Source organism: Astyanax mexicanus, chromosome 7 (assembly GCF_023375975.1).
Source record: "Astyanax mexicanus isolate ESR-SI-001 chromosome 7, AstMex3_surface, whole genome shotgun sequence".
Lineage (NCBI taxonomy): Eukaryota > Metazoa > Chordata > Actinopteri > Characiformes > Acestrorhamphidae > Astyanax > Astyanax mexicanus.
In genome coordinates, this window is record NC_064414.1 from 36,608,789 (window position 1) to 36,680,877 (window position 72,089).

General features: G+C 38.0%; 2 protein-coding genes across 4 annotated transcripts; one reads left to right on the forward strand and one right to left on the reverse strand.

The window, feature by feature from the left end:
• The first annotated feature begins 2,755 nt into the window (after positions 1-2,755).
• vrk2 (VRK serine/threonine kinase 2) lies at positions 2,756-24,999 on the forward strand. 3 transcript variants are annotated; one of them, XM_049481426.1, is made up of 13 exons: positions 2,756-3,339; positions 4,387-4,451; positions 5,619-5,688; positions 6,287-6,374; positions 6,469-6,577; positions 7,137-7,229; positions 8,670-8,802; positions 13,145-13,265; positions 14,596-14,654; positions 19,624-19,784; positions 23,928-24,080; positions 24,197-24,325; positions 24,595-24,999. In XM_049481426.1, exons 1-13 carry the CDS (start codon positions 3,213-3,215, stop codon positions 24,997-24,999), a joined length of 1,713 nt encoding a protein of 570 aa, XP_049337383.1. In that variant the 5' UTR covers positions 2,756-3,212. The 3 variants fall into 3 exon arrangements, with proteins under 3 accessions (XP_049337383.1, XP_049337381.1, XP_049337382.1); XM_049481424.1 differs by having other exon boundaries at positions 2,757-3,339; positions 24,197-24,364; XM_049481425.1 differs by having other exon boundaries at positions 2,757-3,339; positions 19,627-19,784; positions 24,197-24,364.
• On the reverse strand, positions 24,516-56,287 carry fancl (FA complementation group L). The gene is made up of 14 exons (XM_049481427.1): positions 55,810-56,287; positions 54,402-54,460; positions 54,198-54,258; positions 53,829-53,885; positions 53,592-53,689; positions 50,852-50,948; positions 47,034-47,102; positions 29,050-29,200; positions 28,852-28,935; positions 27,755-27,800; positions 27,311-27,392; positions 26,282-26,398; positions 25,291-25,362; positions 24,516-25,123 (listed from the first exon to the last, which is right to left on the reverse strand). Exons 1-14 carry the CDS (start codon positions 55,894-55,896, stop codon positions 25,088-25,090), a joined length of 1,116 nt encoding a protein of 371 aa, XP_049337384.1. The 5' UTR covers positions 55,897-56,287; the 3' UTR covers positions 24,516-25,087.
• Between the last annotated feature and the right edge of the window lie 15,802 nt (positions 56,288-72,089).

The window sequence follows — 72,089 nt, forward strand, 5'->3', positions numbered from 1 at the left end:
GTTTTAAGAGTTCAGAAATCAATATTTGGTGGAATAATCCTGGTGGTTTTTAATCACAGTTTTCAAGCATCTTAGCATGTTCTCCTCCACCAGTCTTACACACTGCTTTTGGATTACTTTATGTCACTTCAGGTCAAAAAATCAAGCAGTTCAGCTTGGTTTGATGGCTTGTGATCATCCATCTTCCGCTTGATTATATTCCAGCGGTTTTCAATTTGGTAAAATCAAAGAAACTCATCATTTTTAAGTGGTCTCTTATTTTTTTCCAGAGATGTTCATGTTGTATTATCACAGCTGTGAGTTGTGAGTTATTACCTGAATGTGATTTATTTTTAAAAACTATTGTACAAAAGGATGGAAAAGAAGGACATTTGTTTTCCAGGCAGATGACACTCAAAAAGTACAGTCTTGTACAAATTATGGCGTAGAAACTTCTGAACTAAAGTAGCGCCTTGATGACTTTATTTACTTTATTTGCCATATTTTAAACATAATCCAGTGCAGTATTACAAATAAATGTTAATACTTTAGCATTAAAAATAATTTTTATTCTTTCTTAAGGTTTCGTCACATTGTATCATATCATATAGCCATATCTCTGAATCATATTGAGATATATCATCCAGGCTTACCGCATACACATTTGAGCATATACAGGGATACTACGCATTTTATAAACTCCCAAAATCACTTTACAATTAATTGGCCTGCTTTGGATTGGTTGATTTAAACAAATGCTACAACGACCAATAGTCAAATATGTACAAGGGTACATATTTTCAGGTGTATGTGTGTGGGTGAGAGAGAGTGAGAGACTAAGAGAGAGAGAGTGAGAGAGAGAAAGAGTGAGAGACAGAGAGAGAGAGAACATACTGAGCTGTCAAGACGGTTGTAACAGACCTCATCTGTCAACTCTAGATGGCCATGGTGAAAATAACAGCCTGCCTGCTTGCAATCCATATTGAGTATGTATTACTGATGGACATAGCACATTAACAGAGTCATTATCTATTTCAGACCATATGGACCTGGGCTGGGGTGGGTCACCGCAATGCCACCCTGAGCTGTTCTCCCTAATTACAACAATTATGCCATCTCCATCACAAGGGGCATTTATGGAAAATGGTGGCATGGCCCCTCAAGATTGGTGTCACTGCTCTCTGGACTAGCGGAGAGTCAGAGAGATGTACCCTACAACCCAACCAAAGCCCAAATGTGTTCATTTTTCAGGTATTCCATGCATGTGTATTCCAACTAGTGCAACAGGCTTGTAAAAGTATAACTTTTTTGTGAGTGTTGATTAAATGGGCCAACATATCTTGAAAAAACGCATCATTTCTAAAAGACTTTTTTTACATTAAACATATGAAAAATACATTATTCAAATAGACGGTTTTAAATTTGTTGTTTTTGCCATGCCAAGAAAAATAACATGAACACTGATCAGCCATAACATTAAAATAACTGAGTTAGCATTGTGCCATTTTGCCAAATCATTGTGTCCTGCAGTATCAGACACCTAGGCATTAGCAGCAGATCATTCAAGTTCTGTAAGTTGTCAAAATGTGATGGCTAGACATTTATGTCAGAGCATCAAGTAAACCAGTGACAGGGTCATGAGCACCCAAGGTCTTGATAAAACGTCTCAATAAATCTAGTCTGCCCATAACCCTGTCACCTTTTCATTAGCTGTCCTTTCTTGTACCACTTTTAGTAGGTACTGACCATATGTACATACTGTACCAGAACCACCCAACAATACCTGAACAATGTTTTATTCTGGTAGGTATTCTCATGTGTGTCTCACGTGGGTGGAATATGAGCTAGGTGGGTTTGGGGAAATTTAATTTCCCTGCTGTGGGTTAATAAAAGCTTATCTTTTTTTCAGAATCTGTGCAGGTTTGATGCCTTCTTTAAAAAAAAAAGTTATTTTAAAGCAACTTGTACCAGCATGATATAGCTATGTAAAATGTACTAAAAGCTTGTTGCTATATGGCACATTAAATGAATCAAGAAAATCAATTTTACAGTGAAGAAATGGAATAAAAAAAATATACAGCTCTGAAAAAAATAAGAGACCACCTAAAAATTATGAGTTTCTTTGATTTGACCAAATTTAAAACATCTGGAATATAATCAAGTGGAAGATGGGTGATCACAAGTCCTCAAACCAAGCTGAACAGCTTGAATTTTTGCACCAGGAGTGACATAAAGTTATCCAAAAGCAGTGTGTAAGACTGGTGAAGAAGAACATGCCAAGATGCATGATTATAAACCAGTGTTATTCCACCAAATATTAATTCTGAACTCTTAAAACTTTACAAATATGAACTTGTTTTATTTGCATTATTTGAGGTCTGAAAGCTCTGCACCTTTTTGTTATTTCAGATATTTCTTTTTTTCTGCAAATAAATGTTCTAAATTTTTGGAATTTGGGAGAAATGTTGTGTGTAGTTTATAGAATAAAACAGTGTTAATTTTAAATTTTACTCAAACATATACATATAAACGGCAAAATCCGTAAAAAAAAAAGATTATTTCGAAGAGTCCTCAATTTTTTTCCAGAGCTGTATATATAAACAAGACGCAGCACGTGCACTCCTTCTTCCAGAATAATCTGAGTGGCTTAACTAAAGTGAATGATGTGCCCTAAGCCTATAGTATTCCTTGTTGTTGTGATAGCGCCCGCCTTATAAGTGTAGTGATTGGCTGTTGAACATGAGATCCCGCCTCTGAGTGCTCGCAATTGGTTGGAGTTCGGCTCAGCGGGAGTGTCTGAGTCTGAGGAAGTTTGAAGAGGCTCAGGCGGTTAGCTGTCTGACAGACTGAGGGAAATGATTGTTCTTAGGATTTTATACGTTTTATATGAGATTTGCGAAGTTTGGGTTACATGTTGAGGCTGAGTTTAAAGGGGGAATTGGTAGCTTTCGCAACAAAAGCGTTTCGGTTTTGTAAAATAACTAGGGTCTAGGGTTACTTAGCAACTCTGTGCTAACCTAACCTAGCTGCTCTGGTTAATAAGTGATGTTTCGGTTTTGCTTCTGTTCGTCCGTTTTGATTTGTATGTGTGGAGTCCAGCTTAACGGAGGTTAACTCTCCGATGTGTTTATCTAGCTAACTTAGCTAACAGACGTGTTTAAACACACAGTAAGAGTTTAGTTAGACAGTAAAGGAGGTCAGTTGGATAATAAAAGTTTAGGCTAGTTTTGGAAATGGCTCCTAGAAGGAAGCAGCTGCCTGCCGAACTGCCTGAAGGCTGTATTTTGAGAGACACTGAAAAGAGGGAATGGCGTCTTGGCAAAATCATTGGCAGAGGTGGATTCGGACTGATTTATCTGGGTAACAGTGATATTTCATTATTTCAGTATATACACATATGTTTATAAGCTGCCATAAACATGGATACCACCTGGAAATGCTGGCTACCAAAAACAACTGATTAGAAAGGCATGGCTTTTTAATTGTAGCTAGGATGATTGTAGCTACCTTTAAACTGTGCAGTTAGTTAATATAACTAGGTTAGCTCTGTACCTATAGTGTAATTGTCTCCTATTCTAGCTATTTTTTATTTACAGCTCTGAAAAAATAAAAGAGACCACTTAAAATGAGGAGTTTCTTTCTGCAATATAATCAAGAGGAAGATGGATGATCACAAGCCATCAAACCAAGCTGAACTGTTTGAATTGTTCCACCATAAATGGCATAAATTATCCAAAAGCAGTGTGAAAGCCTGGTGGAGGAGAACATGCCACGATGCATAAAAACGGGGTTATTCCACCAAATATTGATTTCTGAACTCTTAAAACTTTATGAATATGAACTTGTTTTCTTTGCATTATTTGAGGTCTAAAAGCTCTGCATTCTCTGCAAATAGATGCTCTAAATGACAATATTTGGAAAATTTGGAAATTGGGAGAAATGTTGTCCATAGTTTATAGAATAAAACACCAAAGTTCATTTTATTCAAATATATATCTAAGAGAAGAGAAGAAGTGAAGCTGGTTCTGAGGGACTTTACTCTTGTGCTAAACTGATGTGACAATTAATCTAATTTTATTTTATTTTGAATCATATTCCTTAAAGCTAACTAGATAATCTAGTTATGTTTAAGTGTAGTTTTAGTTCAACAGAGTTTATAAAAAAAATCAAGGCTATTGCAAGGCTATTGCTGTATTGCTGTATTGCAGTATTATCAGTATTCCAGAGTGTATATAGTTACTTGTAGGTACTTTAGGCTTGTTGATAATGGAAATCCCCATGTCTGTTTGGTAACAGTAAGACCTCACCATAATTACATGTAATGCCAGTAACACAGTATGACCTTGAAGTTTATGTGTGGTTCATTATACTGTACATCTTTCTCTTCTTATTATTATCATCCCACAGCTTCAGAGTGTGGGAAGCACATGAATGCACCTATACCAGAAAATACTGACTTTGTGATTAAAGTTGTAAGTACATTGTTTGTAATCTGTGTAAGATTAACTTTGTATGCTCAAATAGATGCAAGAGACATTTAAAACAGTGCTTCTAATCCCTGGTTCTTGTTGTACATTATTTCACATCATTTCTGATCTTTGACGATAACATGTGTTTTGAACCCACAACCTTGTAATTGCTCTAAATAAGTAACCACCACTACCCCAAACCCATTGCAAACTGTAGAAAACCTCAAAAGGAGACACGTGAGATTACTGAGGTCTTTATCTCAGGAGACTTATTTGGGCATCAGTACACATATTCCAAAGTCTCCTTTATCTTTCCATCTGATCTCATTGTTGTTTAGAAGAAACCATACAGATATTAAGATCTCCTTTTAGATTATTTTTTCCTGTGGGCACTGACCTCAACATTTTAATGTTTTTTTTCCCCTAATTTAACACACCACCTTAACTCAGCTGAGGGCTGTTAATGAGCAGATTAGTATGATTAGGCATGTTGGGAGCAGGGGACTTACAAAAGTACAGGGCAAGACAGGGAAAGACTGATATTGGAGACATAAGAGTTTTGATCCACACCCTTTCACATGAAATGGAAAGTAGATATTTATAGGAAGTTATATGGTAAGGAGAAGGAGCTTTGGGTGTGGCTGTTCCTTAGAGCTTTAGTTATTACATAACTCCATTTGGTAACAAAGGACATCTCATTTAGTAAACACAAGAGAATATACAGTACATATTGTCGCTGTCTAATGAAAGCCATGTATCTCCAAAACAGCTACTTTACAGCAGACAGATAAAACCTTCTTAACTTTTAATGGAAGTCAATGTAAAAAATAGTTTTTTACAGATAATTTTGGAGATTTTTTATTGGTGATCAAGACATTTTAACACAGTGTAAGGACAGTTTGTGTGTTCAAATCATGTAGTAAACTAAAAATCTACAAAAATGGAGATACTTATTTTATTGGACAGCGATGATATGCATTTTTTTTTTTTTTTTGCATTCACCGTTTCCCTTGATCACTGTCTTATATCTTTAAGTATGTGCGGATCACTCATTGTTTTATGTTCTTTTAATTTAAAATGTGGTGATAGTAAAAATAAAATATATTTAAGAGTGATAATAGTAAAAAAAAAAATTGCAATTAATTGTCTCATAATTTTTTTTACCTTTAGGAATTTTATGAAAATGGACCATTATTTTCAGAGCTGAAGTTTTATCAAAGAGCAGCAAAACTGGACAATAGTGAGTGCATATATCTGTTATGTGCCTAATACAACATTGTTTTTGTATTCACTGTTTTACATGTCTTATGTTATATTATAGAATATCATAAATATATAGTAAATCCATCACTTATTCTGTAGTAAAATGCAAGAAGGAAGAAATGCACTCTTAAGAGCGGCATTAAATAAAGTGCTGCAGACCACTTGTCTTCATCTGAGAGTTCTCACACTTGGAGTACATGTCACTGATGAAGAGGCTGTGGATGTAAATTAGCCTGGCTGGATGAATTAATAAGTCAAAGCAAACATGCACCTCTGTGGTCGTTAGTGCAATCCCAGCTTGTTTTAGCTCTAATTCAGAGAGAGTGACCAAATTACAGATAAAGATGCTGCTTTCTCCAAAGGGCCCTTGGCCACCTGTCAGTCTGGTGCAACGCCAGTCAGGACAGATTTCCCTCACGGCTAGATAGGAGTTTTGTTGTGTGTGTGTGTGTGTGTGTGTGAGTGTGTGTGTGCCTGCATGTGTGTGTCAGTTTGCTTCAGTGAAGCCAAATAATTTCACTCTGATCTCAAATCTTTTTAATGCTTATTGATCAGTATTTATTTCAATATTTTAGTTAAAACCTGGAAGAAAAGCAGAGGACTTGATTTTTTGGGTATTCCAACTTACTGGGGCTCTGGACACTCTGAGTTCAATGGAATAAGGTACAATTCAGATTGTTGTCTTTATACTGGTACTAATCTTTTTAGTGGTGGAGAGCTGTAGGCACTTTTAATAAGCTGTTTTTTATGGTTATAGGTACAGGTTCATGGTGATGGACCGGCTGGGTACTGATTTGCAGAAGGTGATTGTGGAAAATGGTGGACAACTGAGGAAGCAGACTGTGTTGCAGTTAGGTTGCCTCATGGTGAGTCATCTGCAGTACCTGGATTGACTTGGTTTAATGCGAAATAATAAAAATGTTACTTGTAATTTTCAAGCTTAGTTTGTGTTTATTGTGCCTTTTTAATCATTATCTCTTGCCCAGTATGCATTTTTATAGTAATGTATAGTATTGTATTTCTACATTAATTCCAATAATCTGAAATCTTTTAATTTATGGGTGGGTAATATTATTCAGATAATATTCTGATAATTTAAATATTCAGATTGTGTCAAACAATTATTATTATTATTATTTATTTTTAATGAAATTGATGAAGATCACTATGACACTAGCATCTATATACAAAATTAGTTTGAAAGTACATTATTACTCAATCAACAAGCCATTAAGGCTAAGCACTATTAACATTTTCATTATAACATTAAATAATCTTGGAGATGACCTATTGAATAGCCTTTGAGTCCACCCTAAACACTGTTGGCATACCTGCCTTCTGTCAGCAGTCATTACGGAGGGTCATTATGAGCTGGTTAAATTATTCATCTGTTAACCTTAGCCTCTGTCACTTTGCCCCCAACAGCTGGACGTGCTGGAATATATTCATGACAGCGAATACGTCCACGCTGACATTAAGGGTGCCAATCTCTTACTGGGCCACAGAGACCCTGGAAAGGTTAGTCCATTCTTGTTTATATTAGTCTGTCCAGAAATCGAAATAGATTTTATAAGACTGATACTATTACATACTATATAAGACTCTCTGGATTTTTAGCGTACATTTTAGGGCTGCATGATTTTAAAGCATATGTTTGACCTGTTATGTAGGTGTTCAGGCTCCAAAAAAAAAAAAAAAAAAAACTATTTTTTTTTAATGGTTTTAAAATATCTGTTAATTGGGAATGTGCACTCTGACATGGCTCATATTTTTAAGTAGTCTGAAAAGCAGCTCTTTAGCTTATTATAAATAGTTGTGCAATATGAGGAGTGTTATAATTTGTTTATTGCAGTCTATATTTAAACAAAGCTCAAGCTAAATTCTCAGAAAAAAAGAGGAAAAGACCTTGCAAAAGCTGGCATTCTGCATAGTCTCAACTTTAGTAACTTGATTATATGAACAGAACTCAAATATCATATTTTGTATTACACTCTTTTATGTTTATGAATGGTCACAGACTGGAAAAAAAAACATTCCTTGTGTTTTTAAAATTCTAACATAAATACCTATGTATATCTATTAATATGCAGAGACAAAGCGCAATACAAAACTGAATAACCTCTGGTATGCAAATGCAAATCTAAGATAAAGCAAAATGTGTGCATTTAGGAGCAGTGTAACACATTTGTCATGATCTTAAAATGACTATTGTAAAGACTTAAGTGTTTTCTCTAACCAAACAATGCTGAGTACTCTTTTCTCTGGACAAATGGATCTTTGGACGTTCATTGGTTTTCACATGTTGCAAACCGAACTGTGACCCCCAAACTGTGACAGTTCGTAAAGAATAACATCTGGTATGCAAATGCAAATTTAAGATAAAACAAAATGTGTGCATGTAGGAGCAGTGTAACACATTTGTCATTACTTAAAATTACTATTGTAAGACTTTTTTTTGTATGCACTTTCTAAACATATTGGTATGTGTGGATAATGCTGTCTAATAGTAGTAAAATAATTAGTTGGGTCATTTAGCTCCTGTGTACTGAAAGTTTTTTCTCTAACCAAACTATGCTGGGTTCCCACTCGCCAAACAGACCCATGCACTAAGAGCTACAGTTAGCGTGGAAGGCTAAGCTAGTTGCAAGTTGCTAAAAGCAAATACCTACAGCTAAAGGTTCAATGTGCAACTTGCTTGTGAACTTTTGATATTCATTACGTTCATTGGTTTTTACATGTTTCAAACCAAACTGTGACCCCCAAACTGTGACAGTTCATAAAGAATACATGTCCGTTACACCCCTAGATCTGATCATTTGCAAATAACAGTGCCAACAGTCATCTCAAAAGATCTGATTTGAGAATCAAATCCAAAACATTGCCTCATGTCTGAAATCTCTCGGGTGGTTTCCAGGACCAGAGATTGACCTATTATTTCTTTCCTATTATTTGTTACAGGTATACTTGGCTGACTATGGTCTGTCATACAGATACTGTCCAAAGGGAGAGCATAAAGAGTACAGAGAGAACCCAAAGAAAGGACACAATGGCACCATTGAGTATACAAGCATTGATGCACACAAAGGCGTAGGTAAAGCTGAATTCATGCATTCTTTTCTTCATGCTGAGGCTGCACTGAGAGCGCTGGATGTGAATTACTCACAATTATCTGTAAATGTCTTGAACTGCTTCAATTGATGTGGCTTTCCTTCTTTTAAAAGGCTGTCCATTATAAGAAGACTAAGATTTGAGCTTTTTTTTTTCCTCTTCTGTTGTAATATTTGCATGAATCTGTGATGTGTGCAGTTCTCCCTGAAGCAAGGCCAGTGCATATAGATTCCTCCCAGCATATCATGCTCTTAACTCTAGGTCAAGATATTGGAAACACATTAACTTGTAAATTGCATACAGTCTTTTTATTGGATATTGATCGCTCAGTCCATGTCTACCTGGCCAGACTTAATTCAACAATTCCCTAAATAGTTGAAGTCATAACCTGCATCTTGTATGCATTAACCATTAATTAAAGCTTTGATGTTTTGTTAGACTGGGACTCAAAGCCAATAACCTCCACTGCAAAATAGTGCCGACATTACAGAGGTTCAATACTGAATCTATGCCAGGAATAAGCTTGCTAATAGCCATGTTTTTTGTGCTGTCATTCTTTGAAGTATGTGAAAAACAAGATAGTAACTAATATTTATTGCTGAGTAAGCTGTCAAATGTAATATATTTCATTACCAGAGATGTGTTTGTGCATAGTGTAAACCAGTGGTTTTCAAACATTTTAAACCATGTACCTCCCACACTCAAACTAAACACTCAAAGTACCATCTACACTTCATCCAAAAGAAAAATATGAAAGCAAACTAGGGGTGAACGATATGGACAAAAAAATGTGATGCATCATGTATATCCTGATGTTAATGTGAAGCACAATAAATTAATTTTTATCTAAATTTATACTCCAAAATCCAATAGAAATGCTACCAAAAAGACTTTCATTTTTGAAGTTCATGACATTTGGGGACAATTATGATCATTTTAGATATATATTGTTTTTTTTTTTATCTGACTCTATCTTAAAAAACATTTATTTGGTGGCGTACCACCTAGGTGTGCTTTAAATACCACCAGTGGTACACGTACCACAGTTTGAGATCCACTGTTTTTTATGTAAAATGCTAAAAAAAAAAAAAAATCGCCAAAAATTATATTATTATATTATTGTAATTTTAAGACAACATAATAATGCAATAAGACTCTTTAAAGAGCAGTGTATTTTTATTAATACTAATTATTTTGGGAGATGTATGTTTTTTTATAGCAATTCATTGTACTTATCAAAAGTTGGCAGTTATAGTATTTTAGGCAGCAAAAATGGCTTTAACATTGCTAATGTTCATTCTCATGTAAACATACCAGAAAACACAACGGGCAATGTCAATGTCTGCAAAAATGATTGAGGTCAAACCATAATTATCGTGACAGGCCTAAGTATATCCATGTACAAAAGTGTGCCTGTTTTCTTCATAAATCATGTCAAATATGTCTAGAAGATCGTATAAACTGGAACATGGCTACATCAAATAATGAGTACAAAGTATTCTTCTTCAGAAACGAGACGTTCTTGATCCCTAGTAGTTACGGTGTTGAGTGGAAATACATGACGTTTGATAAGTATCAAAGTAAATCACGTTGAGGTTCAGACAAAGGTCTGTCCTCGTGGTCCTACTGCAGTTTGTTAACTTGCTCGTGTGCTCGTGTGCAGGGTTTTACATATGGTCCTCATTCCATTTCCCTGCTGCTTAGATGTATAGGCACCCACGGTGCATAAATCTTCCTGCATAAGGCATTGTGCTGTGTTCCTGGGTCATGCTAACAGAAGAGCATTAAGTATTAAGTAATGAGAGCTGCAGAAGATTGCCTACGCTCTGACCTAAGTTCGCTTGCTAACCTCTTCTGAAAGTCATACAGAAGTGACTCGTTTCGCCACTGTCATGATGAGCCTGCCTGCCTGCTTGCCTGCGAGCTGAACCGATGCCACAGTAGTGGACGTCTACTGGTCTAGGCTGCGGAAACTGACAGCTGTTGTGTAGGTCGTTAGCGTCGAGTCGCCCCCGTAGATGAATGCAGATTGTGGAGTGTTCCTTTCCTTGTGGCCCCTGGCACCCCGTGTAGATGTTGATGTGTTACCATGGTGAGGAGCGCGGAGACAGGCTCTCTGCTTCCCGCTGAACTCTGTGCTAAAGGCCTAATTATCACCTGTAGGGTTGAAGAGAAATGGCTGAAATTCAGAAGGAGAGGTTCAAGAGTTTGACACAGCACTTTAGGTAATTTGAATAACAATGGGCCATAATTATGAACAACAGCCTCGCATTGATGGAAGGTGTTGTGTCTGGCCTGGAATGCAACGTTCTCGTGGATCCTCATTTTATAAAACTGAATCGGTGTCAGACCTGCCCAGCCAGCCCCCTTCCCCCTCTCAGGAAGGCAGATAAAGTGCTAATAGCGTAAGTGCTGTATTTTACGCACTTAAGGCCAGTGTCTCTGTGCCAAGGCCTGCATGGTTCAGAAAGAATATCCGCTGTATTTGTTACTAATAATGTTTTTTTTCCCCATCCAAGGTCAGTCACTACCTTGTATCAAGACTTTTGAGGCAAAACTAATTTTGCGTTTGTTAAATTGCAGTGTTAGAGAAGCAGGAAAACTATAAATGCGCTGGCCTGTTGGGCCTGGCTGTGAGATTGGCTAACGGGCAAGAGCGCCTAATGGGCATGGCGAGATCAATGGCGGCCATGGATTTAGGCCGAGATTTTCCCCTTTGATGAAGGCAGTCAATAGGTAATTTCTCAGGAGATGGACTGCAGTTACAGTATTGAGTTGATAAACTCTCCAGGCACGAACAGACTGTGTGCTTTAATTTACCCTTATTGATGAAATCAAGCTGGAGTTTTTCATGAAGGGACCTGCTTAATATGATGTTAACTCACATTTGACCAAGACAGGAGAAAAACCTCAATTTACCGTGAATTACAGGGGGCGATGATTCGTATGATAGAATGATAGATAGCATTATTCTAGACGTGTATATCATAATGATGCCACTTGAACTGTATGTATATTGAATAAATGTATGAATCTCTATTCTATTAAAATATTTGAACAGTAAAGACACTGCATTTTTTTGCAGTGATATCAGTCCTTTATTTTTATTTTATATTTTAATCTGTGTATACAATCTATACATAAAACGTTAACATATCTATCTGTTTAAAGTGATCTAGTTTAGTGAAGCTCAGCTCAGTGCAGTGCAGGCACTGCACTGGGCTATTGTTACCACAATATGTGAATGGATTACTTGTATAGCATATGTGGGATGTGTCACCTAAGCATTAAAGTTTTGTGGTTTACATAGAACTTTAATGCTATTTCATTGTAAATTTTCATTGATCCTTCATGTTTTTTTTCTGTGTAAGCATTGTCAGGATAAACACAGATGCCAATCACATGTCAGTCCAGGACAATAAATAATGATAATAGGTAATGAAAGATATCCGAAGTTCCTCTCTCTTCGAGTTCAGAAGTGGGAAAGAAATGGCCAGTGAAATTCTTTTTTTTTTTCTGTTTATGTGTGTGAAGAAGTGTGTTTACACTAGATGGCAGTTGTGTAATGTGCTGCAGCTGAGGTTGGGGTGTAGGACACCCTATGCTCGCGGACACACACACTCGCGCGCGCACACACACACTGATCTGTGGGTCTCCTCTTAAGGCCAGCGCAGACCCCACGGAATCCAGTAACATGTGGGAACAATTTGGCCTCAGACATTTATTTCTTTGTTTTACTGCCTGGCTCTCTGGCGGAGAAAGTGTCGGGCCGGGCCATGGGCTGTCTGGATCATGTCAGAGGCCGTGAGTATCGGGTTCCTGGGACGAGCCGCCAGGCCAGACGAGTCTGAGAAAGGGGGGGGAGGATTTAAAGGTGTGTGTGTGTGTGTGTGTGTATATATATATATATATATATATATATATATATATATATATATATATATATATATATATATATGTGTGTGTGTGTGTGTGGGGTAAGTGGGCAGGGGGAGTAAACTGACCCCATCTTCCAACTCTTCCTAGCCTCTCTCAGATGGGCCCTGTTTGTCTATGAGACAGGCCAGAGCACCAGCTGAAAAAACAAAATACTCCTCTATCAGTATTCCCCTCTCTGTCTTTTTCATAAGGGCATATTTCAGTGGCCAATGGACAGGCCATTTAATCAAAAGATTCTTTTTAAACTCGCCTTCCCGCCAGGTATTCATCTCTCTCTTATTCTCCTTATCCCACCAATCCTCCCCTCCCCTCTTTTATTTATCTCCTTACTTTCTCACTTCATGCTCCTCCCCACTCTCTCTCTCTCTCTCTTCTCCCCCTTGCAGCCTCATCCAGACGAGGGGACCTGGAGGTGCTGGGCTACTGCCTGCTCCATTGGCAGTGCGGAACTCTGCCCTGGCTCTCAGTGCTTAGGAATCCAACGCAGGTCCAGGAGGCCAAGGCCAAGTACGCAACCTCCCCCTACCCCCTCCTCCAGCCCACCACAGGCCCAAAAACAGCACTCTACTGTGTGTAATGGCTGCTGATCAGAGGCTGACAGCTGTCTGTGGTTATTCAACCCAAAGTATTCCCTGAACTGCCTTGGTCAAGTATCAGAGGTGTAGTTGGCAAGCGATATGGAGAACTTTATTGCCTGAATGCCTTTTCCCTCTCATTTTTAAGATGTAACTTTTGAGAGGCACGTTGTATTTGAGCAAATGGAATGGAAAGATATATACTATATATATATATATATATATATATATATATAGTTGGCAAGGGTTGTTGTATTACCAATATTAGGCTCTCAGTGATGGTGCAGTTCAGTCTGTGACATAGAGGAGCTGGTCAACAGTGTCTCATTTGAACGTATGGCTTGAGCATGACTGTTTATGGCCAAACATTTATATCAGAATCTATTTTAGCTTCATTTTAGTTCATTAAATATAATTCTGATATCGATATGAACAATATAAAAGTCACAGAATAACTACTGTGAATGTTTCTAACTGCAAACCTCTCATATAATAATTAACTAATTCATGTGTTGCATCATGAACTTAATGAACGTAAGCCAGAAAGCTGTGAATAATGTATATTGAAATATCTGGGGGAAAAAAACATATCAGCATTATTGAAACATTCGATATCACGATATACAGTGCCAGCGCTGGGGGAAAAAAAAAAACAAAAAAAACAGGCCACTTAAAAATGTTGTTTTTTTTTTTGATCTGGAACATCCATCACAGCCATCAAACCAAGCTGAACTGCTTGAATGTTTGCAGTTTTGAGTGGCATAAAGTTATCCAAAAGCAGTGTGTAAGACTGGTGGAGGGAGAACATGCCCAGATGCATGAAAGCTGTGATTAAAAACCAGGGTTATTCCATCAAATATTGATTTCTGAACTCTTAAAACTTTATGAATATAAACTTTTTTTTTTTTTTTGCATTATTTGAGGTCTGAAAGCTCTGCGTCTTTTTTGTTTTGTTTTTTTCAGCCGTTTCTCATTGTCTGCAAATAAATTCTTTAAATGAGCTTCAAATACATTTTACTTGGACTTTGGGAGAAATGTTATCCGTAGTTTATAGAATAAAACAAAAATGTTCATTTTACTCAAACATAAGCCTATAAATAGAAAAATCAGAGAAACTGATTCAGAAAAGTGGTCTCTTAATTTTTTTTCCAGAGCCCTATATTGACACTGAAGTATTGTCCAGTTCTCCTGCTGGGGAAAACACCAGCTATTGCACACATAATTATTGGCTAACCCCTCTCTATTCTCTGTTGACCCTACAGGCTGATTGCTGACCTGCCAGACTCAGTTCTCCGAATGTCTTCCTCCAGCTCCACTACAGGTAAGTAAGAAGGAGAGGGAAAGTAAGTGTTCGGCACATACACTTGTGACACTCTATGATCAACAAGGGGGTGGCTGAGAGACTGAGCCACCCTGCCTCTCTTCCATCAGCAGACCATAGCAGCTCTGCATTATCTTTACCCCTCGCGCCGAGCGAGAGGGCATGCATGTCTCCTGAATAGAGGCTTTGTGATCTATGATTATGATGAGGTCCTATTCCCCCAACCTTGAGAGGCTGGCTGCAGCTGGACCAGAGAGATAAGGCTTCCAACATGCATCAATGCCGTGCATGTGATATACATTCAGTTAGACTGCCACAAAGATGCTGCATACTGGCCTAGTGCTGCAGGCAGCTTATTTATTACAGTGAAGAAGGGAAAGTAGCCGTATTAGATGCACATTTGTGTGCATGTTTGAATAGTGGGGCTCATTGACTGTTGTGTTCTTGTCAAGGTCTGTTTGTTGGTGTGATCGGAGGTGGGCTTAGGGATTTTGGGGCCCTAGGCAAGAGGCAATAGAAATGGGGTTTCATGGATTTACATCTTTAAATGTGTTTATTGGGGTCCTCTTATACTTTGCATCACCAACCCACATTTTAAACTTTGTCTTAAGCTTTACATTCGCATAGTGAAATTAACTTAAACGTGACCCAGCAAGCCTTGGCCTCATTGACTCTTATTGAAAACATCCAGCAGCCTCCCGATTGCATGCACAAACCGGAGAAAACTAAACTGGAGAAATTGTTCAGATATACTGTATTTTTCGCACTATAATGCATTTAAAATTATTTAATTTTACCAGTCAGATTGTAAGGAGCAGTAAAGCCACTCCGCTGAAGTGCAGCGTTATACAGGAGTTTCAGTTCATCCATTAGCCGCTAACCTCTATTTCCCCGTTCAAAGGTGAGGAAATATTATCGGCCTGTAGCTTGCTCCTAACCCTAGCTAGCACTCCTGGAGCAGTTAGCTGCTAATGCTAATGCTCCAGCCTGGAAAAAATTGGAAATCTAAGCTTTCTGTAAATAAACGGAAGCGCTTTACTCACCTAAATAATCAGTTTTTAGGAGAGAAATCTGCGTAGATTAACATCCAGCGTTCGTTTGACTTAGCTGTACTTAACTTAGCTAGCTACCCCCCTACCACCACGACCACCACCCAGTGGCGAGACCTGCTGACTTAGAAGTTCCTTATTGTGTCTCTTAAAATGTGCCTTATAATCTAGTGCGCCTGTTTCCCTGAATTTCCCTTTGGGGATCAATTAAGCATCCATCCATCCATATGAAAATAGACGTTTATTTATTGATATAGTACGTCTTATAATACGGTGTGCCTTATAGTGTGAAAAATACAGTACAGTGAAATGCCAGAAGTCATGGATTAGCTCTATGAACATCTACACCTGTAAAATCTTATGATTAAGGTTGAACATTGGGCAGCATGCTCAAGTTGTCTTGGAGTTTGATCGTAGTCAGATAGCGGGTATCAGACTTTTTTTTCTGGTTTAATTTCGTCCTTGTTCACATTCAATGTAGAAGGCCCCACCTGTGTATCTTACAGGTCAGTAATGGCAATGTTCTTTACCATCCATGGGATATAGAAATAGTCCTTAGAGACCATGTCAGTGTATACTGAAATATCGCTTTCCCTTATTCTGAGTCGTGTTGGTTGCAGAGATGACTGTGTTGCGTTAAATATCTTCATCAATGTCATACTCACTAATCATGAGTGTCAGACGTTCTGTCATTATAAGGCATATTAATAATTTGACAGTTAGAGCTGTTGACAGTCATATTACTGCCTAGAGAATCACATGGAGGAACTATTTTTGCAAGCTGTAGTTTATCGTGTAATTACCTTGTTTACACACAGCTGTGTCATCAAACAGCGACAGGGAAAAGTTCTTTAATATGACTGGGGGTGGGGCTGCACTGACGTATTTTAAAATAAACATTGTAGTGTCAAAAATAAAATCTATTCTACTCAAGAATGTATATGAACTTAAATGCCATATATAGGGTTGCAGCGGTAACCGGTTTCACGGTATACCGTGGTATTAAAATGCACGGTTATCATACCGTGTGTGTTTGCTTATTACCGGTAAAACGCAAGCCAGCGGAGAAAGTCACCCGCGCATGCGCAACTCTGCTCCGCTTCAGCTACTCAGCACACAGCGGTGAGAATGGCAGAAAGTGCATCAGACTAGAGCTTAGATTCTCTGCCCGAACCAGACCTGACCCGAGGCCCGACCCGAGATCGGGTCCGTTCGGGCCGAGATTTCCCACCACATTCCTCGGGCCGGGTCGGGTTGGGCTCTAGAAAATAGTCTGAGATGTAGGCATCTGTTTTTTAATTATATATTTTATTTTTAAATAAAGCTCTGGTGTGATAATCACAATGTTAATGCTAAGTAACCAATTATTATTGTTAATGAAAACGAACCAAATAACGAAAACTGAAAGTGAAACTTAACTAACTTATTTATAAGCGCTGTTTTCACTCCCGCAGTTCTACAGCGGGAGGTGTTGTGCCGATTCTGTCCGCGAAGCGGGAGTCGGATTGAGCAGGGAGTCGGATTCGGCATAACAGCGGCAGCGCGGCTGCACCTCGCGGTCCGCGGTGTTAGTTGTAAGCGCTCGCGCTAGCCGCAAAATACGACAGAAAACACTGAGAAACTGCAGAATTATGAATTGGACTAAAATGAGCACGAGGAGATAAAAGAGAACCTTTACCTGTGAGTAGCTCATATCAGAACACGCAAATCTCTCTCTCTCTCTGTGTCTCTCTCTCTCGCACGTGAACTTCTCCGCACTGTGTTTAGCTGTTCTTAAAAATCATTTTTATTAAATAATAGTTCTATGCTTCTATGTTAGTGTTAATTAACATAATTCTGATCATATTTCGCTCATTCAAACAGCCTGAAAACAGACTTGTAATCTTGTAATCAACAAGCTTGTAATCAATGTGGCCGTAAAGTCACAGCTAAAGGAGGAAATACATCAAACCTGTTCTCCCATCTTCGAAAACCACCCCGCTGTGCAGCGCAAAGTATGTGTTCAGTTTATAATTTTACCTAAATAACCTAAATAAAACTTCTTTGTAGTCGTGCACAACCCATGCGGTGAGCGCCCGCAAAAGCGCTGAGTTATCCGAAATTCGGGCACGCAGGTACAGGCGTGAAGTGCGTGCTACGATGGATTCACGTGTCCGTGTAAAGGTCCTGGCCGGACTGGATGTGAAAGACGCCATTCATTTACATGCGTTAATTTTCAAATTCTGACGTGCCTGTTTTTCATATGTTGAAGGTTTTAAGGTGTGAAAGCCTTAAAATAGAAATCTCTATTGTGAGGATCATGTCAGAAATAAATCCCCTCTTTCTGCAGTATCTGGTTATATACCAACTTTTTTTATATATATATACACTCTTAATGCCCTTAAGAGTAGTGGAAAAACATGGTTTCCTTCACCTGATGGTGTAGTTTCTACAATAAATAGTTAATTGAACAAAAAAACTTTGTTGTAATTTCTTTAAGGGTCAGTTTAATAATATATGTAACAAACTGTGATACCGTGATACCGCGGTATTTTCCGAGACGGTTATCATACCGTGAAAATCTCATACCGTTGCAACCCTAGCCATATATCATGAGACATGAACTGGTATTATGCCCAAGCAGTGATGGCATAGTTACTTTGAAAAAGTAACTAAGTTACTTTGCGGATTACTTTATTTTAAAAGTATCACCAACCTTGATATATCTTTAAATGATACAAACTCAATGTGTGAGTGTATGTGTGAGGGGTGGCGAGAGAGGGGGGCTCGCTGTGTGAGTGTGTATGTTAGCCTGTTAGCTCACTAGCCTGTTTTATTTTGGTGTGGTTGCGGCAAACAGCAACCATTGACGACTGTGTTCCTTTATCCTGATTACTGCCTCTCGACTGTGGTCGGGATACTCAGAGGAGCTAGTTTCCACCATACCTCCATGGGCTAGAACTTTTCCTTCCACCCGTTCTAAAAAGTTCTAAACTTTGGTTCTGTTCCAGGGGAAAGATGAGCAGAAGCAGGGTTACAGCAAAGTACTGGGCATTTATTGGAGCCTGCTTGGTCATGACACCCCCCCCCCCCCAAAAAAAAAAAAAAAAACGTGGCCGTGCTACAACAAAAATGAGGGAGAACTTAATGTTCTGCTGCAGCACGTAGGCGACTACACACCCACACTACAATTCCCAGAATACATTACATACATTTCAGCACGTCCTGCCGGGTGCTACAAAATCGTTTTACTGAGGAAAATGACAAAAAAGTAATGCACATTGATTAAGATAAGTAACTTTAATCTGATTACTGGATTAGAAATATTAATGCATCAATTACTCGTTACTGAAAAAAAAAAAAAAAAGCTCAGATTAGAGTAACGCGTTACTGACATCACTGATGCCCAGTGACTTTTGGCATGTCCCATGGAAGCCAAAGAATGCTGCACTGACCTGTGGGATATGCATGTGGGACCTCTTGCATTGAACATGGATGTGATTTCATGCCAGCTTGCATGGGCAACCCTACTCAGATACCACCGGCCAGGATCATTGCCGACTGCGCTGTCCACTGTTGGGGGTAATGATTTGTGATGTATTCCTGATACACACATTGCACTGTGAATCGAGGAATTGTAAATGCCCACACAAGATAACCCTCCACAACTTGGACACTTTCTCAAGCTGTCTGATGAGAGGAGTCATGATGTGTCTTTAACATGCTCCATTTCATGTCTTCCACAAATGTTAAGGTCTTAAAAAATATGGACATCATAACAACCTCAGCCCACGGGTTAAATATGTAGGAATAAATAATTCAAAGTAAAATTTTTGTTTGCTATTACTATAAATTTGATTATTAACAAGTTTAAATCTAGAAGCTTGAAATCCATAACGTCCTCTCCAGCTTACTTTTTTCTTTTTTGAATTCCTCCTCAGCAGAAGTGGCCAGGTTCTTTCTTGGCGTGAGAGATCTTGGATACAAAGACAGGCCAGACTACCAGGCCCTGAGGAAGGTCCTGATAGGGTCTGGGCCGTGGGGCCCCCTGGACCTCTCCAGGCCGAGAGCAGTGGAGACAGCCAGGCCTGCCACGAACAGGGTGAGTGTGAAATGCTTTGGCCTGCAAGTGCTCCTGCCTTAATGGGGACCATATGAGCAAGGGCTGGAGCATGTAGAGCAGTCTGTGGGCTGCGGCAGATTTATCTGTCTGGGAGAAAGAAGGAGATGCTCAGGTTTGAGAACCCTCCACTGACCTCTTCCCGTGCAAGCTAACTCCCACTCCTGCTCTGAGCAGCACAGCGCAGCACAGAATCCAGCAGGCAGCACAGGCACACTAGCTGCCACGGAGGTAGAGTGGAGGAGAGTGGAGATTTACAGAGTGGTGACAGTCTCAGAGCTGTCTAAAGCCGCCTTCAGCTCGGAGCTCCTTCTTACACTGCCGCGTCATTAGTGTGTGAGAGAGCCATTTAATTAAAGCCTCAGAATTTATGGTAATTGCATACATGTTGAAGATTTGATTTCAGCATATATGTACAGTGTATGTTGTTACAGATTGAACAGCTCAAAACATATCTTCTTCAAATTGTTACACCCCCCACAACTCTTTGAGATGCAGAATTATGGTGGGAAGAAGCGAGAATGGTGCTTTTTTCCATCTGCACGGATAAATGAGGCGGTGAATCTTGACCGGGTGTCATAGGTTAACCTCTGCTGACCTTGCCGAAGGGCTTATTGCCTGTCAAGAGGTCTGGAGTGGAGGCCTTCATTCTGTATGAATCACTTTCCCACCGATCACAGCTAACTTGAACCACTGAACTCTATGAAAGCACAAGCAGACCAATTTGAAGCTATTGAATACACACATTTTACTGAGGCCAAGAGATCAGCAGTTAGAATTACAGTGGATTTTTTTTTTCTTTGCTTCTCATTTCCATGTAGAAGTGTCCAGCGGTTTGATCTAGGCGTAAAAAAAAAGATGTTGAAGCTTGAGAAGTGCTGGTAAATAGTCAACATTGAGGATGAAATGTAATGGCTCCTTGTATTTTCTTATATCACAGTATCAAAGCCACTTCTCAGACAGGTTGTCACTTGATTTGGTGACTGGCATTTGTATTATCGAGAGCTTTGAATTGATAAAATAGAGAGGATACGAATCTTGTTATAAATTGGAATTAATTTATTATGAACATGTTATTTAAAGTGGTGATGAGTACAGTGTAGGTTAGAGAGGTAAGGCATGGGAGGCTGGTAACATAAAATAAAAAGATTGCGGTGCTTTAAAAGGACTTGATTTTGTAGACATCATTGCTGAATGTCTTCTATCCTTGCCCTTTCTTCTGCAATGAACAAGTTTCGGCCATTGACACATTTCAGGTAAATTCCTGCGTGCACTATATTGTTCTCTTGGCACACACTCTGAGAATCCTCACAGTGGAATGCATGGAGGCAGTGAAAGAGGTTCCGTCTCTTTCTGACCTTGGCCAAACCTCTTGCACAGATGGAAAAGATCAGTGTCAACACTATGGGCATTAAGATTTGAATCCCTCCTTTTCTTTGTAGTAATATTTTCTTAGTGCTTTCTGTTCATCTCCTTCTGGAGGGTCAAGCTCCAGTTCCTTTGAATAAAATTTAAAACAACACCATCAATGTCACCCTCGTGTCTCGACTCTCCTGTACGAGAGTCAGGCCAGGAGAGGTATGCGGCTTCTAACGCTACTCCAACGCTCGCAGAGTTTATTTTGCCTACACCTGACCTCAGCAGTGATCTGTGGCCAAATTTAGTTTGGAGTGTTGCCACCTCAGGGAGAGCACTGAGTATCATTAATCAGGAGAGGTCCTCTACTCTCAGGATCCAGGTCAGGGTGAGAGCACAAAGGAGAGGGAGAGCTCACAGACAAGAGCAAGGGCTCATGCAGTTATCAGAGTTCCAGTTTATACTAATTTCTTTCAACTTGAGTAGCTTCATTTCAGGGCCGGGGTTTGGAGAGAACCTGGCAATATGATACATATCACGATATAGGGGTTAATAGGGAGTCAATATATAGCAGTATATTGTGATACTATAAGCCAGGCAATCTATTGCAGTTGTTTAAATTCAATTATACTACAGTTATTTCCAACCTTGCAATGTAATTTGCTTAGAGGCGTTCCATGAGCGCCGTTATCAGTCCGTCATGCACTGTAACTGAAGCTCTCTATGCATTACTTTACAGGAAACCTAGCAACGATGCAGCACTTACAAGCCAAACAGCGCAGCAATGGATCTATTTAAACTTGCGGAGTGTTTATAACCAAACAGATCGTTCCTAAATTTCCTTCGGGATAAATAAAGTATCTATATATCTAGATCGTATTTTTTCATCCTTTTTAATTTAAAATCTTTTAATAAACAGCTATAATGGAGTTGTGGTATAATCGCAATAATACACTCAAAGTTCGTGCTATAACGTGTAATATAGGCACTGCTGCGGCACTCGGCCTGCTGCCTCCTGTGCTAATATTACACGTCATAGCACTGGACAAACTATTTGTCAGAAACTGGAGGACACACGCAAAATGCACTCACCATCAGTGTGTAGTCATTCCCCCCCGAGGCTAACTTTGGTAAACATTAGGGGTGTCACGATCTCGATATTTTATCGAAATCGAATCGAAATGAGGTCACGATCTCGAGTATCGAAGTCAAAAAGAGGATCGACGATCCCTCCCGCGCGCGCTACGCAAATAGCGCAGCGCGCTACGCAAATGGCGCGGCACCAACACAGCGCATCCTATTCATTTAAATAGAGATAGCCACTGCATGAGCGCAGTCGGCGGGAGTGTGATCACTGTTTTTATCTGTCCAACGGGGGAGGGGGGGCGGGGGTTGGGCGCGCAGGTTTTGTATCTGTATCTAACGGAGGGGTGGGTGCGCGCAGGTGAGAGCGTGTGAACTCGCTGAAATGCGTGTGTCAGTGTGACTTGAGAACACTGACTATAGATCACAGTGAGGTGGATTAAAAATCTTAAACTTATAATTGACTACACCTGTTGCTTTCCATTGAATTAAAAAAACATCTTTCTCTCAGATAAAGTAAACACAAGCGTGTTTCTGACTAAAATAAAAGCTTTTCAGGAGAGATATAAGTTATGTGTAAATATTTATAAGACAATACCCACATCACTTATCTAACCAGCCTGTACTGATTTCTGCCCCCCAATAATGCTTTCAATAACCTCTTGTAACCCCTGGGAGCCAGGGGTTACACTCTAATAGCCTTTAATAGTCTTCAGTAGCCTTTAAAAGACTTACCTGGCGGCCGTGGTGTGTCCACTAAACTCCGTAGTTATAAACATCCTGAGGTTAGCAGCGCGCTAACTGACCTGTTTATAATGTAATCCGAGCAGTGACTCCGTGTCGGCTGTTCTAACCTGCTGCTGTTAGCTGCTTGGGCTGAAAGATGAACTGTAGTGAGCTGTATTATCCGCTTAGTGGGGTTAAAACCTTTATTTGTTTACAGAAACAGTAAAAACGGACTGGCTGAGCTCTGTAGCCCGTGGCTGGGCTGTACTGAAGTAGTGACTGAGTGAAGAGAGCGGGGCTTGTGCTGCTGCTGCTAGTGGTTGGATGAAGAACTGCAGCTTCATGTAATGAGCAGTTTCACCAGCCATCCACACACAGCTCTGATAAACTGCTTGTTTTAATAGTGCACACTGTTGCTACCAAAAAAAGTCACTAGATGGCATTACCATATATATCTTAATAAATAATAATAATAATATTTATAATAATAATAATAATAATAAATATATTATTTAAATTTTATGAGGCATAAAATAATAACAAGAAAAAAACAAGAAAATCGAGAATCGAATCGAATCGTGACCCTCAAATCGAAAATGAAATCGAATCGAGGATTTAGAGAATCGTGACACCCCTAGTAAACATGTAGATCATATATAAGGATTAGCTTCTACAACCACAGAACAGCAGTGCCAACATTACACGTTATAGGACTTACTTATGTATTATTGCTTAACTTAAGGAAAACAGTCGTATTTTATGAAATGTGAGTATAAAAGATTTACTTTTTGTACAATCAGGTCTGCCACCCACCTTATATGTAAATTAAAAATGAAAATATCAATGCTGTATAATTGAAAACAGATGCAGTATTGCAGAGCAAAATATATAAATATTTTCTTACACGATTACTTCATATGCAATATTCTAAAGTGTCTGTTCTCATGCTCTTCTCTATAGAAGAATGGCAGTCAAGCCAAGTCTTCAGCGAGATCACCAACCAGACCAGAACCGATCAATGGAGATGAAGATGGGAACGTGGCTAAAGTGAAATCAATACCAGCCAGAGTTCGCTACAGAGCCCCAGGAGAGGCAGGAAAGACCATAGAGCAGGTGTTTTTCCTTTTTTTTGTACTCGTAAAAAATAAAAAAGGTTCTTCTTTATTCACATAAATAATAATCTGATACATATGTTCTGCTTAATCATTATTGCTAACTTTTTAATGCAGGAACCATGGAAAGCTGTGTCAACAGCTAAAAAAACAACCAAATCTAAACCTGTAGCAAACTGCAGTGATGAAGACTATGACGAGGACTATGATGACCATTTGATGTCAAGTGTCCGTCCCAAAGCACAAGTAGGAAGACAACAGAGACAGAGACAAAAACATGAACAAGTAATGCATGCCACTCATCAACAACACTACTAAGTCAAATAATTTTAAACACAAAAAAACTAGTTTTTAAATAATATTTAAACATGTACAGTGTGATTACACTGACACAAATAAATCACAAATAAATCAAACACAAATTAATTTACATTTATTTATTTTTTGTTGTATGAACACTACTAATAACACTGAGATGGAAAATACTATATATTTATTTTGGTGGGAAAAACAAGTTGGCTCCAGTGTCTACAACCAGGAGAACAGATGAGGATGAGGATGAGGCCTGGCTGCCCACGAGAAGACGACAGAGGGACCAAATTCTTCGCCCGAAGTATAACACAGATGTCCCTGACCACTGGGGAAGAAACGGTCACTCATATGATGACTACAGCGCAAGAAGACCCAGTGACGAGGGCTACTGGAAGAACCAGAATCATACCTTCTGGGAGGAAGTCGACTGGGAGAATGATGGACAGCAATGGAGTAGGAGTGATTATGATGGTAGAGATGACTGGTACAGGCACAATCACAGTAACTGCAATAACGCACAAAACATAAACCGTACACACTGGAGCCGCAAAATGTATGCAGGCATTGTCGTTGCTGTGCTTCTCATTATGCTGGCAGAGTTTTTTTAAACATGGCGTTGTTTTACACTAATATTCCAAGATCAAACACTTCAGCATTGCCTTAGCACTGAAATACTGTAGATTCACTTTGTGCAGGTTATGATTTTTGAACATCCATTTTCACGGTAATGGGCTGAGAAGAGAGAAAAGAAAAAAAAATATATATATAGCGTCATTCTTTATATTCAGTGCATGAACCACTTTTTAGGACACTTTTTAAAACATCTGAAATAAAAAAGACTTTTTAAAAAACTGAATGCAGAGTGATAAATGGAGAATTCTGTAGAGATTGGTCATTACCTTACTGCAGTAGGGACATTCACCAAACACAAGATTAAAGCTCTGACGACTGGTGGGCAAACCTCTCAGCCACTGAAATGATGACAAAAACAGGGTGAGTTTATGCATGAATGTAAGATGGACACATACAAGTTTTAGCCAGCCATTAGGTCATTAGAACAGTTCTGTTTAGACTAGTTAAAAGTAAAAATCCACCCCGGTGTTTTTATATTTCCAACTGCATGGACGGCTCTGCTGAGGCTGAGCCAACAAAACCCCGGGGTGGATTTTTCCCTTTCTGAACCTGGACTACCCACCTCTGTGTGAGTAACTAGGTTTACATAGGATCTCTAGGGGATTTTGCATTTTACAGAGACTCTAAGACTAGGTTGGTGGCTGAACTGCATTTAGCAGAGCATTACACATGTTGTAAAGTAACATATGACATTGCAAAAACAGTTATTAGTGTAAAAATGTCATATGTTACTTGCCTAAGAGTCTCTGTAAAACACAAGATCCACCGGAGATCCTATTTATACACACAGAGTTGGGTAGTCTCAATTGCACTTTGCTGGTGGTTTTCCATAGACAGATTCTAACCATTTGTTAGAATAAAAAAAAGAGGGAATGAGACCGTTAATTATATGTTAACATGTAAATTGGTTCATTTTGCATTGTGTTTAAACCTTTAACACTGTAGAGCAGTGTTGTTCTTTGCTGTTCAATCCCACTCTCTTATGACTGGAGTAAAATGAAAACGTTTTGAATTTAAACGGAGTTTAAATTTATGACTTGGATTTAAACAACCACAATATATTTATAATAATATGCCTCGCATACAGTCCAATCCCAAAATATTATAATATATTAATTTGTAAACCCAGTAATGTAAAAATGTACCCCAAGTTCTTGCCAATACACAGCCCTACTGCTAATACCTTGAGATTGAATGAACAAAGGAAAGGTAAAAATACATTTTCGTATCAAGTCCGACAATTCTGTGTGTATTCACCTCATAGAGACAGGCCTGATGAAATGGCTGCCCGCAGCGTGGGTCATTGCAGACTTGATCTGGGATGGCCGAATCGAGACGATAAGCATAGCAGATGCCGCACTCCACACTGAAGCTCTAATACAAAAAAAGACGGTATTTTTTAAAACAGTTGCTTACAATCGGCTGCACGACTCATCAGAAAAAGATAAGATTTTCCTTTCTCAATTTTTGACTGAGCAGTATTGAGGTACTAGGAGGTTCTCTTAACAGATTCTGAGCATATACCCAATATATCCCTCCTCCTAAAACCCCCCTTTCCATCTGAAATCTGCATCTACTTATTGCCCTTTCCACCAATCTCTCATCTTTCTTTTTCTGCTAGCTGAGGATCTGTAATGCATGGGGGTTCATATTTGTTTCCACAGGGCGAGAAGACTCAGGTGGGCTTATCAACCCTGTGTGTACTTGACCCCCACTTCACAGAATCCTCCTCCTTAGCAAGATGCCAAACTGAGACTGGAGAGCCTTCATACATCTTCCCCCATACCCAGTTTTCTGCCTCTCCTCTTCTCTACTCCCCTCCACTCCACTCTCTGTGTTTGCATATTGCTTTTCAGATAATTAGAGGCTTTTTTCCCCTAGCAATCCATTAAAAAGGATGGCAGGTAAAATTTAAACATCTGGTCAAGTAAACTTTTCGCTCTTCAGAATGTTAATGACGGCCAAGCATTAATCAGTGGTGCAGACTGCAAATAAACACAGCGCCCTTTCAACCCGCCAGCCGTCACACACGCGCGCGCACAGAAAAAAAGATAAATTGTGGATCTATGATTAAACAGCTCTTGATAGTGCTGAGGATTCTGCCACCTTTGTTATTGTAATGATCTTATCTGTAAACAACCCAATTAAAGGAAATCTGTATCCACCTCTACCGATGAAAAAAGGGAAAGGAAAAAAAAGAAAGAAAAATCTTGCAAACCTCAAATGCGATTGCTCTGTGCAACTAATTATAAGTGGCGGTGTGTGACATGAAAATATGCAACGTACAGATTTTTCGTGGGTGGCAGGCGACGGGAATTCTATCTCCATAACATCCTTCATATTCTGTAGGACACTGCAGTCAGGGTTCCTGAGAAAGGAGGAGAAATCAGACCTACATGCACTAATTAAACACATGTTAACAAAGATGTGCTAGAATTATAAATACAATTCAACGATTAGCACCCAAAAAGACCTACATGCCGATGTGTAAACCAATGTTATGGTTAAGATACGGCTTATAGCTCTTATTTTATTTTAATTTTCTACAGGCATTATGTACGTATTACAGGCATCCACACACAAAAAAAAAAATATGTCTGGGAAATATGTGTCTAACCATTTGCTAAATGCTAAGAATTGATTTTATATTTTTTTTCCATGGACTTTGTCCTTTCTCTACACAGCAAGCTGCAATCAGCACAAAGCAGGCAGTAATTACAATGTCCTTACCATAAATGCATGTTAGCATTCAGCTTATTCCTCAGGGGGGTGACCACTGCAAGGCACAAGCAAAATAACAATAACTGCACAGCGTCTCCTTCACCACAAGATACTACTAATATTTCAAATTGTTTTTATTTATAAAACAGCAAACACATTTAGTTATGTCCCATCATATTAACTACATACAAGCAAAAATAAATCACATCAATCAAAGCAGAGAGCAGCAAAACAAGCCTGAGGGAGTGTTCCATATGAAGGCGAGACCTGTGCTCGCCTCCTAATGTACCAAAGCAGTTTCAATTAACTGCGCCTCATCTCTCATTCGCTGCCCGTCACCTGATTGTAGTGCACTGACAGACAATGTGCAGCCATGTCATTTCTTACCACTAATCTTTACTCGCGCTTAGAAAATGCCACGGCAGAGCAGCGGCGGCGGCAGAGCTGGGAATTTCCTACTGTGACAAACAGTCTGATGGAGAGGGAAATATTCAAATAATTCACATAAAACGTGCTCATCACGGCTGTTCCACCCCGAGAGATCAATCTGGGAGGAATGTGATAGCCGCTCCCTCTGTTTGTCATTTGTAAATGCAAAAAGCAATATTTCTGTCTGACCCCTCGCTCGGAGGGTCCGCGTCTGCCACTGTCTTGACTATTGAAGTGTGGATTTAATATCAATGAATAACATTGCTAGGCAACCAACAATATGTTCTGTGTGCCATTGTTAGCCAAGCATGACCTTGGATTTAAAGAAACAATCACAGAGGCTTAAACAGTGCAAACTGACCTCAAATCCAGCAAAATCTCGCTCAGAATCTAGAAGGACATTATTTTTGCAAACATATTGTAGCTTGTCTTGTAGCATAGCCAATCCTATTGTAGCAATCCTGTGTTTTAAGCATTTATGGTACGTACACTTATGAAGAAAGGTAATTGAAGAAGAAAAAAAAAACAAAAAAAAAAACAAGAGAATAAATAGGGTTGATGGATATGGATTTTATCATCATCATATGTGTAATAATGCCATTCAAGCAGACCAAACAGATCTTTATGGATATTTTTTTTTTATATTAAGTAGATCTGCAGATATGAAATATTCCCACCGTGCTCAGCTCCCAGCAGGCAGCACTCTGGCAACATCTTGGGATGTCTGGGATCAATCTCGAGCTTTATGGAGACGTTGTTTCCTTGGGACACAAAGTCTGAGTTTAGTGGCTGTAATAATTAATAATATAGAGAAGTAGCAAACCATAGACAGAGACAATAAAAATGGAAAGAAGATGGAGGGTGGCAGAGTTTACCAATGGCGATTCTCCTCATGGAGTCAGCTCTGGTGGGTTTTTCAGGTTCCAACACCCAAGTGTGCTCATCAATCTCGTCCAGCACTGCCCAGAACTCAGCCAAAGCTTCCACAATCAGCAGGAACTGGCTATGGATGTGAGCTAGAGTGCTCTGGGGAAAGCAGACAGAACGGAATACCTTAGTTTATTATAACTACTGTCAGAATTGATTTATACAGTATATTTAATTAGTGGGTATACTTGAATGCATAACAAAACTCCCAAGTTCAGACTGTGGTTATTATAGTGTACTACTGTCCCTGTTGCTGGAAATATTGTTGAAATATTAATCCTTTCAGTAATTCAACCCACTAAGCGAAGAATCGGGATCAATAACCTGGACTATAGTTTCCATTTCAGAATAAGCCTCAGCTTGACGCTCTACCACACTCCCTTTGGTTAAGTCCACCAAAAAACAAAAAAAAGGAAATACGACAAGAAATCCACAGAACCATTGGGTTTAAAGTTGAACAGTTTACTTCTTCCAAGTTAGGTTATATTCTTCCAAAGTCCTTCCAAAGCTAACCAAAAAGGGGAACTTAACAAAGAAAGAAAGAGAGAGAGAGGTCAAAAAACTGTTTGGCTTTAAGGCTCCATCTTCTCCTTCTTGTTCACCAACTGCCCTATACCCCTCCCTCTCCTGATTCTCTCTGGAACTCTTAGCCCCTCCCACAGCCTCCTTCTCATGGTAGAGTCCAATTACCCACAGCTAGCAAGGCAACCACTCTGTTCTAAATCTAACTTTCCACAATACATAAATGATCTATATAAATACCTAAATTCTATATATTAACATATGAACTGTAAATCCTTCAAATAAAAATTAATTGTACGTAATAATGAACTTGAAATATGTTATTCTTTCTAATAATCCAACAACCAGATAAACATTATATACATAAACTAAATTTAGGCTCTTACATTACCGGCCCCTAATTGTTCTCAAAGCTTTGAAACAATTACCAAAATTTAACTGAAAATAAGTAAGAGCCTTCAATCAAATTGGGCCTGCTAAATACTCATCAGTCATTGTCAGATTCATAAAGAAGACACAACTTTGTTACTGGGCGACACAGTTCATTGGTCTTGGTCTTGATTCTGACTTGACGGACAAAGCCATTCCTGTCTGGGAAAGTTTCCACTATTCTTCCAAGAATTCTTCCATGAATTTCTGGGTGACGTGTCATCAATTATCAATACCACATCATTGACACAGAAGTTTCTTCCAGGCGTAAACCACCTCTGACGTTCTTGAAGCTGTGTTAGGTATTCTTTACACCAGCGCTTCCAAAAGAGGTCTGTGAGGTATTGTATCTGTCTCCATCTGCGATTGGCATAATTGTCGTCTTTGTTGAATACTCCTGGAGGTAACTCTGACTTCTTCTTGAGTAATAGCAAGTGATTGGGTGTCAAGGCTTCTACGTCATTGAGATCTGATGATGCCTTTGTGAGAGGCCTGCTGTTTATGATGGCTTCGGCTTCACACAGCAAGGTATGAAGACCTTCATCAGTCAAAAGTTGTTCTCTAGCTGTGATGTTCAGAACTTTTCTCACTGAGCGAATGAGCCGCTCCCAGCTTCCTCCATGGTGAGAACCTGCTGGTGGACTGAAGTGCCATTGTATGTCCTTTTGTTGCAAGTGTTTTGTGATCTTAGTGGTGTTCCATTCTTTTATTGATTTCTTCAATTCACTGTCAGCAGATCGCAAGTTCGTTCCATTGTCAGAGTACATCTCCTTGACTTGTCCTCTCCTGGATACAAATCTTCTTATTGCGTTAAGACATGCATCTGTGTCAAGTGAAGTTGCAACTTCCAAATGTACGGCTCGTATGGCAAGACATGTAAATATTACACCGTATCTCTTTTCTTGCCCTCTTCCTCTTTTCACCAGGAACGGGCCAAAGTAGTCTACACCAACTCTTGTGAATGGAGGATCATCTGGTTGGACCCTGCATTTCGGCAGATACGCCATGAGCTGCTTACCAGCAGTTCCATGTAGTCTTTTGCATACAACACATTTGGATAAGAATCTTCTTATGGCTCCATTAGCTCCAGGAATCCAGAATCTTTGACGGAGTTGAGCCAACATATGATTTCTTCCTGCATGCGCTGTGACATTGTGTATATGTCTCAGGATGAGCAATGTGATGTGTGATTTCCTTGGCAAGACAATTGGCTGCTTGGAATCATCTGGTATTGTTGCTCGATTCAATCGTCCTCCAACTCTAATGATCCCATCTTGAAGTACTGGATTCAACTTGTAGAGTAGGCTGTTTTTCTTTACCCTTTGATGTTGCTTTAATGCTGCCAAGTCTTCACTGAAATTTTGTTTCTGACAAAGCTTTACAATTGCTTCTTCTGATCTGGTTAAATCTTCACAGTTTAGCTCTGTTCCCTTCAGAGATTTCTTGAACTGGTTCATCATGCTTTCCGAGTTTACTTCCTTTCTCTTTTCTTTCAGTTTCTTTAGCAACTCTTTTAATCTCAGAAACCAAGCAACTATCCGTTTCAGTTTTGTCCAGGATGAGTAGGCAGTCATCAACTGGTCCATTCCATTTTGAGTTTCCTGAAACTGAATGACATGAGCTTGTGCTGATCTTCTGATCTCCAAGTCATCAGTGTCCAGCATTCCTGGATCTGGATTCTTGGGCCATTGATCTTGTGCACAATGCAAGAAACTTGGTCCTGAGAGCCAGCTTTTATTTTTTAAGAATGCTTCAACAGACTGTCCTCGAGAAACTTTATCAGCAGGATTCAAATTGGTACCGACATATCTCCACTGTGAAGCCTGAGAATGCTCCAGGATTGTTGCGATTCTATTCGCCACGAAAGTCTTGAATCTTGTGCTTTCACTGTTCAAGTACTTTAGCACAGTTGTGCTATCTGTCCAAAATACAGATGTGTGAAGTTCCAATTCCAGTTCTTTCTTCAGCAATCTGTCCATCTTGACTGCAACTGTGGCTGCTGTTAATTCCATTCTTGGTATAGTTGGAGCCTTTAAAGGTGTGACCCGGGCCTTTGCCATCACCAGAGTGGAATGAGCTTCACCAGATGCATTACGTAGCAGTAGATAGCTCACAGTTCCATAAGCATCTGCACTTGCGTCAGCAAAGTGATGTAGCTGTGCGAAAACTAATTCACCAAACTGTTTTGGTTTGATACATCTGTCAACTCCAAAATCTGCAAGCTGCTGCAAACTTGAAATCCACTTGTTCCAGTCCTTAACAATGTTATCAGGCAGGTTCTCATCCCAACTGTACTTCTGTCGGCATAAATCTTGCAAGATTCCTTTAGCTGGAAGTACTATTGGAGAAAGAAAGCCTAATGGATCAAAAATGGAACTGACAATGGAAAACAAACCTCTCCTAGTATGCGGTCGTTCTTTTAGGTTGATCTTGAACCTGAACTGGTCCGACTCAGCACACCACTGGATTCCCAATGCTCTTTCCATAGGCAAATTGTCCACGTCCAAATCCAGATCTTGAAATCCTTCTGCTCTGTCCTGCTCAGGAATTGAGTTGAGCACCTTTCGGTTGTTGCTTGCCCACTTTGTCAGTCGAAAACCACCCTTTGCCAACATGCTTCTCAAGTCAGTGCAAAGAGCAATCGCTGTGTTTTCATCTTTAACTGACATCAGAAAATCATCTACATAACAATTTTTCTTGACTGTCTTAACAGCGTGTTGTCCAAATTCCTCCTCAGAATCTGTAGCACATTTTTGAAGTGCAAAAGTTGCTACACTTGGCGATGATGTTGCCCCAAAAATGTGAACCAGCATCTTGTGTTCGACAAGTTCTTGTTCATAGTTTCCATCCGGCCACCAGAGGAATCTAATAAGATCTGTGTCATCATTGCTGACTCTGACCTGGTAGAACATAGCTTCTACATCGGCCATAACTGCCACAGTCTCTTGCCGGAACCTCATGAGAACTCCTACTAGTGAACTTGTTAAGTCTGGTCCTTGTAGGAGCTGTTGGTTAAGCGATGTTCCTTGAAAGCTCGCGCCGCAATCAAAGACAACACGCAATTTTCGCTTGACTGGATGTCTGACTCCATGATGAGGCAGATACCAGGTTCGTCCCTCAGTAGGCTCAATTTCAGCGCCTTGGAGCTTAACTGCATAGCCTTTCTTGAAGAGTTCATTCATAAATGCCACATATTCACTGTGAAACTTGACATCTCTTGTAAATCTTTTCCTCAAGTTCAGTGCTCGTTGCTCAGCAACTGATCTGTTGTTTGGGATACACATAGATTTGTTTCTCAGTGGAAGACAAATACTATAATGACCATCCACCAATGTTGCAGACAAGGACACCTTGTCAATAAACTGGTGATCATCCTTGGACATTTCGATGCTCTCATCTAGCCCAGCATCAGGAAAGTCTTGCTTGAATTGCAGCTGCCAGAGGTCTTCTAACTTGGCTACTGAAATCCGATTTACAGTGAAGTCTGACAATTTCTTTGCCTCTTTTGCATTGTATCCACTTCTAAGCGGTCCATTTATCGTCCAGCCCAATACTGTTCTTACGGCATATGGTCCATCATCCACACTATTAACCACTTGTAGTGGCTCCATTGCCTTGGGAACATTTGCTCCTATGAGCAATCCAACCTCCGACTGGATGCTGGGAAGTTTCACATCTTTTAGATGAGGCCATCTGTTAACATCCTTTTGATGGGGAATATTGTCTTTAGTCACTGGAATGGTTTTCTGTGAAAACACCTCTGAAAGTGCAATAAACTGGTTACCATCCAAACTACAGATCTCCAGTCCAGTCACAACGCGAGTGTTCATCATAGATTCCTTTCCCATTGTCCGCAATAAGATGCTTGTGTTGCGCCCATTCAGGTTGAGCTGGTTTATCAGTGATTCAGTTGCAAATGTAGCTGAGCTACCTGGGTCCAAAAACGCATATGTGGTGACTATTTTTGTTCCCTTCTGTGCTTTAACACGCACTGGAATGATGGAAAGAACACATTCTTCTTTACCGGCCCCAATAGCACCACAAGCTTCTGTTGTTTGTACAAGGGCACTTGATACAGATTGTTGCTCACAGACTTCCATAGATGTTTCATCTTTTGAGTCCTTATTTTTCACGTGCAGCAGTGTTGGATGTATTCGAGAGCATTCTTGGCACTGTGATTTCTCTTTACAGCTACTGCTCATGTGACCATGTTTCAAACATGCAAAGCACAGACCCTTGCTTCTCAAGAATTCAATTTTCTCCTGGTGGGGCTTACTTCTTAGTTTTCTGCAAACCATGAGTCCATGTTGCTCTCCACCACAATAAAGACAAGGTTTACCGCTCGTATCAACAGCTTGTGCCTTTGGTGTTGTTTGTTGAGTGTTCTCGCTTTTGCCTTTATTTCCAATTCCTGGAGAGGCAACCGCAGTTGAGAACACCTTTGGTCTGACTGTCTCAGCATGTAGTGTCTTTGGTTTCTGTCGAACTGGGTCTCTCATGCTTGTACTGGTTTCTTTTATGTTACCATAGAGTGGATGTAACATATATTTTACTTGTTTGTTGACAAAGTCAACAAAATCCTTAAATTTAACCCGTGCCTTTGTTTTTTCTTGTAAGTCACAGGCAAATTTTCTCCAAGCTTCTTTAAGTTTATATGGAAGTTTGTTTGCCAGCGCCTTTATGTTTGCTGTGTTATCCAAGTCTTCCATATAACTAATGTCTGACATTGCATTGGAGCAGCTGGTGAGAAACAGTGCAAAAGACTGTAGCGCAGCGCCATCTTCTGGCTTGATTATCTTCCAGTCCAAAGCCTCTTTGATATATGCTTCTGCTATCTTGTATTCATCACCAAAGAACTCTCTTAGCATCTGCTTTGCCTTCATGTACCCTGCCGATGGCTCCATGTGGATACAACTTTTCACCAATTCGTGTGGCTGTCCACTTGTATATTGCAACAGAAATTGTAGCCGATCACGATTGTCACTAGTACGACCTTCAATTCCATGCTCAATAGATCTAATGAAAGATTTATACTCAAGTGGATCCCCCTTGAATATTGGAACTCTGAGTTCGGGAAGCAATGACATTTTGTGATTCTTTACAAGGTACTCTGTGACATTGGCTTGTTGAGAGATAGCTATGCATAGACTATCAAATGCAGATTCGTGCTTGTTTTCAATGCCTTGTGTGGTCAAAGTTCCTGGATGCGTGTCAGGTGGAGTTTTATGCTCAGCACCGGATGAAGGTGAGGCCTTCAGTGATGGTTGAAAACTAGCATTCTTTGTTTTTTCATCTTGCACGCCAACCTTAGTGATGCTCTCAGCTTCTTGTCCACGTTCATATTTTTGCAAAACTTCCATTTTTGCACCAGACTCTGCCAGAGCAGTATGCACTGCATGCATTTCCTTTCTTGCCTTTAGTACAGCTTCTACTCTTTTTTGTTCAGCCTCAAACTCTGCTTCCCGCAGTCTTTTAGTAGCAAACCAATCTGCTTCTTCCTTTTCTAAGGCTAACTTTTCACTTAAAGCTGCAGCCTTTGCCTTTAATGCTGCATGTTCCATCTCAGCCCTCATTCTTGCAGAGGAAGTTGAAGACAACATGCTTCCACATTGTGAACCAGATCTACTTGCCCGTTTAGAGCTTGATTTTGAAGATGTGGACCTACTATCCTTAGGAGTTACTTGTTTATCATACTCTTCAGCCTGCTCAGAGCGTTTCATGACTCCTTTCATCCAATCCTCACATTTCCAGAAGAAGTCATCTAAAGATTTATTTCTGGAATCGAACCAATCTCTTTGATCATTCAAAAAATCATCCTCAGTCATGTATTGTTGCAAACCAGAATTTATCTCCAAAAATTATTGGTGCAAACGATGAAAATCGACACGCAATTTGTTTTTAACAATGTCAGCATTTGCGTCATCTTCCATTAGCTGCTCAATCTTTTTCACCGTATTAGTTATTTGGGACAGCTTGCCTCTGCGTGCCTGAACTTGTCTAGATTTGTACTCTTCTAAAGCCTTCTCTGTCATTTTTACTATCCGTTTTCCACTTTTTGCTTCTTCATCCATGATGAATACAATTCCCACTTAATTAGTAAAGATTACAGTGCTGAAAACCTAGATTTACATGTGTTCCAATTCCTCCATAGAATGCACACTGTCCTCCATTTTGGCTTCAACTAGCATCAAGCAGCCAAACAAGAAAAATGACTTACAACTTGTTGTTTTTTTCGACATCCAGTTTCCATCCTCCACAATCTCAGTTCCACAGCTTCCAAGTGTTCCATTAATCCATGTACAGCCAGTTTTTTGACTACAGTATAGTTTCCATTTCAGAATAAGCCTCAGCTTGACGCTCTACCACACTCCCTTTGGTTAAGTCCACCAAAAAACAAAAAAAAGGAAATACGACAAGAAATCCACAGAACCATTGGGTTTAAAGTTGAACAGTTTACTTCTTCCAAGTTAGGTTACATTCTTCCAAAGTCCTTCCAAAGCTAACCAAAAAGGGGAACTTAACAAAGAAAGAAAGAGAGAGAGAGGTCAAAAAACTGTTTGGCTTTAAGGCTCCATCTTCTCCTTCTTGTTCACCAACTGCCCTATACCCCTCCCTCTCCTGATTCTCTCTGGAACTCTTAGCCCCTCCCACAGCCTCCTTCTCATGGTAGAGTCCAATTACCCACAGCTAGCAAGGCAACCACTCTGTTCTAAATCTAACTTTCCACAATACATAAATGATCTATATAAATACCTAAATTCTATATATTAACATATGAACTGTAAATCCTTCAAATAAAAATTAATTGTACGTAATAATGAACTTGAAATATGTTATTCTTTCTAATAATCCAACAACCAGATAAACATTATATACATAAACTAAATTTAGGCTCTTACATGGACTTTACAACATGTGCTTTTTTTTTTAGGGGGTATTTAAAATTTAATATGGAAAATGTTCTATTCCTATAGCATTGCTGGTTACTTGTATACTATACTATACTCCAAATTTACAGATCAAGCTAAGGTTTGAGAATTTGTTTTAGAAATATGATAGCTCAGTAATTGTAATTCTCAGTACTTTTTTTGGAGTGCTTTATTTAACAGCTGTATGTTTGATATACTGTGTATTTCACACTATAAGGCACACATTCAATAAACATCTATTTTCTGGTATATTTTTAAAGACATGGTGCACCAGATTATAAGGCGCACTATTTGTAAAGTCAAATGAGCACTGGATGTTAATCTACACAGATTTCTCTCCTGAAAACTGTTCATTTGGGTGAGTAAAGCACTTCTGTTTATCATTAGGTTTCCAGATTTCCTACACTGAGGAACCCTGAATGTTACGGTAACCCAGGGCAATATTAGCTAGCGGTTCGTCACACACAGCTTGTTTTAACACAGTAAACGGGTTAAAAAAAGGTTACAATCCGATATGCTCACCTCTAAACTGCAAAAGAGCTAGCGTGGTTAGCGGGTAATGCTATTGCTGCTCCAGCAGTGCTAGCCGGGGTTAGCAGCAGATTACACTACGATATAGTCGTCTCTGAACGGCGAAAGACCTAACTAGCGCTTAGCGCGGGTAGCAGCTAATCCTAATACTGCTCCAGTCTAGAGTCTTGGGTGCTGGAGAACTAAACTATAGTAATAAAACTATAACGCTGTACTTAAGCGGAGCAGCTTTACTGCTCCTTACAACCTGACTGGTAAAATTCATACATAAAGTGCACTGGATTATAAGGCGCACTGACAATTTTTGGAAAATTTTAAGAATTTTAAGTGTGAAATATACGGTATGTATAAAGCTCTGTTATAAAGCTTGGGTCTTACAAAATGTTTACATCACATCTGATTTTGTGAGATTACTGGTGTTTTCTCAAACTTTGATTACCATCCAATGAATTAAGTTAATGTAAATGCAATAATCTAATTGCTAGCAAATTCTGATGTTCTGCAGTATTCAGATTATAAAGTAAACACCCTCACTAAATGAATAATATTAAGGTACTGTTTCCTAAAATCATCCAAAAAATACAAACAATTATTATTAGCTTAAAGTTCACATTACAGAAAAGTCAGAAAACTATTTTCCACTAAATGAGTGCCAAAAGAAGAGCATCAGCTCTGCCCATCCACTGTTTCTTAATAAGCAATCATTCATGCTATTCAATGGCACAGTCAGACTGATGGACTAATCCCATCTATCATTAATATAAGATATTAATTAACATGACCCGCAATATTTGATCCCTCAGGCGGCAACTGCATTAAGAACCATCATTCAACACTAGCTGATAGAACCACACTGGCAATGGATGACTTTGTCAAACCTTTGCCAAGCACTACAATATGTTACATTAAAACTTTACTGTTCTAAACAGAAACCTTTTGATGTTATACATTTCTGGAAGCAGCAGTGACTTCTTTAAGAAATGGATCCTGTGTACTCAAGACAAAAGAAGAAAAGAAGACCATCCAGACTGTTATAACAGGTCCCAAAGGTATGGCTAAAGTCATGGTGTCACTACACTTCTGTGATGGTAGTATTAATGCAGAAAAGTGTATTAAGACCTTAGAGCAACATTGAAAAATTACAAGTTTCTTTAATTTTACCAAATTGAAAACCTATGGAATATAATCAAGAGGAAGATGGATGATCACTAGCCATCAAACCAAGCTGAACTGCTTGAATTTTTGCACCAGGAGTAAAGGCATAAAGTTATCCAAAAGCAGTGATTAAGACTGGTGGAGGAGAACATGCAAAGATGCATGAAAACCGTGAATAAAAACCAGGGCTGTTTCTGAGCTCTTTATTAATATGAACTTGTTTTCTTTGCATTATTTGAAGTCTAAAAGCTCTGCATCTTTTTTGTTATTTCAGTCATTTCTCATTTTCTGCAAACAAATGCTCTAAATGACTATTCTTATCTGGAATTTGGAAGAAATGTTTTCCGTAGTTTATAGAATAAAACAACAATGTTCATTGTACTCAAACATATACCTATAAATAACAAAATCAGACAAACTGATCTCTTAAGTCTCTTAATTTTTTCCAGAGTTTTATGTTGCCTTTAATATGACATTTTTACAAGCCAATGCAAGCCTAAAATGCAGAAATGCATTTGTATATTAATAAATAAAATAAAGTTGAGCAGACAAAACCTGACATATCGTTTGTTCATACTGTCTGCAACAAAATAAAAGTCAAAGTAAATTTTAGAGACACTGTCTTTGTTTCCAATTGCATTTTCCATACTGCCCCAAATGGTCTATATGTTCCAAAAGTATGTCTTTCTAGGAACAGCTATCAACTTCAGGGAGTTGGGAGGGTTCCCACATCTCTGTGAAGTATCTCCAGCTTTCCATCAGACCATAACCAAACCCATGATTAGAAGTTGAAATGAGAAGCCTACAAACAATACTTCTGACTGAAAAGGGAAGAACATATCTCATACATCAGAAACAAGTGAATCCCAGCAGCAGCTTTTGATCATTGCTCACCACAGACAGCTCATTTATGCCTATGCATTACAGCTTCCTATCATTCTAACATACACAAACACACTGGGGGCTCTCCTTCCTGTGGAGCCTGCTCAGCTGTGAGGCAGAGCTAATGGTTTAAGTACGGCAGCTCATAAATCATGCTTGCTGATTGACAGGTGATGGTGGCTGGCCCTGCTTCACTCTGTGCTGTCAGAGTGAGCGGGCGCAGGCTGACCATGAAGATCTGCTTCGAGAGCCACGCTCCCAACCCCCCCGCCCTTTAATCTCAGCCCACAGAGAGCTTTGGTCTGGACACCAGATCCTCTCCACTCAAGTCCAAGACCGCTGGTTTATTTTTTTTACGAGCTGCTCAAATAGAGTGTGGCCTACTGTAAAGTGAGGTAAAAGGCAAAAAGGGATGTGTATGTGGACTTGTGTGGAACAGAACTTCTTTATCTACAGAGTATACTTACTCTAAATGTATAAATAGTAAAAATTAGTGGTGTCAATCGTTTAAAAAATTTAATCCGATTAATCAGATCAAAAATCTGTGATTATCTGCAATTAATCGCATTCGTTTTTCTTTAGACACAATTTTTTATAGTGGATACTTAAATGTAAATATAAAAGAATGAATGTAAGAAATGTAAAATGCAATTATATGCATATTAGTGGTGACAATTAAAATAATAGTATATACTTGTATGTTTAAGAGGAGATAAAATCAACTTGCTAGAATAAAGAATGCATGATAAATTTGATTTGAGAGAGAGAGAGAAACAAAGCTCTCTGACCGGGTCTGAGCTGGAAGTTCAGAGCGTGCTCTTCAATCATTCAGCCAGAAAACAGATCAGCGCATTTGGCAGGGGCGGAGCAGATTACGGCGGAAGTAGGGGTCAAACTTGATGCCTTAATTAACTTCTGTTTAAAAAATAGTAACGCATTACTGATTCCAAATTAACATTGTGCGTTAACGCTTTACAATTGAAAGCCCTAGTAAAAATATATAAAAGATTTTAATCCAAACACTTATCTTAATATTTTAGGATTGGGTTTAGGGTTAGATTTTAAGCTTAGGTTAAGGTTAGGGTAAGGGTTAGGTGTAGGGTTCGATTTTATGGTTGAATTACGGTTAAGCTTAGGGTTAGGTGTACGGTTAGGTTCTATTTTGAATCATTTACATTCAACATAGGGTTAAGTTCAATTTAATGGACATTCAATTCAGTGTTAGTTGAATGTCAGTTGAGCATCAACAAGGCCATAAAATGGACCATCCAAGTGTTACCAAGATTTAAAAGTAACAGTCTGTTTTTGAGGATTTGGAGGTATAGAGAATGTGTAATTGCACAAAAAGTCACTTTAAAAGGTGCAATGTGGCGTAGTCACCTTTTGGAGTAGATGAAAACTGTTTCTTCGATTCAATGATTCATGAAAAAGCAGAAATAACTGAGTTTGCTTTTCTGATATCTCCATGTTAGCTTCACAGTAGCTCTTATTAGTGGCATTAGTAGTAGTGCCATTGCTCAGGAAACCCACAAAAGCTGTCATGGCCAGAAAAACAAAAAACTACCAGACCAATTGGTACTTTTGGCAGTGTGCCAAGTCCTGCTGGAGAATAAAATCTGCATCTCCATGAAAGCTGTCAGAAAAGAAAAGCATGAAGTGCTGTAAGATTTTCCAGGAAAACAAAACACTGCACTGACTTTGAACTTGATAGAACACAGTGGATCAACACCAGCGGATGACATGTCTCTCCAAACACTCCATCACTGATTGTGGAAACTTCACACTAGACCTCAAGCAGTTTGAACTGTGTGTCTATACATTCTTCCTCCAGACTCTGCTCCGTTGATTTCCAAATGAAATGTAAAATTTACTGATGATCAGTGATGGTTTGGAGAGCCATGTCATCTGCTTGTGTCGATCCACTGTGTTTTATCAAGTCCAAAGTCAGTGCAGTGTTTTGTTTTCCCGGAAAATCTTACAGCACTTCATGCTTCCCTCTGCTGACAACTTTTATGGAGATGCGGATTTCATTTTCTAGCAGGACTTGGCACACTGCCCACACTGTCCACTCTGCCAAAAGTACTAATTAGACTAATTTTCTGAGACACTGATTTTTGGGTTTTCATTGGCTAAAAGTCAATCAAAAAAGAAATAAACACTTAAAATAGATCACTCTGTGTGTAATACATCTATATAATATATGAACTGAACTGCTCAAATAAAGAAACTTTTCAATGATATTCAAATGTTTTGAGATGCAGTAGTATATGGCTTTGCAGGGATGGTTGTAAAAGCACACTTATACACAAACAAACAAATATTTTGTCCCCACCTCATTCAGGAATACTACTGCTTTCAATTTAAAATAATCTTATGAACTTTGATGATGCTTTAAAAATATATGAAAATGCAGATTTTAAATTGTAAGACTTTAAACTAATTAATTTAGCAAGTTTTCAAATTAATTTGTGAATAAAGTAAAAAGAACAAAGCATATTGATACAAGATTTCAATGACTTTCTCACTTAGCAGTAACCATGCTCAAGGCATAATTCTCACTATGAAATATGCACCACCTCTTACTTGAAGAAACATCATTTTATCACTCGGGACAAAAGCATATTGACTTAAGGGTAAAGCTAAGTGGAAGGGTAAATGTTAAATCACCCTCGTCATCAGTAGCCTCATTTTGCTCCATTGTAATACCTCTGACCACATAATGCAGCCAATCTAGGAAGATTTCGAGGGGAACTATGGCCACATTTAGGGATATAATTTCATGCATTTCTCTTTTGTCACATAATTTGAGAATGTGGCTGTTGATTATGTCCTTGATTCTATGATACATTTCCATACATGTTAAACTGGAGGGAGAACTGAATACAGCCCTGAAGCTTGTAATTGACCAAAACAAAACAAAAACGGAAAGACTTGAATTTCTTAAAAGCTCGGTGACTGTGTTTAGAAAGATCCCTCCCAATCCAGGGATAAAAGAGAACAGATTATATCATAATAATAAGGACATTAAATAAGGAAGATAAAAGACCACAGAAATGTGCAGTTTAACAAAGAAACAGAAAGAGAAAGGTGAAGAAAAGAGACACTAGCGAACACATTTCTGTGACTGAGCTACCTCAACGGAACAGCCGTCCAAGAAAAGAAAGGCATCCTGACACAAGAGGGAGAAAATGAACCAAAAATGATGGGTCACTGTGCCAGTACATTGCACACAATTTAGCATTGCACAGGTGCAAAAACTCTGCAATTACTTTCCAATTAATGCCAGTTGTGTGATTATGGTTATGCTTTTATGTGAATATATGGTCCAAGATAAATGTCCTTGTAATTGAATTCATATTGGGGGGAAAAAGGCTAAAATGCAGACTGGCACAATGGATCCATGTTTCGTCTGGTGACAGTCTGTTCACACTGTTACATAGTGGCTTGTTGTGAGGATACAATGCAGTTTGTATGGTGTAAAATGCCCTAAACATGCATATAGAAAAAGATTACATATATACTATACTAAATAAGTAAAAGTGCAATCCATATTTTAGGAGAAATGAGCATGCTCAATAAATACTCAAAACAATAGTTACTCCTGTTCAGATCTAATCAAAATCTAATTATTACATTTAAGGATTTTAAGAGATGGTTTAAAACAAGATACAAAAAAAAAACAGACCAGTAAAGAGATAAACGCTCCATTATTAGAAGTAATGCAATATATCAGACATAATTTCCTCTCCTCCAGCCAATGTAATTTGAACCTATTTACTACAAAACAGTATCAATTGACTAGAATTTAAGCATCTTTCATTGAACAACATTAGATACAGGGCTTATATTTCAATAAATGTTACATAAAAAAAATAGGGTAATATATTGATATATTATCACTATATATATATATTTATAACATGTTAGAATTAATGAACTACCTTCACAAAATGCCATACATAAAAGTGTCATTACCAAAAATAACAAAAGATAGAGTAGTGAGTGTTGTCTGAGGAAGCAAAAGTATAAAGAAGTATAAATTACTAAAAAAAATGGACTTGGTTGAAAAGCAGATGCTGTAAGCCTTTTACAGTAGTAAATAGGCATTTGTTCTGAAGCAAGAAGCCCAGGAGGCAGAGTAATTGATAGAGAATAGGGCTGATTTGTGATGATTGTTTGGTGTGTGTGGAAATTACTCACAGATGAGTTCTGCATGAACTGAAATCTGTTCAGGGTTTCCAAAGACTGACCGATAAAAGGGAGTTCCAGTTGTAGAGACAAAGTAACGGACTTATGGCATGGAGTAGTGCTTTAGGATTTTTTGATGTTAAATACTGAACACAGGCAAGCAAATTCATAGAGATTAAAATGCAATTTTACTGTGTACATTATATGTAGCTTAAAGTCTTTATTACCCAGTATAAAGCATCTTAACATCTGGTTAACATGTGATTCAATCTCTTACTGAGTAACGTGACATATTAGCGTTTTTTTTTTGGTGATGTGAACACAGAGCAACTACTTCAGAAACTTCAGAATTCTTTATGCTGAAATACGGATTAAATCTCAAACCTAACTCTCACTACTTTCACAGCAATCTAAAGACTCTGTGACACTTTTTCATTCCGGCCACTCTGGTCACTCAATGGACACACCTTCCAGAAAAGCCCTATTATAATATCTCTAGTTTTACCACATTGTGCACTACTAGTTTTTACTAGTATTTATTGTCCACTGTTTACATTGTTACAAATTTGGAATGCTAAATTATATATCTAAACCATATATCTGCGTACTTACACTGTCTGTATGGCCAACATCACTTGTCTTCGCAACATGCACAACAACTAGTGTTCATTGTTGTATTACCGTGTCTAACTGCACTACCTCCAATACACACACACTAAAAAAGACTCTACTATTATATTTTTATTGTATTTTTCATTCTGTATCATATTATCTTATACTTCTGTGTACTATGTATACCTGCTGCCACTGGATGTCCGTAATTTCCCTCTGGGTTCAATAAAGTGTCTGTCTGTTCATCCATCCATCACCCACCCACTCCACCTTTTTTCATTCATCTCTCTCTCTCTCTCTCTCTCTCATAAAGCATTTGCCATAACGCTTCTCTTACCTGCCTAATTTCCTGGTTTATCTGTAAAACTAGTGTTTAAATTTTGAAGTTGTTTTACTATTCAAACTGCAAACAGTGCTGTACATCTAAATTGAACTTAGATTCTAATTAAATAAAGAAACTTAGCCAGTTTTCAATGTGTGCCACAAGAAAAACAGCATTATAACTTGATTAATGACAGAATATTGTTCTGATTTTATTAACTGACACCACTAATCTTAACATACTGTTACAACAAATTCAGCTAAAAGTAAAAGCAGCCACACATGGCCAGAGGTCAGGGAGAATATAGCAAGTTTCACTTTTCAAATTACCTGACTTTATTACTGCAACTGGCACATGCATGATTAAGGCACATGTTGTGTGCACTCAAGTTTGATGAATAAGGTCCCGGGATGCTGGCTGGCTGTGTGGCTGACTGAGCTGTGATCCTGTGGAGTCACACCTGCACTGCTGCGTCTGCCACCGTGCAAAGAGCCCAACTAGCCGATGCTACTGTATATCTATCACACACACACACACACACACACACACACACACAGACACAGACACAGACACAGACACACACAGACACACACAGACACACACACACACACATATACAAATGCACTACGGCACTTGATGACAAATTGTATAATTATTCAACTAAATCTGCGTAAGAATGAGGAGGACTTTCTTTTCTCAGAACAAAGGAGATGCATCAAGACATCAGTAGCTCAGCAGGGCAGCAGCCAGCAGAAGGCGGCTCTGTGCTGAGCTAGTCTGCTCTGTCAGAGAGCCATGTACGGATGCCACGCTACACACGCAACAGCACAACCTGGCCAGCACAGCCTCGCTCACCTTCACCAGTAGAGATGATGGTTAGACTCCACGTTATGTTCTTATCTTTCCTGTTAATGTTTCCTTCGTAATAGGACACATAAATGTAGGACTTTCAGTATTTATTTTTTTTCTGAACATACTAAAGCCCTATGTATTGTTAAATAACCTGTAAAAAATCTTTGAGCAATCCAATATTTAGATACAATTTTTGACTAAGTATCTTTTTTTATCCAGCATTGTTAGTTAATTTTTTTGTACTGGGCAATAACGTTGAATTAGTTGTACATCTTTACATTAAAAACCTATCACACAGCTTAGCCTTGAGCTTCTGTCAAGAAACCTATAGCTAACTTAAGTTAAGTAAGTTTAGTAAGGCTAAGCTAAGTAAAGAAAACATTTTTTTTTTTTTGAAAAACATTTTCTAAGTCTAACGAGAGCTGGATGTTAATCTAAACAGATTTCTCTCCTGGGTGAGTGCTTCTATTTATTTAGAGTAAGCTTAGATTTCCAGTTTTACAGATTTCCACTAAGTCTGGGTGAAGCAGCATTAGCATTAGCTGCTAAGTGCTAGTGCTAGTAAACGCGGCACAACAGCGCTACACTGAGGAACCCTGAGTGTTCTGGTAAGCCAGGGACGATATTAGCTAGCAGTTTGTCCCACAGAGCTTGTTTTAACATGATACACGCGCAGCCTATAGTCCAATATACTCACCAGCTACCTACCACTTAGCCCGGTTAGCGGCTAATGCTAATACCGCTCCAGCCTTGGACTAGAGAACTAAACTGAAACTCCAGTATAACACTGAACTAGAGCAAAAATTCATACATAAGGAGCACCGGATTATAAGCTGCACTTGTTTTTTGGAAAAGTTAAAAGAATTTTTAAATTAAATTTCTTTCAAATTAATGTTAAAAAAAAAAAAAAAAACATTAGTTTGCATATTATATAGCTCTAAATGGTGCTATTAGTTACTGTTTTGGAACATAAACAATTCTTTTTCACTTTTAAATTAAAATTGCAATTGAAGAATATTGAGGTTTGATTTGTTTTCATATTTAATGTTAGCCCTACTGCTATTAATATAAAATTTCAGCTATTGTGACAACCCTATTCATTGCTGCAGGGCATTACCATATAACATTTGATACATCAACTGCTTGAGATACATCTTGAGATGTATTCATCAAATTATGCACTAGAAAGAGGTAGACAGAGGTACACAGGCCACCCCCCCTAGCTGTTGTGTCTTATTAGAGGTTTCCTTCACACTTCTTTCAATCGCCTGTCTTCTCAGTTCATCTGGCACTTTCTAAGCCTTTGAGAACTGTAGATTATTTTAAGGAACGCGAGATCAAAGCGATCTTCCTGTACAGAGCACCTTTCATCATCAACACAAACATGTCTTCAACTGCCAACCCTGAAGTAATTAGCACCATTGTGCTCGAGAAGAGCCAATTAGAACAATACAATAAAAGACAACGTATTGTAGAAACTCTGCAAATAAACAAAGTTCGGCTAGCATACCTGGGAGGTCCATGTAATGACCAGTGGGACTGGGAGGTCTGCAGAGCATTCTGGAGCTTCACCTGGGTACTGAGAAAAGCAGAAAATAGCACAATAAAATCACAGTGCCTGCTCCTCCTTCTTTTTATTTGTTGTTGCTGTTGTCTGAAATTGCCTGGCGGGTATTCCAGCTTTGCTACTTTTTGTTCATTTTTTACACAGAGTTGTATATGCAGAAGAAAAATAATCACACCTCCAGCAATTGATACCACTTTTCCTTAAATCCTTAACTTACACTTGGTGGAAAAACTACCCAATACAATGTAGTGTATAAGAATAACAGACTGTGTACTTTATTTAAAGCATATTTTCAAGAAGTGATATATTTGAGATATGCAATGGATTTTTTTGTGATGTGTCTGTGAGCTGGGATCAACTTACTCAAACGTAATAATTTTTTTTTTTTTATTTGCTGCTACTGACGCATTTGATAAATTGGGCCCTTCAGACCGTCTCCACATCTCCACAATATAAATCGACATAAATGACAAATGTTGCTTATACAATATTGTCGACTTTAAATTTTAGTTTTGATGAATCATTTGTAACTGCAGTACACTACACTATACAAAATGCTGGAGACAAAACAGAATAGGGAAGGATAAGGGCTGCTCACTCAGTTCACACGCATACATTTGATTAAGCTTTTTTTTTTATGTTTAATCAGTCATTAATTAACTTGTGTGCATATTTGAGCAGGTCAGGTAAAACAGGCATTGGAACAGGAGCCATGCTCCAGGAAGCAGTGATTATAGCAGAGGTTATAGAAGAAATAGTCTTTGACTACTCAAAAAAATTATCGCAAATTGCACATGCTACTCACCCACTGTTCGAGTCAGAAAATCTATCTGAAGTACAAACTTTCATTAAAGCTGTCCCTAACATTTGTATCACCTAAGAATTTGTATCATTTAATTTCTTTACAAATCACAGACCTAATTTCTCCTTCCAAAAAGACTTTATTCTAAAAGTTTATAGTAGCTAAATCTAAGAATTTGTAGTATTAAGCTCAATTTTCTTTAATCATTGTTAGTAGTATACATAACACAGTCATTTCCTTTATGCTTTTACTTTTTAGTTTGGACTTTTTTGTTTACTGACCAGAACAAAATTGGTTAGATCATTTTCTTGTGCTGAGGAAGTTTTTCTATGCTCCTGTCACCCCTGGCCTGAATGGACGGATCTCTGCAAAGCTGCTTTGTGGCAGAGGCTGTATAAATAAGCTTGACTTGACCTGAATATACCCACTGTATACACATTAAGTGAAGGGGAAAAAAAAGGTGCAGCTCAAAGATGAACACAGAAGTAAAAAATAATGACAACATTTATAGTAAATGTTATTAATAGCTTACATTTTTGTGTCTATGTGAGCTGTCATACTACCAGATTGAGAAACAGCCCAGACAACAAATTCACTACATATTTGGAATAACTTTGAGTCTTTATTTTCAATTACCCCATTCCAGATATAATAGAAGAATTTACTAATATTAGTGTGCTTTACTGCAGAAGGTCAGGCCATTAAACTCAATAACTAGAGAATTGTGCTATTTTCTCAAGTATTGTGTGGAGAGAAACTTTGGTAAGAGGGTATTTAGCTGTATCCTTGGTCAACACCAGCATTCACACCTATCCAGCATGGTGAAATAGGTGGGCTGCTGGCTTGTGATGGTCCTGTGAGAGACACCCTGCTCTGTGAGGATGAGCAGATGTGAGGCAGGGGGATCACTGCTATTTTTACCCCTCAGTGGGCAGGTGGGCACAGAGGGTTCCTCACGCCCTGCTGAATCTCATCAGGACCCTGCGCAGTGCCAGCAACCTGCCGCTGGCAGCTCTGCCCCACTAGCCCTCCAAACCCGGAGTCGCTTTGGCCTTGCCCTCCTTCCCTCACACACGCACACACACACTCACAGTATGGGAGCTACTGCACCTCTCACACATCTCAATTTTCTGCTTCCGCCGTGGCCCCTGTAATCACTTTATGGAGATCACTCGTGCTCTTATCTCTTCCTCTGCACGTCTCACCTTCTCTCCCCTCTCCTTTAGGGGAAGTTACAATCTACCTCTAAATCTCTGTACACAGTCATCCAGTCACAGCACATTAGCGCTGCTTACCTAAAGTTACCGGAACCCAACTTCTCTAAACAGAAAGTGCACTATTATTTTTATTATTATTACTATTATTATTGCACTATAGTATAAATTAAGAAAACCTGCAAACTGTAGAATATACTATGGAGAATATGTGGGTCTGCTGGAAAAAAAAAAAGAAAACAGCCTGGTTTAGCTCTTGACCAGCAAATGGTATATTTTTGCTTAAGTTTGTTGGTTTAGCTGGATTTTACAAGCTTGACCAACCTTAACAGGCTTGGCAACCATCAAGCTTGACCAATCTGGTCAACTAGCCAGACCATTAACTACAAACAATCAAAAAATCAAATCAAATTCAGCATACCGTACTCTATGCTGCTCAACAACTAACTGGCTAACCAGCTAGCTTACAAGCTAAGTGTATGTTTTCATCTTGACTAAAAGCGCTTTTTTAAACACCCCAAACAATTAAAAACAGCTTAGCCCCTTAACAGGAAGACATCTATATTTTGATGATTTTTATTCAAGAATTAAATAAAAAAGGTTTCCTGTGTGAAAAGAATCCTAATTGCAGTAAAAAATGAAGGAATAAAAGTTATAAAATTAGAGCTTGACTACTCTTTTTAAAATCAATGTTTTCCTGAATGCAAATCAAACATTACATGTCCTCCAAACCTTTCGTTTTTGTTACAGTTGTCTAGTTTCTATGTCTATTTTCAAACCTGCAAAATTGGGGTTGATACTTATTGATCTAAAATTATTAAGTGGAGGGTGGAGTCCTTAAAGTCCTCAAAGTGTTCAGAAGGTTCTTAATAGTCTTAATAGGTTTTGTATCAGCTACACTTGTGGCCCGTTAAGGTGTTAAACCTCTGAAAGCAGCAAAAGCAATTTTCAATCTAGGCATGTTTCCCTTTATGTGGAATAGAAATGAAAATCCTCCAACTTGAAATGCATGAACATACAACATAACCTGTAGGCTATTCCTATATTTCATCAATAAATGCGTATAGCAATATTCTGCTGAAAAATGACATGAATTAAACACTACAACACTTACGTTACAACAGTGCAAGTTCTAGTATGTGAGAATAACTCAAAACTGTTTTATTAATATTACTTTTGTTATAATTTATCCAAATTTCAACCACATAAAATACAGTGAAAAAGCAATTCTATTTTCTTGGGGTTCAAATACTCATGCAATAAACTCAGCACTGTATGGGGAAAAAGGCATTTCATTGTGCACAAATCCCTGCAAAAAAAAGAGTTGTTCTTATAGGTTTTTATAGTCATGCAGGTGAAAAGTCAAAGCATGTACCAGCAAAACCAGCAGCACTGGGAGTGAATAGCTTGTACATGCATGCTAGAGTCCAGCTTCCAGGCTCATAAACAGCTTTCACATTTGACCAAATGTACTGAACTCTTAGTAAAAGCTTTTAGGCCTGACAAAAACCCAACAAAGGTTAGAGTAAAAACGGCCCATGTTTAGTACACCTTTAACTAAAGAATTCCTGTAAAGAATATTTCCCATAAACACTGAAGAAAAAAAACGCCCAGCATCTTCTGTTGTTTGAGCCAACAAGTTGTTTTACCCATATAAATATATTATGTTTAAACATGTTTTTTTCTGGTTTTCTTTCCCAATGAGATATGCTTTATGACACAGGCTATATGACAATTAGTCTTACCTTGGACTTAAGCTTGACTGTAATAGAATGTTGTCGACCAGAAGAGTCCTCTGCCTTCAGCTGAAGACTTTGGAAATTTGTATCGATGAAGAGCAGCCTGCCAAGCAAATCAATACCAGCACATATTAGTGAACAGCACAGGTCAACAGTGAGTGTGGAAAGCCATATGACCACATTAGTATATTAAAATTTTTTTTTCTTTTTTTTTAACGTTTTCGTCCAATTTTCTAGTGCTGTTTTTATATTTTCCCCTTTATGTTGTATGTAGGCAGAGAACTGCGGGGAACTGAAAACCATAAAGGATACATGTGTGTCCCTAAAGTTGCTCCAAACACTAACTGCATTTCCTGGATGTATATGTATATTGTGCTCTCTCAGACCTCCGGTAGCCAATGGCAAGCTACATGAACAGGATTCGAACCGGCTATCATTTAACTTTTTAAAAGTAAGGTATTACATGTACTTTTCCTAGAAGTCACTACCTACATAGAGCTGCTTCGGCAATACTAGTTAACTTCAGATTTATGTGAACTAATGCCCCACTGTTCCACCTGACATGGTCCTACTTCTGCTTCTTATTTACGAGGCATGCCAGGATATAAATTGTGATTAGCTCACTCTCTTTCACTCACACACTCACACACACACACACACTTTAACATTCCCATCAGCAAAGACTTTACATACACACTTTCACCTTCTGTCACACTGCACTTAGCTTCACATAAAACACACAGACAGGCAACACCACACAGTCATCCATACCGCCCTCACTCCCCTCTACAGTTTACTACTAGAACATACTCCCTTTCTTCCCACAATCCATTTTCCTTTCCATCTCACACAACCAAATTATCCCCTCATCACACTGTGCAGAAGCAGCAGCAATTCTTTGACCATTCACTGTATTCTAGATCCGAATCGGTTTCTTTCTCATTACCTTGTTCGCTAACTGAAAGTATAATTAACACACCCACAAATGGCCTCATCTTTCTTAGCATCACCCGGTATGCATTCAGCATTCCTTCATTTTCTGAATAGTGTTCTTCTCATGCTTAGTCCCTCGCTTTTACACTCCATAAAGCAATGGGATGAATATCGCATTCAGTTACATGAAGCTACGCCTCAGATCCGCACAATTCACTCATTTCCAAACAGAAATCCTTTTTCCAAGCCAGAATGCCATTCTGCTACTCTGCATTCTACAGAGATCACCAAGCGAAGTATCAGGCCTTGCTGGCATTCAGTTCAGATGATTGAAACAGCTTGACAGCTTGATGTCTTGCTGTGAGGATTGATGAGAGCATTACATTTGCAACTACAAAATCAGCGGCGCTCATAAACGTTGGAGGGAACATTTGGCGTGTGTGCATACAAACAGGCCACGGATGACGATACAACAGTATAAAATTTGTCTGAAAGAGTAATTCAAAAATATAAGCTGTGATGCCGTCTAGGCCGCTTTTTCCACGATTCCGCACGGCGGCTTTCGAGAGCCAGCTGCTGAAAATAGTAAATGTTATTCTATTCTCACAGGTGCCACCAGAGATCATGTGTTTTAAAATATAAGTGCTAGCTAGAATGAGATGGCGAGAGGGACAGCCAATAGGAAACATTTTCAGGTGTCATTATCCTGGCGGGGTGTTAAAAGACTACGGCAAAAGCCTCGGTTTCTATCCCTCATATACTCGATGTTTAGGCTGTGACAACCTCCCACTATGGCCACAGTGCAGTGACTGTCGAGAGGGGGGGGGAAGAAAAAAAAAAAATACAGAACAGTTTCAGATATGCATATCAGAACTAAAGCAAGTACTAAACCTAAAAATAGCAAAATCATGTTCTTTGTTTCCTCTGTCTCTTAATTTTGCTACAATGTATATATATATAAAAAAGACGTGCATGTACTATACTGTATACTAACAGGATTCTAGATGACTGGTCATAGCATGATGGACTGTAATTTATCTTAATGCCTAGCACTTTTCAGCTATATTGAGGATAAGAGGGGATGGAAGAATTGACCCCATCTTTACAGTAATTAACACTAAACATGCCTTCTTCAAGGCAACTAAATCTCATTAAAATGACCAGGTTCTGCAGCACTTCCCCTTTGCCTAAACCAATCAGAGTCCATAACTATGTCCGACTTGAGGCTATTACCACTGATACAAATTAAGGATCTTAATTAATCTCAAGTGCATTTACAGATAGAGCTGGTGTATAATACTTCTGACCGCAATTCAGGGCTGAAATGTGCACCTTGTCTCGTCTCTCTCATATAACTTCGACATTTCCCCATTAGACTTGAGAGTGGGCTCCCAATTAGAACAATTTGCATTTGCTAATATCATAATTATATCTCTGACCGTTAATAGAAAGAGAGAAAAACTGTGAAGCCTTCCCAAATCACTGCATGAGACATGGCTTACAAACTACATTAACCCTCTCTGTTGCAAACAAAGACTGAACTGATTATTATTTACATCCATCATCACAGCATTTAAATTGCTAACTACATGATGTAAATGAGGCATATTATCAATGTATCTGCAGTAAAGGTTTATATTTTTTTTTTTTTAAAACTATTATTCCTTTAAATGTAGGAACAGGAATTTCATAAATTAATCTGAGAAAAAAAACAAACATGCAGCACAATTTGTTTACAGCTTTGTAATTCAAATAGAATTTGGATCAGATACCAGGAAAGCAACAGAATTCAGTTTCAATGAATATATCATACTTATCCCATCCTAGATCCTCTATTTCTGTGATGAGCTGTGAATAGTACTGAGGTGGTGGGATGGACTGCCATCCTGGCTGGCTCTTCAAAGCCAATTCCTGACCAGAGGTAAATGCATAGATAATGAGGCACTCATATCGCACACGATATTACACCACAACATGAATACACCAAAAACTCTGCAGAAAGGATCAGCATGACAAAAACAGAGAAGAAAACTATGAATAGATGCATTACCAGTATTGTCCTCAGCTCCAAAATAAAACTGACCAAATCTGAAGAATGATGCAACCTCTGAGTAAAGAAACAGGGGGGGGGGGGGGGGGGGGGGGAGAAACTACTATTATTAGCTTAAACCAACACTATTTAACTTCACTGCTGTCATGTGATTAATGGGGGTGGTCATCAGGGTTAATAATTATTTTATGCTTATAAAAATAATGAACTTTGAAGCCCAGAGTAAAATAAGTCTTAATGTAATCCCTGGCCCTGAAGCCACAGGACTAACAATATCAAATACTTGTTAATTAAACAATAGACCAATCCAAGCGAGGAAGGCAGACACAAATCTCTAATGTCAAGCATTTTCATTTAATGTAGCATTACCTGTTTTACGATATCTTGATAATTTTTCAGTAGCTGTTTTAGTTGCCAGCAACAGTGCAATCTGCAAAAGAAAAGAACTAAAACATCAGGCAAATAGCAGTAGTAGTCACCTAATCAGCACAAACTCAATATAAAAAAAACTATATGCAGTATCTTCACAGTTGGCTGTTTAAAAACTAATTAAAATTGAACATAATCTCATACTTTGCCCGTTTCAGCTGATGGTCTGGGGGCAGAGATATTCTCAATCTGAAGTCTTTCTCCTGTCAAAAAGAACAAAATCTTAATTATAAGAAAGTCTAATAAAATGCCAAACTATGCAATTTGGATCATGAATATAGCTATATTCAAAAAGTCATATTATAGCTTGAAAAGAGGACATGTGTTTCTTTAAAACATGATGGTAAGAAAATAAGCATTAAACCCTTAAAAACAATGATTTCTAAAGGTAACAGAATACAGTGAATACTTTTATTTTGATATCGATATGAGGAATATAAAAGCCACCACCCTTGATGTACGTAATCACACACTAATAGAGCTTTAAAGACATTTCCATGATTAAAATATGTATTATATTTTTACACATCGACAAAAAGCAGATTCTGCAATTTTAATGCTATTTCATGCATAGTTAAATTATTATTATTTATTTTTTGCTGCACATCACCCAATTAAACATAATTTTTTACACTCTCTGTAAGGAATATTGAATACATATATAAATCACATTTTGATTTTTCACAAATCATTGATTGCTTATCTCTTGCTTGCAATAACTGCAAGTTCTCAACCCACAAACATCACTGAAGTGTTAAAGTGTTCCACTTGCCATTTGTGATTTTGTTTACATGTGGAAATGGCTGATATTTAGTGCTTAAGTATGCAATCTGTTGTGTTTGGGCACTTTTGGAGACACAGACTAAGTTAAGTGTAACTTGTGTGAGAGAGACATTTACCCATCTTCTATTGTGCTACTGTCCCCAGCACTTTGTGTAATGCAGTACTGTTACAAATTAATGATTAGTCGACAATGCATGTTGCAGGCAAAATTTTTTAATAATTGACACTGTCAATAGTTTCGACTAATCGTTGCAGCCTTTTGAGTTTTGAGATAAAAAAAAAACATAATAGTTCTCTTGACAAAAGCCTATACTCGCATAATTATTCCACTCTCAGCATCAGTACTTTATGTACCATCCACCTGATTTGAAAATCTAATCAATCTAATCTAATCTAATGAGCTTTTCAGATATTCTTCTGACACTTCTTGTGGAATATTTAACATTTTCTTACTCATTCCTCTCATGCAAAAACAGCTCACGCAGCTCTTGAAATCTTAGAATTTCTCTTAGAACTCTTTAAATAAGCGTTGGTCAACCTGAAAGTGTGATGGGTTAGATCACTGTTTTGCTGGAGAGTGTATTTATCACCAAAGTTCAAGTCCATCAGGGAGAAGGTATGACATTATGCTCACTATATTTGCACTAATGTCACTACTGACGCAGCATAAATCCGTTTTTATCAAAAACTAGTTAACGCTAACCCTAGCTAAGCCACCTAGCCTAGGCATCGTAGCGTTAGATTAGTTAACGTTAGTTAAATTACTCACCTGTACTGAGATGAATCCGTCGTAAACAGTCCTGTTCTTATCAAGTGCAACTAATAAAGGACTCTCCTTAAGCAAGTTATCAGCCATTCTGGACAAAAAAAAATATCCGCAAAATACACAGAAACGCTGAATCCTTTCCTTACATAACCTAGGGTTAACTATCTAAATCTAACGTTAAACTGGCTAATCAGCTGGCTGGCTATCTGCTGTGTTTATGTCCAGCTGGTGTTAGCTAACTTAGTTAGCTGCCTTGCTAGCTAACCTAGCTAACTAGTTAGCTGCTAACATAACACTGCAGCGAACCAACTGCCACAGCTCCTGCTCTCCTCCACGTCTCTTCTAGCGTAGATTAAATAATAAAAAACTAAAAGAAAAAGCCTTCAAAACATGGGCATACTGAAGCTAACTTTAACCTGCCTCCCCTGTTTCCCGCAGTGCACTCAAACTCACAACGTCATCAAACTTTCAGGAAAGAAAACTTTATGTGAAGACCTGAAGAAAAAAGTCCCCCGGTAACTTCTACGGTACAGAGTCAGCTTTAGCTGATTAAATTACACACACAACAAACAGCAAAACGGGAAAAGGTTAGTAAAGAAACCACTAAAAACCACAGCTATTTATTAAAAAACTGATTCAGACTTTTTTTTTTACCTAGCTACTTTTAGCGTTAGATAGCTCAGCTCAGCCTTTGGTTTATTACTCCAATTAATCACAGAAATTACCGATACTGCTAGGTAGGGCATGAATATTAGCTTCTAAGATGACATCATGTTAAAAAATAATAATAGTAATGCATGACCATGACTTATTAAGGTTTAGGAATAAGAACCTAATGCGGGGAACGAGATTATTAAGGTGTGGGCACAAGATACAAATATATGGAAACGAGATAATTAAGGTGTGTAAACAAGATAATTTGTGAGCTTTTAGTATGCGAATTAAGTGTCTTTTATTTAGAATTGTGCCATGTCTCACTGCAAGAGACTCAAAAAACATCACCAAAATTCATTCTAAAATGAAAATAAAAAGAAACCAATTCACTCTCCATTTTTTCCAGTTAAGATTATTCTTGGATTAAAGGAGCTTTTATGTATTATTCAGTTTTCTTTATGGGCATTCATTTACAGAAAAGCAAGATTTATTATTCTCTGGCTACAACTTAACTATCGTGTTCCCACTTCTTTATTATCTCATTAATACCTTAATTATCTTGTTCCCACGCATTAAGATCTCTTTCCATGCCTTAATACGTCATGGCCACGCATTATTTTTTTAACATGATGTCACGTTAGGGCCTTCATTGATTATCTCAAACCTTTCTTTTATTATTTCCCAAATTCCTTCTATTAATAAAAAAAGGTTAAAGTTCTTGGTCAAGCTTTCTTTATTTTATGAGTATTTTTAAGTTTTCCGTCTAGTCAACGTAAAAAATGGCTATGATAATTGTAAAACTATTTTGTATTACCAGCTGACACCATTTAAATAGGTTAAAATATGTATATATTAGTTTTATAATTGTTTTTTAGTCAACTTTAAAAATATAGACTAAAAATTGTATTGTTTCAGCAGGTCGCTTTGATTGTGCCGTTGTGTGGTATAAACTGTATAAATTGTCGTTTAATTAACCAAACTCTGAAAGTATTTTTTTTCAGTTGAATACTTTTGGTTCCCGAATAATTAGAGCATCTACAATAATATCACTCTTCCTTTATTCTATCAATATTTTCTAGTCTAGTCTAAGTTATAATGTGATACGCTATTTGAAAACTTTTTGTATGTTGAGAACACATGATGAGAGGGTGGGCAGGTATTCGCGGACATCCCTGTTTGGGCATTTTTGTAACGTTCTCTATAGGACGTTTGTAGGACCAAACTGACGTCCGCATCAGGTCCTATTACCGTCCAAATGGAACGTTCCCTAACACCCCTTTAGAGGACGTTCGGTAACGTTCGCAGCAGGTCCTATTCTCGTCCATACATAACGTTCCCCAAACACCCCTTTATAGGACGTTCGGTAACGTTCGCAGCAGGTCCTATTCTCGTCCATACATAACGTTCCCCAAACACCCCTTTATAGGACGTTCGGTAACGTTCGCAGCAGGTCCTATTCTCGTCCATACATAACGTTCCCCAAACACCCCTTTATAGGACGTTCGGTAACGTTCGCAGCAGGTCCTATTCTCGCCCAAACAGAATGTACACAGGACGTTACCTTAGAACGATTAGATGTGGTTTTCTCCATGGAGCAGGTGCAGCTGAGTAAAACACTGTTGATTTTCACATTACAGAGTGGTTGGGGAGCAGCCCATCACACAGACTAGACGTGGGTATTTACTTTTGCCTTTCCATATCTTTCCTTTCTCAGAAATGGAATGGGGCTGCTCTTTTTCAAGCCCCAAAACAGGTTAGATTTAGATTTAATTATGCTACAAACCAAATGACATTACTTGTGAGTTTAATGCTAGTCAATGTTTTTTTTTTTTTTTTTTTTTTACAATTTATCATGTGAATATTGATATTAAGTGTTTTCACTGTGCAAGCATCACATTTTCATTGCCTAAATTGTAACATCTTGTACCATCACCAATAGCTTATCAAAACTATACAAATACTGCACTTATAAAAATGGCATCGCTTTTGATAAGTTTTTATTACACAATACTTACTCTGACCTTTTTGACTCCTGCATCTGACAAATAACACAAAGTGCAAAAAAAAACTAAAACTAATAAAACTAAACTAAAACTAAGCTTTAAAAAAATATATAAAAACAAATAAAAACTACAAAACCTTAGCATCTACACAGAGATCGAGACAGTGTATCTTTATCTGTAAATTGAGGTAATATGGTTTTATCAAGTGAATAATTAAAATACATTGTCAAAACTAATGTACAGAGGTAAGAGTGCATTTGCCAGTAAGTGTTTTTGTGAGAAAATATAATCACACCTACAATTAGAGTGCTCTGTCCTCCTAGTGGTAAAGACTTATTGTAGTCTGCACAGGCTGAGAAGTCATTAGACACATTCCAATCATGGTGAATGAAGTAGGCAGTGAAGCTTATATATGGTTCAGATATATGATTTGGACACAGAAGTAAGAACAAACTCCTGCACCTTTTCAACACTCTCTTTACATTTGTGTATAGATGGAGATGGGGGATTCTATGATTCTAGTACACAGTGCTAACTAGCTAACAAACTAGCCTGCCTCTCACTCTTGTCTGGGCTGGTATTTGCTGTAAAGCAGGACTGACTGTTGAATTGCCTGAGACACGTGATCCCATGGGGGCGTGTGCAGTGCTGCTTAACTTACAAGCGTGTTTTTTCCCTACAGACCACAATCTCAAAAAGACATATTTTGAGACTGTATTAAATGTTCCTTAGAAAAAAATATATATTTTTACTTACCTGGGTAAAACTCAGTCTGAAGATCCAGACTTCTGCCTGCTGGGTCCATGAGGGTCCAGGGGACTTGGGCCTATGTGAAGAAAATGTGCAAATATAAAACAGAAATGTGAATATTGGAGTTGCTGAATGTTAGAAGAAAGCCCTGTACGCACAATGTGGATTTTTCTCTGTTGACTAATTACTATGGTTACTAATGTCTTCCTAAATGGCAAAGCGTTCAAAAGTAGAGGCGGTACTGAACTATGAGAATGTATACCAGCTTGTTTTTCTGACTTAATTTCACCATTCAAAACAAGCCAGTCATAGGGATTTTTTTTTGCAATATGAAGGAAATGTTAATACATTGTTTTGTTCAGGCTGCAATTGTGATCTGGTATGTTACAGGTCAAATTTATTTCAATATATTTGGACTGTGAGGGAACAGGGAGAATGTGCCAACTCCACACAGAAAGACCTGGGTCACTCCATGTAAATATGCGTATATATATATATATATATATATATATATATATATATATATGTTTGTGTGTGTGTGTGTGTGTGTGTGTGTGTGTGTATATATATACATATATGTATATATATATATATATATACATATATGTATATATATATACACACACACACACAAACTCTGTTTTTCTCTGACAACAAGAATATCCTTACCTTATTACAAGAGAAGATTGTAAACTTGCAGCTTTCCATCCATAAAATAGGGAATGGTGGTTTAGATAGGTGCAGCACAGCAGTCTCCAAAAAGGATGGTGTGCAGCAGATCAAATGAAAAAAAGGAAGATGAACACAGCTCACTGGAGACAAAGAAAATTAACAGGTAATCAACTTATTGAAAGAACCAACTACATCTATATTTTATTCCATCAAAAAAAAATCCAGTTTTGATTCAGTCTATGGTAAAATCTGAAATGCTAATCGTAAACGTATTTTGTATTTTCAGTTAGCATGACTTCAGGAGGTGGACTGGTGAGTAAATCCTAATCTTCTCATTTATTTAATCAATATTTTTCAGTTTAAGGTATAGTCTATGTTAAAATCTGAAAAGCTTATAGTAACTGTATTATTAATGCATTTTAGGCATTTAGGCATCTAGGTAAACCTTAGATCTTATTTTTACATTCCAATAATATTTTCCAATTTTAGGAATCTAATCTATGTTGAAATCTGATATGCTGTTCAAACCTATTTTGTATTCTCGGCTAAAGTGGCTTAATAGGTGGACAGACAGATAAACCCTAAATCTTATCTTTCAAATAAGCCAGGCAAATATTTTTGAAGGGTGTATAGACCTATTTATACCATTTCTACAAAAGCTATACCTTTATTTGGCCATTATTATTTAAAAAAAGAAATCCAATAAAACAAATTTCACATATATACACTACGCATATGATACATATTATTGTTTATTTTTTCATACAAAACATGAAGTCTCCTCATTTCTTTTTAACATTTGCTTTGTAAATACAAAAGCCTTTGTTTTGTGTGCATGATTTTTGCATCAATGCATTTTAATCTAATAGCCGGTTAAACATTCACCACGTTCATTGTGCAGAAATACTCAAATATGCGGCTTTGTATAATTGCCTTTAAGCATTTGCTCATATTAGCAGCCTGGAGTACAGCATTCGAGTGCATTATTATATAGGCGATTGCTTGCGAGGAGTGTGTCAACCGTGCATGCAACACATTGTGCCTAGAGAGATTGATGTTTTGTCATCCACCTGCTTCAAAGCTGTAAAACCAGCCGCAGCAAAGGCAAACCTACCCAGCTCCAAAATCCAAACAAAGAAATCTTAGTGGGCTGTTTACATATCAGTGGAGGGATATATGGGCTTGTGCTGATGTGGTGCCAGAATGGTTGAAAGATTTCAGTCCCTGCACAACGGGTGAGTGTTAAATGCCTTTTTTGTTTGCTACAGCGAGGGACAATTTAAGGCGATTTTGGCTCTGGCTTTGGTTTTGAGAGGGTAAGCCTGGCAGACCTGCACACTGAGCGATGCTTTCTCACTCTCGCATGCAGATTGCTCCAGCCATGAACCGCACAAGTCTAATGGCATTTCGGAGTTAAAGATTTATGCAATTATGCTTTTCTGAATAGCAGGAAAAAAAACGCGTCGACTGTTTCTTTTCTTCCTACTGTTCTTCTGTTCCGACGTCTCGCGTTCTTTTATACCTTTTGAGCAGAGTGATCTATTGTGCCTTGTTTATCGCCAGCCGTGGTCAGTTCTCTGGAATGCAATTGGCTGGAACTACATCGTGTGGGTCTTGCTCCCTGCTTTTTTTTCTCTCTCCCTCTCCCTCTAACAGATTCCTTTGAAGCGAGACAAGAGCAGGGGTGCCCGGTTTATCGCGCCTCTCTCTTTCAGTCTCGCTCTCTCCTTGCCGTGCATGCATCTGAACCAGAATAGGAAGCTATTGTTCTGTACGGATGTCACTGTAAGGAGTGGACCGAATGTATAAAGCCAGTTACGACATTTTGGAGACAGATCTTTATTGCAAATGCATATTTGATGTTTTCGTGGAGGGGGCTTGAAGCTTTCTTTAGGTTCTTTCAGTTCCTTTTTTTAGCATAGTAATTGAATAGATTATACAGAAATAATACAGAAGATTTATTTATTACTTATTTTATTTTTTTATATACAATTTTTTTTTATATTATGCTGTTGTATTATGTTATGTTATATTATAATATATATTTTATTGTTTGTTGTTTTAAGTCTTATTTACTCTGTTTCTTCTTACTTCTGTGCAATCCATATTGAACTTTATATTGAGTTATGCTGTTCAGACTCTGGCATAAACATTATTTCAAGCTTTAGCAGAGCTCCCTTTGCTGCCCATTATTTGAACGACGAGTGTAATGAGACGGATCAAACCCTGGTCTGGGGCTGACCAGGGACGCCATGCGTGTCAGCTATTTGGCCGCTGTCCTGGACTGTCATTAAGCCCTCTTTATGGAGCCATTCAGACTGTACATGAGGCACAATATGTCAGAGGAAGTTAAAGTGTCCCAGCCCACTCTCCTGGTTCCCCCTCATTTACGGTGTGTGCAGTGACACTGCTGGCCAGCAGCCTGTGCCATGCGTGTGACAGGACAGTGTGCAGTGTTTCATCAGCTGCCAAACACATGAGTGTTAAATACCGTTTCAGTAAAGATAGCCAAAGTCTGGAATTCTAACCTGAAAACACATTCAGATGTACTTCACAGGATGGGCGTTTGCCCGAATTTATCGTAGCAGGAGAGTGTGTGTCGTAAGAGACGAGTAGCTGTGTTTGATCCTGTTATCCTCAGCTGTTACCGCACTGGCACCCTTCCACACCAGTGTGTCTGAATGAGCAACATGGCTAATTTGCTGTGTCATGCGCTGGACCGAACCCTTTCCTCCTGCAAGTGAGGCAGACAGTGTGAAGACTTAGCCTGGATTACAGGACTTCAGAGATAGCGACGAATCCAGCCTCCTGTCCGACATGAATTGATCGGATTAGAAAGGGTGGATTCCATCCCTGAGGGGAAACCAAGCAAGTTGTATATAATTGACTTTTTTTCCCTCTATGTCTTGTGGGCAGGGGGTGCTGGCAAAGGGGAATACCTCATAGAGTAAATATCAGAAAGGGCCGTGGTTTGATCAGTTGGTGAAGGCTTACAGATCCGATCAATACTGCAGTGTTGAGTTGTAGCTGCAGCTCTGGGATACAGTGCAGAGGAGTGTGTGTGTATTCGAATCTGCACATGTGTGCATATATGACTGTGACAATATCAGAACAATACTGAAACCGAGCGTAATGTCACAATTTAAATCGTACAAACTATAGTAACACAGAAACATTTTTTTGTCTAATTTCAAATGTCCCGAAAGAAGGGTTAGCAGTGAGATGAGGAAATATTATACAGCTCTGAAAAAAATTAAGAGCTCACTTCAGTTTCTTTAATTTTGCTATTTAAAGGTATATGTTTGAGTAAAATAACCATTGTTGTTTTATTCTATAAACTACGGACAACATCTCTCCCAAATTCCAAATACAAATATTGTCATTTAGAGCATTTATTTGCAGAAAATGAGAAATGGCTGAAATAACAAAAAAGATAGAGTTTTCAGACCTCAAATAATGCAATGAAAACAAGTTCATATTCCCACTATTTTAAGAGTTCGGAAATTAATATTTGGTGGAATAACCCTGGTTTTTATTCACAGTTTTCATGCATCTTGGCATGCTCTCCTCCACCAGTCTTACACGCTGCTTTTGTATAACTTCATGTTCATCTTGGTTTGATGGCTTGTGATCATCCATCTTCCTTTTATTATATTCCAGAGTTTTTCAATTTGGTAAAATCAAAGAAACTCATAATTTTTAAGTGGTCTTTTTATTTTTTTTTCCATAGCTTTTTTATTATACAGTAATAAATATAATAGTAATATATTGATATATTAATAAGGAATGTGTTCATATACACACTTTTGTCATTTTCAAACAAATTTTTGGCTAAGCAGCTTATGGCAGGTTCACATTACACAATTTTAGCCCTGGTTTTTGAGCTGCCAGATGTTTTTTGGAAATCGGCTACAAAATCCTCAGACACTGGCTCTGCACTGGTTTGGACACTGTGTGTGAACCGCTGAAAGACGTGATTCCAGAGCTCGCAGAGTGATCACTGATGCCTCTCAAGCCTTAATATTTGGATCTGTCTGTGAATCTAACGCTACGTTCACAGGCTATCAGAACTATGGTTATTACTACACCATGTCAAGTCGTAATTTCTTTTGGAACATTCTTCCTGAGTTTCTCAAGTTGAGTGGATTTTTTAGTCTTTCAAGATGACTTAGATGAAGACTGTATTAAATGCTACATTAATATTTTGACTTTTAACAATGCATGTCATCTTTATAGTGCTTTGTGCAGATTATTGTGCATTTAAAGCAATGCTATTTATCGTTCTGTCTATAGCAAAAACTATTATGCAAGCATGGTTTACCCTACCCTACAAAGCGCTTGCATGTAACATTCTCATAATTCCAACCTCAAAAGTGAGAATTAGGACCTTCTGACTAGCTTATGAACACATGCTAAATCTTGTTTTGTGAGAAACTATAGCTAGCTAGCTACATTGCAAAACACATGAGGAGGAACAAGCTAAAGATGGTGCTTATTCTCATCCTGACTAAATATGTTTTTGGGGAGCAGACTGACTCACATTTTAGGTTCCTTGTGGTTAAAGGTCTTATAATTTATGACCCTTTAAAAATATAGTTTTTACAGTGTATTTACAACAAAAGCAAAAAGTGCTTTATCTTATGTTGAGTGTTTCTACTATGTTTGTATGTGTATGTTTAGGCATGCTAATTAATGTCCAAATTAGCATTCACAATTCAGTGAGCTAATTTGCATATACTATTTTTTATAGCCTGAAGAAAGGAGCATACTGATTGTACGCAAAATTTTTTTTTCAAAATCACAGAGAGTAATATAAAGCAGATGGTAAACTAGTAAATACAACAAGAAGATCTGGCCAGTAAGCAAAGAGATCCATGGGATATACCAAAACAACACACTTAGTGGTCAACAGAAAAATGGAAATTATTAAATAATAACAATTAAGTTGATTAAAAACCACATTACGATTTTATGTAAAAGGTTGTGCTATATGTCACACCTTTTGTATCTTTTAGAATGTCCAACTTCACATTCACATTGGCCAACTTCCCAGTCCAAACTTGATGTACATAATGTTAATAAAAGGTACAAAAAAGTATTTTAAAATTAAATTTATCAGCTTTTTTAATGTAGTCATTTAAATAGATAATAACAAATGCAACCAAACCAAACAGTAAAACATGGATTATCTAAAACTATTGACCTGTTTGGTTGTTAATTTAATTTATCTGTTTGTTTGGTCAAGGAATGTGTGTAGTAACTCTTTTGAGCAGAATTCTGTAAGCAGAATTGGGTTGTTTTGTCTGTATGCATAACTAACTAGCTAGCTAGGCAGAATCATTCAGAGAAAGGGGATATTGGGTAATGAAATTAATTTAGATACATTGGCAATTGTATAGATAGCTATGTACTTGAAAGAACAAAAACGCTTTATTTTAAATACATGATAACAATTTATGATATGTGAAATATGATGTTTAGCTAATAGCATTGACATTTTGTTAACTAGCTAGCTAGCTAGCTAACTAATGCTTTGCCTGAGGTAAGAATGGAGAAAATGCCCCTATTTACCTCTAAAATATACACACATTATGTCTTTTACAATCATTAATTTAGATACTGAGGAGAAAATTATGAAAATAACAAGACTACTTTCTCAACAGCTTCTGCTTAAATGTTATAATTTTTACCCCAGAAAGAGTATGGGCATGGTTCAATACAGAAGACCAGTATTTTGGTGTTTTGATGCTGATATTTATAAAATATAAAATGCTTAAATTTGTTAAATGTTGATGCTGTTTTGATGTTGATAATGTTTAATTATTTAACTGCTTTGGTGTCTTAGGGTTGTTGTTAGTAAAAAAAAAAAAAAGCTATGTTGGAACTTGTAGTCATCACACTAAAAACTGTAGTTATCACATTTTAAAAAGCTGCACATAAGCTGTCATTTGTGATTTAGGATTTAAACATTGTTTAAAACTTCATATTAGCTTTTTTAGAACAAAAGTTCTAAAAATAAAAAAAAAAACAATAGAAATCAGTTAATAACAATAATAAGATCACCAAATACAAACATTATCCATGGTGAAATGAACCCAGCATTGTGTTATAAAAGACTCCAGAGTTGGATCATTGTAACAACCAGCTCAATGGTTAAAAATAACCCAGCCCATATTTTGTCCAAGATTCACTCAACACTGCATTGCCAAGTAACCCAGATTGTTTCAAACTAGTGTTTGAATAAAAAAAATACTGGAAAAATATCAGCAAAGATGCCCTGAGACAAAAAAAAAACCTCTTTGTTGCAAAAATAGATGTGTCCATTCGTTTGTGGTTCTTGGTATAAGAGATGAACCAGATGGACAACCCATTGCTGATTTATGAATAATGTACATGTTAATATACTATTTTTAAAATTCAGTCTGAAATAAAAAAAATAAGTATATTGTGACACCATATTTATTTATTTTAAAATACTGATACTGATCTGATACATTTTATAAGCTTGAATGAACTATTTTTATCTAAAGATTTTTAAATTTTCTTAAGTTTAGAAGTTCTAAAGCTTAAACTACTAAAGTAATTCTCTACCAAAATGAAGAAACAGCAAAAACATGACATCGCACAGTGTAAGAATGTGCAATCTTAGGCAAAATTGGATACATAATTGGATCAGTTTAATTGTGTTCTCTTTCCAGTATCCAATCCAGCATTTTCTGCTGATGTTGGTCCAAAACTGAAAATTGTAAATACATAAATGTCATCTTTTATCGAAAGGAACTGTTTTGCCTTGTTAGTTCAAATCTTTGGTCATACTAAGCCTGAGTTATCATTCAGTATCATATACAATTCAAAATTCTTCTCCTTCTGTTATCTTGCAAAGAATGCAAAGAAAACAAGTTCATATTCAAGTTTTTTTCAGAAAACAGAAAGAGTTCAGAAATCAATATTTGTTGGAATAACCCTGGTTAGTAATCACAGTGTTCATGCATCTTGGCATGTTCTCCTCCACCAGTCTTACACACTGCTTTTGAATAACTTTATGCCACTCCTGGTGCAAAAATTCAAGCAGTTCAGCTTGGTTTGATGGCTTGTGATCATCCACCATCCTCTTGATTATATTCTATTTTTAAAATTGAAGAAACTTTTCCTTTTTAAATGGTCTCTTGTTTTTTCCACAGCTATAGAGCAATGTTTCTTAATCCTTGTTCTGGAGGCTTCATGCCCTGCACATTTTAGTGGATTTTCTTCTTCGTTTATTACAGTTGTTTATTTACTGTAGTTTAGTTACTGTTTATTTATTGATTTATTTTCTAATACAACATAAGAGAATGTTTCAGAGAAAAATGCTAACCAGCTCCAACAGAAGATTCTGGAGAAACAACAATTTTGTCTTTTAAAAAATGTATGACACTGGATGTTGATTCAGGCTTGGTATTGCCAGGCTAACAAAGCAAATATATATATATATATATATATATATATATATATATATGTATATATATATATATTTCTTTTTTGATAAAAGATGGCATGTATATATTCACAGTTTTCAGTATCAGCCCAATATTAGCAGAACATTTTTGGATTGTGTTTCAGTCCAAAGAGAACAGAATGAATCTAATACAGTCTCTTGTATCCTGTTATATAGCCTGCATGCATGTCAGTTGGATATGTGGAAAATATGCTGTGTCACTGTTAGAATAGAGTCAGGAAGATTGCTCTCTGCAGCAGTCTTTGCCATGCAGCTAAAAGGGGTTGCGTGTGAGTATATTTACGTCCTGCGTATCGTGCAAGATCATCTCAAAATTCAAGTGTGGTTGCCTGCAGCTGTTTTGCGAGTAGCGTCCTGTTTGTGTCAGAAACACAGATCAATTGTGTTGATTTTATCAATTATATTAAGCATATTCTCTAATTAATATGTTAGCTGTAAATGGGAAGGAGAGCTGATTAAAGATTGTGCGGGGCAGCGGTAAAGTGTACTTGACGTAATTATATTGTGAAGAGTGAGTTCCTGTTATCAGCCCTTTGCTTTTGATTATGATTTTTTAGCTTTAGTGTCTGCTTCCCTGTGTGTGCGTCTGCGTGTCGTGTGTGTTTGCGTGTGGGTGTGGGAGCCTGTGTGCGTATGGGAGAGAGTAAGTGATTAACACGGGCAGCATATAAGTCATGAAGGCTTTCATGGTGACAGCTCTGAAAGCCCTGTTGTAATTACAGGCAAAATCACACCTTCATTTCTTTTATTTGGTTTAGGAAACTAGAAAATATGGAGGGGGGGGGGTTGCAAATGACAATTAGCAGCTTATTTTACAGGCGTTTTACAATAGCTTTCATTAAAATACTTTGTTGAAATCTATTTGACAATTGTATTTGTCGTTACATGTCATATATATACACACACACATTACTGTCACACAAACCTTCATCTTCATCTCCAAAAAAGGCAACTTTACCTCTTTACTTTTCAGACAGTGTAAAAAGGTTTTATTACAAGTCATTTTGGAGCATTACTATTGGTCCATTCATCATGAAATCATGAAATGACACTGTATAAAGGGCAGCTGTCAGTTTTACATTTTGTCAAAAAAAATCAAAAGAAAAAAAAGGAAGACACAAGTTGATTGCACAACAAAAACTATTTGCACACACATGCAAATACCTAAATACATAAAATATATGGAAAATATATGTGCATATAAATATATACATAAATATTATGGAGATATCTCTGCTGTTAGTGTGGAATGCCCTTTAAACACTAAGTATAAACTAAACTAAAGTACAGCACAGATAAATAAAGCAGAATCTTTGTTGATTTTAATGAGGTTATTTTTTTTATCTTTACTTTTATCATTATATGGGTGGCTGTGTGAAATATTGTGATTCTCCACATAACCACATGTAGAAACACAGCACCTCTGTCATTTTGCCAAGGAATTAGGTTCACCTTAATGGATCAATTTTTTGATTATTAAAGCCAAGTCTCTGCGGTGCAGTGTAATGCGTTCTGCATTGATCTCCCTCCAACCTTTTATTGCCATTACTCCAGTGGCACTCACATTTAAAAGATATGTTCACAAGAATAAAGATTTTACAAAGTGACAGAGAGATAAATAACCTTATAAAGTACAGTGCTCACATTTTCACTGAAGGAGACGTCCTGGATAGAAGTCAGCAGAGCACTCAGACTGCAGAGACGGCACAAATTTCCAAGCCGTGACCGTTAAGATTTGTTATTCTGGCCGGTGCTGCTTTTAGTTGAGCGCACTGTTTGATCGGCTAGTTGTTGGAACTGTTTGGGGCAAAGTGTGTCTCTCACTGGATTGAAGCTGTATTGGTTTTACTGTGTATAAAGAAGCAAAACTGTGACCTGTCTCTCTGTCTTTGCTGCATCATCAACGTTATACACACACATTTGATCTGACCTTAAGTTTAGAGTTCTGTGATCTGTCCTCCAATGTTGGAGGCTGCACTGCTCGAATGCTGAAGTACAGATCACCAATCAGAGTTTGATTAAGGAAAGGGGGTATCAACAAACAAAAAAAACAAGCAAACAAACACACACCAACAAAAATGGCGCTCTGAGTCAGTAAAAAGGGCCAGAAGCACATGCTGCTTGTATTGACCAAATCTGTGAAAATGAACCCTAGAGTTCAGGACATAATGATCGCAGTGCACTGGGTCCATGAGCTGTGCCCGTGGGCTGCCCAATCAATAGCCCATCAATAGCTTTTTATTAAAATTGTTTGCATGGAAATAAAAATCCATACTGTTTTGTTGGGAAAAAAGTGAAATGTCATTTATATATTTATATATGTTGGTCAGATGAGTGCAGAGAAATATTGGTTGATATGCATGATAGAATTAGAGCTTTTTTGTGCGTTTTTACACGGTATTGGAAACCCCTCCCCTCCCACCTTATTTTTTTTTATTTTTATTTTTTATGGATTTTCCTTGAGAGATGCATTTGTGATGATCTTATTTTCACTTATTTCAACTAAGCTGAATTAACTATCACATGACTGCCATATTAAGAAGAGATTAATAACACTGTAAGTAATTATTATACTTCAGAGAGTAGCAACATGCTGCACGGGCGCTATTGATTCAGCTCAGAGCAGCACTGCTTATGACTGATGATTGTGCTTTATTAGAGAATAGCTATATTATATCTGTATCTTCTCTACTGTATTATTGTACGTTTAATGCTGCGCACCTTTTTTTTTTAAGAATGTTTTTCTACTGTTTGAAATATGATGCTTTAAAATCCTCACTGGTGAAGTCTGTCAGACTCAGCCAGCATGCTTCTTCTTCTTCTTTTTCTTTTTTTTTTTGTACATCCTATCCTTTTCTTTCTGCATTGTTCGGAGCTTAAATCAGATCTGTAGTGCTCCCTCAGTGATAGACCATTAGACATATAATGGAATTTGAAGAGCGTCTTTATTTAGAACAGCCATTCTGGAGATTACTGAATAAACTACCCACCTCTTCTCTTTCGCCGAGCTCGGAGAGGAGAAAGAGGGATGAAAAAAGAGAAAGCAAAGCAGATAGGTGTGGAGGCTGAAAGGGATGTACAGTGCGAGTTACATTTGCCAGGGTTTGTGTCTTATCTTTGCAGAAGAGGGGGGAAAAATCAAAGAACGGAGGGCTTGCGGGAGTGGCAGGGGAGAGAAAAAAAACACTGACGGAGAGGTGAGGAGCGCTGCAATGGAGGACGGCTACTTCCTGTTCCTGCTGGAGTGACCCGCAGGTCTGAGGAGGAGCGAGGAGAGACAGAGCGAGAGAGAGGGGGAGAGAGAGTGAGTGAGTATGAAACCAGTATGGAAATAGCAAAGGGATAATACAGTGGGTGCAGAGAGGGAAATATCCAGCAGAATTCGATTGCTGTGGGGAGGCCAAAATGGGCAGCTGTAAGGCTTTCAGAGGGTCCGGGTCACCTTTGTAAACCTGATTTAATTGTGCTTAATTCTTTTTAATGCTTTTGCTGAAGTGCTGTGTTTGTGTGTCGTCACTAATTTGGAATAAGTGCCAAAGCTGATTTTCTTTATATCTAATATCTTATGTCTAAAAATTCAGTCTAAGTTCTATTTATTTGTGTGGCTTATTTGGCTTCATTTTTACGACATGAAGGATGCACACATACAGTAATTGAAAAAATTGTTGGTAAATTTACATTCTAAGATTTCATAAATAAATAAATATATACATAGTAAATTATTATTATTATTATTATTATTATAATACCTTGTACCACTCTCGTGTCTTCTAAGCCTTGATTATTACTGCTGCCCAGCAAATGATTCCCCCACTAAACCCACTGCAATCACACATGCCAGCCAAAAGAGGGCAACATGATTTCAGAATTCCTCAGCTTAGCCCACACGCTATTGTGGATGGCGGGTTAAACGTGTAAGTAACAATAATTTACATTTGCGCTCGCAACGGCTTCCCTGCGCCGTCAGTCAGCGGTTCAAAGCCGGTCCGCACACTCTGCAACAAAGGAGGGTGTTGTCACATCTGTGAGATTTTCCACACTGGAATGAAGTTCTCCGCAGTCATGGTGTCTTCATGAAAGGACCTTGCCATGGTGGCAGCGGAATAAAAACAAAGGAGACATTAAATGTTCCCCGTCTCCCGAGAAATGAACGCCTCCACTCTCTGTGCCACTGCCAAAGATCACTCGGATAAGATTCTTTTACATTTAGACACTTCTTGTTTTAGGGGGATTTAATTGAATTTGACTGTCTTTGGTGAGCGAAACAAAAAAGAGAGAGGAGATTTAGCATTTATTAGCAAACCTACTGAATATGTGTCAGTGATAACAGAACACAGGCATGCTTAATGCTGCATATTTTCACTCGTTTCTGTGCACAGACGAAAGAAAAAAAGTAAAATGTGCAGTTATAGCAATTTCTTAGATTATCGCATGTGGACTATATAGTCTCTTTTTAGTATGTGCCCAATGTCTCATGATGTTCAAAAGCTTTCCTAGACTAGTTTTATAAAAAAAAAAACATGAAATCTGAGGGTTTTTTTATGTTTGCATTTTTTGTGTTTGTCCGCTGTCTCATGATGATCAAGAGCTTTCCTAGACATTTTTTTTAATAAATGTTTCCATGTAGTTAAAAAAAGCAAAAATGAAATCTGAGAGTTTTTTTTTGTTTAGCATTTTTTAAAATACGTGTGTATGTGTGTCTGCATATA

Coding starts and splice junctions, on each gene's coding strand:
- vrk2 (XM_049481424.1), top strand. CDS start 3,213: ATGGCTCCTAGAAGGAAGCAGCTGCCTGCCGAACTGCCTGAAGGCTGT. Junction 13,266..14,595: donor GTCCAGGAGGCCAAGGCCAA/GTACGCAACCTC, acceptor TTGACCCTACAG/GCTGATTGCTGACCTGCCAG. Junction 19,785..23,927: donor CCAGGCCTGCCACGAACAGG/GTGAGTGTGAAA, acceptor TCTTCTCTATAG/AAGAATGGCAGTCAAGCCAA.
- fancl (XM_049481427.1), bottom strand. CDS start 55,896: ATGGCTGATAACTTGCTTAAGGAGAGTCCTTTATTAGTTGCACTTGAT. Junction 53,690..53,828: donor TGGAGCTGAGGACAATACTG/GTAATGCATCTA, acceptor ACCTCTGGTCAG/GAATTGGCTTTGAAGAGCCA. Junction 47,103..50,851: donor CAGTCAAGCTTAAGTCCAAG/GTAAGACTAATT, acceptor TGCTTTTCTCAG/TACCCAGGTGAAGCTCCAGA.